The 72,089-nt window shown below is 35.7% G+C and overlaps 1 non-coding gene across 1 annotated transcript; it reads left to right on the forward strand.

Moving 5' to 3' along the window:
* Positions 1-52,420: 52,420 nt before the first annotated feature.
* On the forward strand, positions 52,421-52,527 carry LOC112536116. Its single transcript, XR_003080180.2, has one exon. It is a non-coding gene; the product is annotated as a small nucleolar RNA R71 (small nucleolar RNA).
* Positions 52,528-72,089: the final 19,562 nt, after the last annotated feature.

The following is a 72,089-nucleotide window of genomic DNA, read 5'->3' on the forward strand; positions in this document are numbered from 1 at the left end:
GAGCAATTCAAGAGGCAGTTTGGGAGATTAATCAAAGTGTAGATCCGGATTTGGAGTCGCTCATCCAATTCGAGAGAAAAGGGTGTACATGTTTTATTTTCATTATTCTTTCATTGTAATTGATTTCCTAGATTGTTTTAAACATGAACATGTTTAGCTAGACTGATTTAATCCATTGGGATTTCTTTACTATGTTGGCTTGATATTATATTGTTGGATTGTTTGAGTTGGTTTTGTATTCTTGTTATTTTCAGTATGAATAAGATTATGCATTATTCATGAGACGTTGTGAATTGTGATGTTTAGATTGCTTTATGAGATTGAGAAATCCGTTTGGCAATTGGAACTTTGAATAACAAGAACTGGTTAATAATCGCTTAGAGATAAGGATAATTAACTAGCCGGATTAAGAATTAACAAAGCTTAATAGAGGCGGATTAAAGCTTAATGCTAATTTAAGAATCAATCGTTAGGAAGAGATTCCAACTTTAGGTTATTAGGTTTAGGAATTCGGTTATCTCGAGAGAGAAACCGAATTCGGTTAAGAATTCGTCCACGGGTAGCATAATTAGACTCAATGATCCTTTATCTTTTGTTCGGATGCCAACTAGTTTAGATTCCCTTTGGGTTTGTCTTCTTGTCTTGATTATTTCACTTATCAATTACTCCTGCATCTCCCTTAGAACTTAGCTCGTAGTTAATAGTTAGTTTAGAATTTATTCATCATCCATTTTAGGTTAATATAACAAAGAACAAAGAAGTAACTCTGGGCTTTCGCTTTCCCGAGGAATACGACCTTGATACTCGCCATTAATGCTAGACTGCATCGATAGGTACACTGCCTTAGATTGTAGCTAACACGAGTAGCACACATCACCATGGTAGCCTCTCTATCCTCTTCCACATTAACACTTATCATGGCTATCTCCATCTTTTTATGGTAGCTTGCCACACTCTTAGATCCTTGCACAAGACTTTGTAATTTATTATACAATTCTCTCTATAATACTGAGGAGGAACAAACCTCTTTTTCATGACCTTTTTCATCTCCTCCCATGTGGAAATCGACCCTTCACCATTCCATCGCCTTGAAAGCACAGTTGGTCCTACCAAACCATGGCGTAATCAATGAACTCAACCGCAGCTAGCTTCACCTTCTTCTCTTCAGAATAATCATGGCAATCAAATGCTAGCTCAACCTTCTTTTGCCATCCAAAATAAAGCACCGAGTCATTCTTGCCTTGAGATGAAGGGATTTTTATTTTCATATTCCCCAAGCTTCCATCTTGCCTTCTAGGTCCTCTTTCATGTCGTCCTCCACAACCTCTCCCAAATCTGTGCCAATCCAAGTTGGAACCTCGCTCCTTCTCTTCATAGTCATCTTCATAGTAATCATCATGATCCGTATGCCTTGGCCTGCTTTGATTGCTGTTGAAGCGCCTAGGCTGTCCTCTTTGAGAATTGGACTCCACTCGCTCAAGTGTTTCATCCATGTTGTCAAACCTTAGAGTTAGGCGTCCTAAGGTCCCTTGAATGGATTTCATATAGAGTTTAGATCCAGCTCTCGCGGCTTATCATCTGAGATCCTTTTATCCTTACTCTAGGACATGATTCAAATCTGCAATATAAAGATCAAAACAAAACCTCACTCGAATACGAGCAATTTCATGTTGGGATGCATATAATGAAGTAATTTGGATAGGAGTATTATTAGGTAGGCCCATGCGAATTTCTTCTTATTTTTTCATTTAAGCTGGCTCATAAGATTTAGGACTACGAGAGTTGTTACCAATCAACTCCTCTCTAGTTCTTGATTTGACCTTAGTTTATTCATCTTTCTTTTTTTATTTTTTCATACTTAGATTCTAGTTTCTTCTTTTAGTAGAATGAGGCATTCGCACAATAAGAACTGCATGCAACCAAATACTTGAGGCTAGTAAGAATATTATATCAGTTTTCTACCTTGTGAAAAATCAAGTTATGGCTTCTTTTAAGAACCTTATGGACTTATGAACACTTGTGCTAGCGAACATAGACTTATCGCTCATGTCTTTCCTTTATTTTGTGTTCTTTGTCTACCTTTATATTTAAATCAATTCGATTTGATCCTTACGCTAAGCCGTATGAAAGAGAATAAAGAACTTGTGGTTTTTTTCCTTATCGTATCTAAAACCATACCTATGTTTTGATTTTATTTGTTTATTTTGTGTCTTTCTTTTTAATCTATGTCTAGTATTATGGTTTGGTTTTATTGGGGGGGCATAGACATAAGTGCTGAGTGAAAGCTCGTGGAAACGGCAATCATAAGCATCAATCCAATGCTTGGACGAATGCGAAGAAGGAAAATTAGTTGATCGAGTATTGATATCATTGTTGGAATGATCGTGGACGAATCTCTTAGAGGAAAGAGGGAATGATGAGAATAGAGACACTCATAAATATTTCGATTCAGGATATGCATTATTAGGATATCCATCATTCCTTGTTACTCTATCCACTAGGATTGCTGATGACATAAGGATTGGTGTAAGGAATCATGGGAGTACAATTGACAAGTTGACCGGTGGCATTCGGGCTTAGCTTGATGATCAAGTAAGACGATATGTAAATACACACGTGTAAGGGATAAATCATATTCTTTCAATTAATCCAAGGAGGAATGAGAATGTTTTGATGTTTGGAAGGCATATAATAAAGTAAATTAGGTCGAAGTGTTATTCGGTACGCCCACTCGAATTTTCCCTTGTTTTCATTAAGGAATCATGGGAGTGCAATTGACAAGCTTGATCGGTGGTGTTGGGGCGTGACTTGATGATCAACCAGCATGAGTTGTAAATCCATGTGCGTAAGGGAGAAATAATATTGCGTGGAAAACATCATGAATTTGAGATAATTTTGGAGGTAAAGCCAATCTATAAGCTACTGGACTAACCCTTTCAATCACCTCAAATGGACCAATGTACCTAGGGCTCAATTTCTCTCTTTTACCAAACTGTAGTACTCCTTTTCATGGTGAAATCTTAAGAAAAACTTTTTCACCCATATTATATTCAATCAGTACCCTTTCTAAGTCTGCATAACTCTTTTGTCTATCCTGAGCTTCTTTTAGTCGATCCTGGATTAATTGAATCTTCTCAATTGTCATCTGTATAATTTTTTGACCAATTAACTGCCTGTTCCCAACTTCAACCCAACAAATCGGAGTCTTGCACTTCCTACATATAATGCTTCATAAGGTGCCATCCTTAAGCTCAAATGAAAACTGTTGTTGTAGGCAAACTCCATTAATGGCATATATCTAACCCAACTACCCTAAAATTCCATCACACCAATTCAAAGCATGTCTTATAGTGTTTAAATTATTCTCTCTGACTGACCATCTGTCTAAGGATGAAAGGTTGTACTAAATCTCAACTTAGTTCGCAAAGCATGTTGCAAACTATGCTAAAACCTAGTTTTAAACCTTGGATCCCTATCTGATACAATAGAAAAAGGAACACCATGCAATCTAACTACCTCGTGAATGTAAGTTTCAGCAAGTTTATCCAATGAGTAATTCACCTTTATAGGCAAAAACTGTGCTGACTTGGTCAATCTATCCATAATCATTCAAATACGATCATGTCCCTGTTTGGTCCTAGGCAATCCTATCACAAAACCCATAGTAATATGCTCCCAGTTCCATTCAGGAATAGGAAGAGGTTGCAATGTTCCTACTAGATGTTGGTGTTCTGCTTTAACTTGTTCGTACACCACATTTTTTCACAAACTCTGTAATATTCTTCTTCACCCCTCACCGCCAATAATTATCCTTTAAGTTATGGTACATTTTAGTGCTCCCTGGATGCATGCATATGCTGAATTATGTGCTTCCTCCATTATCGCCCTTGTTACTTTAAATTACCAACATTACTTTTTAAAATATCATTAGGTACATACAATCTACCCCTATGAAGCAAAATACCATTCTCTGAGATCATAAAGTCTACCTTGTTACTTTGTTGGACTTGTTCTTTGATTTTCACCAATTGCTCATTTGACCTTGTGCCTCTTTGATTCTATAATTAGCACTGGTCGAACCTTCAAAGTGGCTAGCAATGCTCCATTCTTGCCCTAAGCTATCTCTACATTTAATGCCCTCAACTCAAGTAACAATGGAATTTTCATAGTATGAATATAAGATAGGTTACCTAAGGACTTCCTGCTAAGTGCATTTGCTACCATATTAGCTTTCTCTAGTGATACTCAATGGTGCAATCGTAATCCGTTAATAACTTAACCCATCTCCTTTGCCTCAAATTCAACTCCTTTTGTCTTAATAGGTATTTCAAACTCTTGTGGTTTGTGAAAATCTTGCACTACTCACCATACAAATAATGCCTCCAAATCTTCAAAGCAAAGACAACTGTTGCTAATTCAAGGTCATGTGTAGATAATTCATCTCATGTGATCTTAATAACCAGATGCATATGCTATAACCTTGTCTTGTTGCAACAATACACAACCTAAACCATTTTTGGACATATCATTGTACACAACATATTCCTGCCCTGTCATTAGTAGTGTCAACACTGGTGTTGAAGTTAAGCATGCCTTGAGTTCATTAAAACTACCTTGGCATTCTTATTCCAAACAAACTTCACATTCTTCCTCAATAAATTTATCAAAGGTGAAGTAATGATAGAGAAGTTTTGTACCAACCTCCTATAATAGCCTGCTAATCCTAAAAATACTACATACCTTATGCACATTGGTAAGTTGTTTCCAACTAATAATCGCTTTTGTTGCAAATCCAATAAGCTTTGCAATGTAAGGGTTAAATCTCTTTTTTTTTTCTAAGATTTTGAACTTATCAAGATTATTTTTCTTGTGGCATTTTAAACTTATCAAGATTATTCTCTTGTGGCGTTCTAAACATGACTTATCACTCACCTTCTCATCTCGTTCTTGAGTGTGGCGTCAATATCATTCTTTAAGCTTTTGGTTCATGCATATCATACACATTGGGTCAAGAATTTTAATAATATTGGTTCTTACTTCATTATAAGTAATGGGTCAAAATTTTAATAATATTGGTTCATGTTTTCATAAGCATTTGGGTCAAGGTTTATTATTTTACTTTAACAATCTGATTTAGAATGGTCCTTGGCAAAAGAATCTCATTAAGCATTAATCTCACTTTTCTCTGTGAGGTTCCTATCATTTGGTATTAGAACTCTAGTGCTAAATAAGATTTTAATCTATCATTTATTTTAGTTATTTTTCATATATTTGTTATTTCGCGTTCTCGTTTTATGTATTTTTCTTTTTTTTTCTTTTATGTCATTAGGTTAATTGTTAAATACTTTCTTTTGCATCTTTGTTCTTCTTGTGTTTGAGCATTCATATAATATAAAAGAAAAAACTTGCAATATAATTCCAATTAATGAAGGTTGAAGGTTCAGGGATGAATCTTTTTGAAGAAGAGGAGAATGATGCAAATCCAATAAGTTTCTTAAGATGATTCAAGCATCTACTTATTAAATAATAAGGAGGTTACATTCCATATTAAGAGGCAACATTAATTGCGAAAACTTATCAAATCATACCTGGTTCGTGGCGTTTGGAATTGAATTCAAGTGCAAGTTTTATTGTTGGAACTAATTTTCCCTAACTTCACTTGAGGAGATCCTTGGGTTTTGGAATCATCTTGATTGGAGGGTATTTTCTTTCATTCCATATGTATCATAACTTATTAGTTATTGGGGTATATGGTTGCTAAGATGATGATTTCCTATCATTTGGTATCAGAGCTTGCTTCAAGTTGAGGTTTGCTTATCTTAGTGTTTTATGTGTTATTGAAGTTTTTCATCTTCTTCACTTTTTCCTTATTTGCACCGAATTCTTTTTGTTTCAATTTTTGTCCTTCTAAGTACTCTGTCTTTTTTAACCTTTATACTTTTGTGTTCATAAAATAAATTTATTACATAGTATATGAAAAGCTATAAGTAACAACCACCGTTTACATTCTTTTTGTAACATTAAAGATTTGATAAGTTTTCGCAATTAATGCTGCCTCTTCATATGGAATGTAACTTCCTCATTATTTAATAAGTAGATGCTTGAATCATCTTAAGAAACTATTAGATTTGCATCAGCTTCAATTTTCTTCGGATCAACATATACTCCCTTGGATGAAATGATATGCCCTAAAAATACCACTTTCTCCAGCCAAAACCCACACTTGCTCAACTAGGCATACAATTGCCTATCTCTTAATGTTTGTAATACAATCCTCAAGTGCTTTGCATGTTTCTCCTTTGATCATGAATACACCAGAATGTCATTTATAAACAAAATTATAAAATTGTCTAAATAAGGCTTGAATATCCTATTCATCAATTCCATGAATGCAGCTGGAGTATTAGTTAACCCAAATGGTATTACTAAAAATTCATAATGGCCATATCGAGTTCTAAATGCTATTTTAGGAACATTTGCTTCCTTAATCTTCAATTGGAGATACCAGATCTTAAATCAATCTTAGAAAATACATGAGCTCCCTGTAATTGATCAAATAGATTGTCAATACGTGGCAATGGATATTTGTTGTCACAACCGTATTTTAAATAATAATTAATATGCATTAGCATATCATTTAACATGTCATTTACTTCATAATTTGGTGTAATACCTTTCACAATATTAAGTGGTAGAAGGATATATAAGTGTAGTAGAGTTTATGGGTATTTCAATTAAGTGAGGACAATATTGTAAGGATAGTTAGAGTTATTTGTAGTATAAGTTTGAGTGAGGGGTTAATTGATTGATAGAATTTATAGTAAGGGTTGTATGGGGAGGAAAGTTATAAGGACAAGTGGCACCTTAAAGAGAGTGATAAGTGGCAATAATTATAATAATAATAATAATAATAATAATAATATGAAAGGTGAGTGGGGAATCTCTACCATCACAATTTCATTTTCTTTTCTTCCTTTCTTTTTCTATTCTTTTTTTCCCTTTTTCTCAAACTCCTTTAACGTCATTTGAAGCTTTTGATAGAGAAGATAATTAAGGTTTTGAGAAAGTTTCATTGTTGATAGATTTACTTGAAGAGCAAGAAAATTAATAGAGGTGAGTTTATCTTTAACTATCTATTTGAGTGATTAAGTTAGGTTTTTGGGTAATTTAGAAAAAACTTGATTTGATTTATGGAGAAACATATCATTTGATGTTTGATTACATGAATTGTAGATATTTGCATGTTGCTGATTTTTGACCTATGTAAAATAGTTTCAGAATTTTGACTATAACTTGAGTTATATAAGTCCACATTTAGTGAATTTAGTGTCTATAGAAACTTCAAAATTTTATCTATAATCCTACAAGACTTTATGAGAAAATTAATCAATTTGGTTGATCATTTAAGAGACAACTTTTTACTACTCTGCTGAAACGAGAATTGGAGCAATTGTACTAAACTTATCATAACTTTCTTTATATAAATGATTTTGAGGTAATTCTTATTGATACAGTTTATAAATAGATGTAAGTAGATTCTGGAAAAGATGAGATTTTTATTATTTATATATAATTTCTGGTGTAGTTTTAAATTTAGTACCTGTAAGCTACCTAAAAAAACAAACATGCTGTCATGTTATCATTCATCTCATGCATGATATTAAATCAAGTATAGATGATCATTTGGTGAATTGGAATATTTTTAGGGAGATTGAGGGCTATATATATATATATCAATAAAATTTATCTTCTTATCTTCCATTTTGTTTAAGATTTAACAAATGTATGCTCTGTGCTTGCCTCGATTGAGGATCCTGCATACCAGAAACTTGTTGATCTATTTTGTTTCTCTATCTTGGTATCAGAGCCAATTGGGTTCCGGGAAAGAAACATCATTTGCATAAAGAAGATCTTAAACTCATTTTAATCTGCATCATATCACTGATAAACAAACATTGTTCATTTATGCACAGTAGTAAGTCCCGTCTGGTGTAAGGGCAGTAAAACTGGTGGCTTGGTTCATGTTTATGTACAAAGTTATCTTGGTTTATTTTAAAATGAATTTAGAACTTTTTTTCTGTAGATCTTCTTCTTTCTCAAACTCTTCTACCTCTGAGTCTTCAAGGTATAAAGGTTTAGTAAATAGTGAAGAAATCACTATTGAAGATTTTTCAAAGCATATTGACGATTGGAAAATACCCAAGGTTCAAAATAAACAAATTTATGAGTTTTCAAAGTTTCCTCTCTTCAAAACTGATTTTACTATCAAAACTGAAGAAAGAGATATTCAGATTTCAAAGCCTTTTGAAGAAATTTATCTTTTAAATCCAAAGACCCTCTAGAAGCATAAAGAAAAAGACTACAAGTATGTCCATATAGGCCTTATCCAGGTAGGAATAAAGCCCCTTACCAGAGAAGGTTTAGATACTTCCATCTTAGCAGTCCTTAGAGATGCTAGGTTTATAAATTTTTATGATTCTTTGTTAGGTACTGTTGAGTCAAGCCTCAATAAAGGACCAATTTCTTTCAATTGTTTTCCAAACATTATAATTTCATTAAATCATAAAAATGTTTTAAAAAGCATTGTTCTTCAAATAAAGACACATAATTATAAAATGCTTGAAGGATCTATTCCGATAGCATTGATTTTCAAAATACATTACAAAGCCATGATTTCTGCTTTTGGTTCAAAACACAAGCTCCATTCACCAAAAGGAGAAACCTTGTTCCTACAAACAGATCTCTCCAAATCCAATGCAAATATTCCAAAAACCATTCAATGGAAAGATATCACTCTTCCGGAAGAATGGATCCTTGAAGGTGCAACCTAACCTGAATCACCAAAGCAAACAGAGCCAAATACAAATCTCAGAAACATAACCCAGTTTCCAGATGGAAAAGTAAAGCTTACATTCAACAGGAAATCAACCTCTTCTAGATTTTATGATGATGATTCTTCAACATCGACCATAGATATTGGAAGGGTATCAAAAATACCTTCTGTTATTTATGCTCCTTACAAAGAACCAACTCCATTTCAAACACAACCCAGATTTTCAACATCTGATATACCAAGCTCAAACAATATACTACAGAATGTTGATTACCAAAGCAATATCCCCAGACCCGTCTACAATGAACCAAAGAAAGAAGATGAGGATATAGAAATCGTCTCTACCCCCTCTTCACCATCACCATTTGCAATAACACAAAATCTAGAAGCAGAAATCAACATGATTTCAAAAGAAATTCAAATCGATAAAAACCTTTTACATGAAGATTCCTATTCAAAGAAAAGCCATTCTAAAAGACTTTGGTTTTTTAAGAATTTTTTACAAGAAAAAGACAGGTACAAAACTGCTTTTACAGTTCCATTTGGCCAGTACGAATGGAATATAATGCCCGTCAGATTAAAAAATGCTCCTTTTGAATTTCAAAAAGTCATGAATGCCATTTTCAATCCTTATTCAAAGTTTTGCATTGTCTATATTGATGATGTGTTGATATTTTCAAATTCTCTAGAGCAACATTTCAAACACTTGGAGACATTTTTCTATGTTGTTAAGAAAAATGGTTTAGTGGTTTCAAAATCCAAGATATCTTTATTCCAAACAAAAATTAGGTTTCTTCGTCACTATATCTCCCGGGGAACTATCACTCCAATTGAAAGGTCTCTAGCCTTTACTTCAAAATTTCTAGACAAAATTTTGGAAAAAACACAATTACAAAGAATCCTTGGTAGTTTAAATTATGTGATGGATTTTTATCCAAATTTGAACTGTCTAGCAAAGCCCCTCCATGATAGGTTAAAGAAAAACCCCCCTGCATGGACCAATGAGCATATAAAGATTGTCGAAAGCATTAAAAAGCAAGTTTCTGAAATACCATGTTTACACCTAGCTGATCCATCTGCATTCAAAATTGTTGAAACTGATGCATCAAATCTAAGATATGGTGGGATTCTTAAGCAAGTCCAAAACAACAAAGAATGTATTGTCCAGTTTACTTATGCACATTGGAATGATACATAAAAAAACTATTCAAACTATCGATTGTGCATTTCAAAATTTCAAAGCGATCTTTTAAACTAAAAATTATTGTAAATCTGCTAAAGAAGTTTTACAAAAAGATGTTCAAAACATAGCTTCAAAACAGATTTTTGCCATATGGCAAGCCATTCTTTCTGTTTTTGATTTTGAAATCGAATACATAAGAGGAGATTCAAATTCAATTCCAGACTTTCTAACCAGAGAGTTCCTTCAAAAACAGGAGTGAAAATGCCAAGAAAATCAAAAGCAAAAGAAGAAAAGTCGACAGCAAGTTCAAAGCCTGTCCAAAGTCCAAAGAAGGAAATTTTGCCTTCTTCTTCAAAGCCCATCAGAACCTGGACGGAAATCATCCAGGAAGAAATTGACAAAACCAAGGAAGATCCGACCAAACAACAATTGCAAATTCAGGAGTGGTTTGCACAGCAAGATCCTGAATTTCTAAATAGGGTCGAAGAATATTCAAAGCAATTGATACAACTTCACCCCGAAGTTTCTCCAAACACATCCTCTTCAAAGACTTCCTCCTCCTCCAACAAGGGTAAAGGTATACTTTCTATCCCTTTTTCAAAACCCGAGATAGAAATTTTCCCTCAAAACCTATCTCAAAGCTCTCAAAGTATTTCAAAGCCCAACTCTCAAGAAATAGTTTTGTCACAAACGAAACTTTTCAAATCCAACGAGTATATAGAAAAGCAAAATTTTCAAAGCATTTTGACTATTGAGGAAGGATTCTGTACAGAAAGCCCCTCAAAACTGATTTCAAAGATTTTCCCTCTAGGATGGTATTTCAAGCCCTGGAATATATCAAAACCTCAATCCTACTACTAGTCTATCCTTGAGGTAACTGGTTCTGCAAAGTTCAAACACTTCAAAAAACACAAAGACCATAAAGACCCCGTATATTCCACATGCACCATACAAAGATTCCTCCACCCTACAGATTGGGGAATGCATTTACACTCATCAAGATCTTTTCCATCTTCCCTGCAAAGAACCTACCCATCAACCCTAAACACTTCTTTCAACTATTGGGATTACCAACAAGCTTGGTTTAATACCTTTCTTCTTCAAAACGAAGGACAAAGCCATTCCTGGCTTTTCTACTTCGATACAAGCTTAATCCAAACTTCAAAGATCCCCTATTGGTTTAAACAATTGTGCAATTTTTATGACAATGTTCCTGAGACCATAATTCTAGAAGTTCTACCTCTGTTTAACCTTTTCAAAGCCCACTATAAATCAAACAAAATAGAAAGACGTTTTCTCCCGTTACTTCTATTTTGTTCAAACTTTTTTCTCCCCTGGGTATGTGTATGGTATTTTCATTTCAATCAAGCAGCAAATGGAGAAATCATCCTTGCCCGAAGGTTCAAAGTTAAATGGTGGGACAAATTTAACCACCAAGAAAAATTATCACTAAAGTTGGTACAAAATTTCCTTTCAAAAAATAGCTTCTTGCCACCTCCGAAAGAACATACCACTTTCTTGGCACATAAGTCCTTCATTATTCCAAAGCTAGCGGCGGCTCAGACAGAATAAGATTTCTTACAGTTGATCAAACAATTGTCGGAAACCGCCTCTTCCAAAGGAAAAACAAAAGCTTTATCTTCCTCTTCTAGCACCAGCTCAGCAGCAATAGACCTAGATGGCAGACAAAAGACTCTTTAAAAAAGAAGACAAAAGACTATAGGAGGTGGCTTATCTCTTTAAAAGACTCTTTAAAATACAAAGAACCTCTTGTATTCTTCAAGTCACAAAGAGAAAAGAGAAATATGGTGAGAAAAGAGAGAGTATAGTGTGAGAGTGATAGTGAGAAACACCTTCCTCTTATATTCAATTCCTCCTCTTGTAAGTTATATTTCTTTTTGTCTAAAGCTTTCATTTTAAAGCTTTTATTTCAAAGTTTGTATATTTGTTCAAAGTTTGTATCTATCAATAAAATTTATCTCCTTATCTTCCATTTTGTTTAAGATTTAACAAGCGTATGCTCTGTGCTTGCCTCGACTGAGGATCCTGCACACCAGAAACTTGTTGATCTATTTTGTTTCAATTGTTTTCCAAACATTATAATTTTATTAAATGATAAAAATGTTTTAAAGAGCATTGTTCTTCAAATAAAGACACATAATTATAAAATGCTTGAAGGATCTATTCTGATAGCATTGATTTTCAAAATACATTACAAAGCCATGACTTCTGCTTTTGGTTCAAAACACAAGCTCCATTCACCAAAAGGAGAAACCTTGTTCCTACAAACAGATCTCTCCAAATCCAATGCAACTATTCCAAAAACCATTCAATGGAAAGATATCACTATTCCGGAAGAATGGATCCTTAAAGGTGCAACCCAACCTGAATCACCAAATCAAACAGAGCCAAATACAAATCTCAAAAATATAACCCAGTTTCCAGATGGAAAAGTAAAGCTTACATTCAACAGGAAATCAGCCTTTTCTAGATTTTCTGATGATGATTCTTCAACATCGACCATAGATATTGGAAGGGTATCAAAAATACCTTCTGTTATTTATGCTCCTTACAAAGAACCAACTCCATCTCAAGCACAACCCAGATTTTCAACATCTGATATACCAAGCTCAAACAATATACTACAGAATGTTGATTACCAAAGCAATATCCCCAGACCCATTTACAATGAACCAAAGAAAGAAGATGAGGATATAGAAATCATCTCTACCCCCTCTTCACCATCACCATCTGCAATAACACAAAATCTAGAAGCAGAAATCAACATGATTTTAAAAGATTTTCAAATCGATAAAAAGCTTTTACATGAAGATTTCTATTCAAAGAAAAGCCATTCTAAAAAACTTTGGTTTTTTAAGAATTTTTTACAAGAAAAACAGTATTCAAGAAAGATACTATCAATTTTGCATTCAAAACAAAGTCCAAATCAAATTTTTTGATTCGTTTCAGATTTATTGCAAAGAAAATAGTATTATTTACCCTTTCAAAGAAAAGCTTATCAGTCCTGTTACTATAAGAAACAAGACCTCGAAGTGGAAGGTCGGGAAAAACCAAACCATCCAGTCTGAACATCCTCCCCTTAGGAAAATAACCATTTCTTACAAAGAGAATGAAATAGAGGCTACACCTTACAAATTGATAGGAGAAGATGTTGAGAAGAATGTCAAGAATATTGTTCAGCAGAATAATTTCTCGAATACCTATCTTAACACAATAGGGAAGCAGCTTGTTAGGATAGAAAGCCAGATCCAAAAACCTCCTATAGTCTTCACCTTTCCAATCCCCAACACTGAACATCTGAAAGAGATAAGCCAATCAGAAAAGCTCAAAAATCCAATCTTCAAACCCTACCAAATCTCAAAGCCTAGCCAAGATCAATTTCAAAATCAAACTGAGTTTGCTAGAGCATTCTGCTCTCTTCTTTGGGAAACTCCTCTATTTATAGAGGTCTTGAAGCTTTGGATGCTCTTCTTAGTGGAATAAGGGGCTCCACTTCTTTTTGTAATCTTTTGATAATGGAGTAAGATGTTCCACTCCTTTTGCAGAAGTTGTCTGCCACGCTTTGGAAAAGAATCTTTTGCTTTTTTAAAGAGTCTTTTGTCTTCTTTCTTTTTCTTTTTAAATGACTCTTTTTTTTTTATATTGCGCATTTGGCCCATTACATAAATATTTTGGGCTACCATTTCTGGTTTTCAACTCAAGGGCTTTACAGAGGTGTCATTTGATGGGCTTGAAAATTCCAAAACAGTCATCTTCGTTCGAGTCACCATCTAGGTCTATTGCTGCTGAGCTGATGGAAGAGGAAAAAAAACTTTTAATTTCTTTCCTTATCGGATCTAAAATCCTATTTATGCAATCATTTTGTTCGTCTCTTTTGTTCCTCCCTTTCTAATCTATGTATAGTACGATGGTTTGATTTTATTTATAGAGCTTAAACACGAGTGTTAAGTGAAAATGAACGAAAGGAGCAATTATAGGCACTGATCCAATGCTTGGACAAATTCAAAGAAACAAAGTTAGTTGATCAAGTATTGATATCATTCTCCAAATAATTACAGACGAATCTTTTGGAGGAAAAAGAGAATGACGAGAATCGAGGCACGACCAAATATTTTGCACCATTAGGGTCTCCATGATTCCATATTTCTCTAGGCATGAGGACTCGTGATGACATAAGGATTGATGTAATACAATGAAGTAGTTTGGTTGGATGTTATTATATAGGCCCATGCGGACTTTTTATTGGTTTTATTAAGGTGGCTCTTACAACTTGGGACTACGAGTGTTGTTGATTAGTTAACAACTCTTTGGTTCTTGTTTTGACTTTAATTTATTCATCTTTCTTTAATTATATATTCATATTTAGCTTCTACCTTCTTCTTCTTAAAGAATAAGGGCTTTCGCACTATAACAACTGCATGCAACTAAATACTTGAGGCTAGTGAGCATATTATTTCAGTTTTCTACCTCAAGGGAAATAAAGTTATGGATTCTTTAAAGAACTTTGTAGACTTCTCAAGACTTGCACTAGTGGACATAGACTTATTGCTCATGTACTTCCTTTTGTGTTCTTTGTCTACCCTTGTGTTTATAACAATTTTATTTGATTCTTATACTTAGTCATATGGAAGAGAACAAAGAATTTTTAGTTTCTTTCCTTATCGAATCTGAAATCCTACCTATGTTTGCATTATATTGGTTTCTTTTATTCCCCTTTGTTTAGTATGATGGTATGGTTTTATTTAGGGAGCATAAACATGACTATTCAGTGAAAGCACATGGAAGCGACAATCTTAGGCACCAATCCAATGAATGGATGAATGCGAAGAAAGAATATTAGTTGATCGAGTATTGATATCATTCTCTATATGATTTAAGACAAATCATTTGAAGGAATAAGGGAATGATGAGAATCGAGGCACGCTTAAATATTCCAATTCAGGATTTGCTCCACTAGGATCTCCATCATTCCTTGTTCCTCTAGGTACAAGGATTCCTGATGACACAAGGATTGGCGTAAGAAATCATGGGAATGCAATTGACTAGTTGGACTAGTGGCATTAGGGCTTAGCTTGATGATGAAGTAGGATAAGATGTAAATTCATGCTCATAAAGGAGAAATCATGTTGTTTTCAATTAATCCTAGCATAATACAAGCAGGAATGTGAGAATGTTGATGTTTGGAATGCATATAATAAAGTAATTTGGGTCTGAGTGTTATTATGTATGCCCACGTGAATTTCCTCTTATTTTCGTTAAGTTGGCTATTAAAATTTAGGACTGTGAGAGTTCTTTACTAGTCAACTCCTCTCTAGTTCTTGATATGACTTTTGTTTATTCATCTTTCTGTATTTATTTATTCACATTTTAGCTTCTAGTTTTCTTCTTATGGAATGAGGGCTTTCACACTATATAAACCTCATGTAGCCGAATACTTGAGGCTAGTGAGCATATTATTTCAGTTTTCTACCTTACGAAAAATTAGGTTGTGGGTTCTTTCAAGAACTTTATGGACTTATCAAGACTCGTCCTTCCTTTCTTTTGTTTTCTTTATTTACCCTTCTATTTAAATCAACTTGATTTGAACCTTACGCTTAGCCGTATAGAAGAGAAATAAGAACTTGTGATTTCTTTTCTTATTGGATCAAAAACCCCACCTATGTCTCAGTTTGTTTGTTTCTTTTATGTCTCTCTTTCTAATCTCTATCTAGTATGATGATTTGGTTTTATTTAGGGAGCATAGACATGAGTCTTGAGTGAAAGCGACACTCATATGCACCAATTTAATGCTTGGACGAATACAAAGAAAGAAAATTAGTTGATTGAATATTGATATAATTCTTTGAATGATCATAGACGAATCTTTTAGAGGAAATAGGGAATGATGAGAATCAAGGCACGTCCAAGTATTCCAATTCAGGATTTGCACCTTTGGGATCTTCATCATTCCTTATTCCTCAAGGCATGAGAACACTTAATGACACTAGGATTGGCGTAAGGAATCACGGGAGTACAATTGACAAGCTTGAGTAGTGGCATTAGGGCTTAGTTTGATGATTAAGTAGGGCAAGACAAAAATCCACCCACATAATGGAGAAATCATATTGCTTTCTTAAATAAATAAAATAAGGAGCTATCTTATTCAGGAAATAATAAAAAACTTATTCTAAAAGAAAATAATAGAAGACTTCTAAAATAACAAAATAAGAAGCCTAATTGATTTAGTCAATCATAATCAAGAAAGATATGGCTAAATCAATCAAGATTTATTCCTAAATAATAAGATGTACGGCTGCCCCATTATTTCCTCTTTGAAGTTAGCACACTCTTAACTTGAGCAACATACATTAGGCGCCTTCTTTTGGTTTCCTCTTCAAGGAAATTCATTTGGCCCCTTCCTTTTCAAGCCCAAAGTGTGTCATGGCTTGAATAAGCCCAAAAACAAGCCCAAATAATCATGCACGGTCTTGGCCAACCTTGGGCTGGATATTTTCTTTCATAATTGGATCTTCTACTAAGGCATTTGATATTAGCATTACATGAATTTGCCTAAATAAGGAAAATTGATTTCTTTTAGATAATCTTGCCATTCATAAAATCTCATGCTATTTAAAAGCTTTAATTATTCTTATTGGATCTACATCACTCTTTATGTGGCTTCAAAGGCTTGGCCCAAATATATTGAATAAGACCATTTAAGGCCTCCTTCATTCTCTTGGCTCTAGCTCTTATAATTAGGCCTTCCTTGATGAATAATGGATCACTTGGGCTTGGAACTTGATCTCCTTAACTTAGTTGGCCACTTAGTTATTTGGACTTTGGAGTTACATCATTGCCCCCTCTTCAAAAGGATTTATCCTTAGATCAAAACCTACATCGAAGAGAGTTCAATTAGCAACATTAAAAGTAGCACTAACATTATACTCACTAGGTAAATCAAGTTTGTAGGCATTGTCATTGATCCTTTTAACCACTTGGAAAGGACCATCTCCCCTTGGGAGTAATTTAGAATGCCTTTGCACGAGAAAACCTTTCCTTTCACAGATGCACCTAATCCCAATCTCCATGCTCAAAAATTACTTTCTTTCACCCTTTGTTAGCTTGAGTAACGTATTGCTCTATTTTCTTCTTAATGTTTATCTGCACCTTCTCATGCAATTGCTTCACATATTCGGCCTTTCTTGCAGCATCTAAATTAACACGCTCATGGATGGGCAAAGGAGATAAATCTAATGGAGTTAAAGGATTAAAATTATAAACAATCTCAAAAGGTGAATACTTAGTACCAAAATGCACACTCCTATTATAAGCAAATTCAACATGCGGCAAACATTTTTCCCAAGTTATTAAAATTTTCTTAATGATAGCACGCAAAAGAGTAGACAAAGTTCTATTAACCAATTCCACTTGACCATCAGTTTGTAGATGACAAGTAATAGAAAACAATAGTTTAGTGCATAACTTACACCATAAAGTCTTCCAAAAGTAACTCAAGAACTTAGCATCTCTATCACTCATAGTTATGCGAGGCATGCCATGTAAACGCACAATCTCTTTGAAAAACAAATCAGCTGTTTGTGATGCATCATTGGTTTTATGACATGGAATAAAGTGTGCCATCTTAGAAGACCTATCAACAACCACATATATTAAATCTTTACCACTCCTAGACCTAGGTAAACCAAGCACAAAGTCCATGGAAATATCAATCCAAGCTGTACTAGAAATAGGTAATGGTGTATACAACCCATGGGGTTTAACCTTCAATTTGGCCTGTTTGTAAGTAATACAATTATCACATATTCGCACAACATCATGCTTCATATTAGGATAAAAGAAATGTTCATGCAACACATCCTAAGTCTTGGCAATACCAAAATGGATGATAGATGGCAGTTAGGTCTTTAAAGGAATGGGTGAAAAAAAATTAAGGTTGTAGGACAAAAATTTTAACACAAAAATAACGAAGATATCAAAGGATAAATAGAATCTGATTTAGAGCCTAAGCTCTGATACTAAGGTCCATGATTTGACTTTAGTTTATTCTTCATTATTTATTTATTTATTCATATTTAACTTCTAGTTTCTTCTTCTTATGGAATGAGGGCTTTCGCACTATAGAAACTGCATGCAACTGAATACTTGAGGCTAGTGAGCATATTATTTCCAATTTGTACCTTATGAGAAATCAAGTTTTGGGTTCATACAAGAACTTTGCAGATTTTCAAGACTCGCGCTTGTAAATGTAGACTTATCGTGCTAGCAATTGAAAAAATGAGAATATTTGTAGGATTTCTTATCCAATAAGGAAAAAATTGCTAGTTCTTTATTCTCTTTCATAGCTAAGCGTAAGGATCAAATCGAATTAATTTAAACACAATGGCAGAAAAAGAACATAATAGAAAGGAACGACATGAGCGATAAATCTAGGTTTGCTAGTGTGAGTCTTTATAAGTCCGCAAAGTTCTTGAAAGAACCCATAACTTAATCCTCTGCAAGGTAAAACTAAAATAATATGCTCACTAGCCTCAAATATTTGGTTGCATAGGGTTTTCATAGTGCGCAAGCCCTCAGTCCATAATACGAAGAAACTATAAGCAAAATATGAATAATTAAATAAAGTAAGATGAATAAATTAAAGTCAAATCAAGAACTATAAAGGAGTTGATTGGCAAACAACTCTCGTAGTCCCAAATTTTATGAGCCAACTTAGAGAAAAGAAGAGAAATTCACGTGGGTCTACCTAATAACACTCCACCCAAATTACTTCATTATATGTGTCCTAAATATAAAAATGTATGCATTTCTGCTTGGATTAATTAAAAGCAATATGATTTCTCCATCACACACGTGGATTTGCCTCTCATCCTGCTTGATCATTAAGTTATGCTCCAATGCCACCAATGAAGTTTATTAATTACATCCCCATGATTCCTCAATGAAAATAAGGGGAAATTTACATGGGCATACCTTATCACACTTGAACCCAATTTACTTCATTAGATGCCTCACAAATATCAAAACGCATGCATGAACATGAGCGATAAGTCTATGCTCGCTAGTGCGAGTGTTAATAAGTCTATAAAGTTCTTAAAAAAACCATAACTTGAATTCTCGCAAGATAGAAAATTGAAATATTATGCTTACTAGCCTCAAGTATTCGGTTGTATACGGTGTTTATAGTGCAAAAACCCTCATTCTATAAGAAGAAGAAACTAGAACCTAAATATGAATAAATAAATAAATAAAGATCAATAAACTAAACTCAAATGAAGAAATAGAGAGGAGTTGACTGGTCAACAGCTCTCGTGGTTCCAAATTTTAAAAGCTAGCATAACAAAAATAAAGGAAGATTCGCATGGTCCTACCTAATAACACTCCGAACCGATTTACTTTATTATATGCATCCTAAACATTAAAATGCTCATATTCCTGATTATAACTATAGTGAAATCATGAACAAGAGAGGGCTTAACTAGTCAGCAACTCTCATAAATTTTATGAGTTGCTTAATAAAAATAAAGAGAAATTCGTGTGAGTCTACCTAATAACACTCCGACCCAAATTACTTCATTATGTATGTTCCAAACATCAAAACGCTCACATTACTACTTGTATTACGCTTGGATTAATTGAAAACAACATGATTTCTCCATTACGCTCGTGGATTTACGTCTCGTCCTACTTGATCATCAAGCTAAATCGTAATACCATAAGTCGAGCTTGTCAATTGCGTTCCTATGATTCCTTACGCCAACCCTTGTGTCATCAGGACTCCTTGTTTATATAGGAATAAAGAATAATAGAGATTCTCATGGTGTAAATCCTGAATTATAATATTACGGCCTGCCATGATTCTCGTCATCCATCAACTAATTTTCTTTTTTTCATATTTGTTCAAGCATTAGCATTGGTGTCTATAATTATTGCTTCCATGCGCTTTAACTCAACACTCATATTTATGCTCTCCAAATAAAACCAAACCATCATACTAGACATAGATTAGAAAGAGAGGCACAAAAGAAATAAACAAAATAAGAACATGGGTAGGATTTTAGATTCAATATGGAAATAAATCAAAAGTTTTTTTTTCTTTTCCATGCAGTTAAGCGTAAGATCAAATCAAATTGATTTAAAAATTAAGGGTAGACAAAGAATAGAAAAGAAAGGAAAGACGTGAGTGATAAGTCTATATTCACTAGTGCGAGTCTAGATAAGTCTGCAAAGTTCTTGAAAGAACCCATAACTTGATTTCTCGCAAGGTAGAAAACCAAAGTAATATGCTCACTAGCCTCAAGTATTCAGTTGCATGCACTTTTTATAACGCGAAAGCCCTCATTCCTTAAGAAGAAGAAACAAGAAGCTAAATATGAATAAATAAATAAATAATGATGAATAAACTAAAGTTAAATCATGAACCAAAGCAAAGTTGACACGTCAACAACTCTCGCAGTTCTAAATTTTATGAGCCAACTTAACCAAAACAAGGAAAATTTGCGTGGCCTACCTAATAACAGTCTGACCTAAATTACTTCATTATATGCATATTGTAGTATGCTTGGATTAATTAAGAAATATGATTTCTCACTTACGCATGTGGATTTACGGCTCGTCTTGCTTGATCATCAAGCTAAGCCAATGCCAACGGTCAATGTTGTCAACTACATTCCTATGATTCCTTGTGCCATTCCTTGTGTCATCAAGAGTCCTCATTCCTAGAGGAATAAGAAATGATGGAGATCCCAATGGTGCAAATCCTGGATCAAAATATTTAGACATGCCTCGATTCCCGGCATTTTCTCTTTCCTCCAAAAGAATCATCTGCGATCATTCGGAGAATGATATCAATACTCCATCAACTAATTCTCTTTCTTTACATTTTTCCAAGCATTGTGCCTATGATTGCCTCTTCCACGCGCTTTAACTCAACACTCATGTTCATATTAGATATATATTAGAAAGAGAAGAACCAAAGAAATGAGCATATGAGAACCTAGATAGGATTTCATATCTCATAAGGAAAGAAATTGCAAGTTCTTTATTCTCTTCCATGGCTAAGCGTAACGACCAAATCGAATTGATTTAAACACAATGGTAGATAAAGAACATAAAACAAAAGAAGGACGTGAGCAATAAGTCTAGGTTCACTAGTGCGAGTCTTCAGAAGTCTGCAATGTTCTTGGAAGAACCAATAACTTGATTCTCCATAAGGTAGAAAACTAAAATAATATACTCACTAGGCTTAAATATTCGATTGCATGTGGTTTTCATAGTGTGGAGGCCCTCGTTCCATAAGATGAAGAAATTAGAAGCTAAATATGAATAAGCAAATAAAGGAAGATGAATAAACTAAAGTCAAATCAAGAACTAGAGAGAAGTTGACTGGCCAACAACTCTCACAGTCTCAAATTATATGAGCCAAGTTAACGAAAACAAGGGATAATTTGTGTGGGCCTATCTAATAACACTCTGGCCCAAATTACTTGATTTTATACGGCCCAAACATCAAAATGTGCACATTCCCGCTTAGATTAATCGAAAGCAACATAATTTCTCTATCACTAGCGTGGATTGGCATCTCGTCTTGCTTGATCATCAAGTCACACTCCAATGCTATTGGTGAAGCTTGTCAATTACATTCCCATGATTTCTTAACAAAAATAAGGAAAAATTCACGTGGGCGTACCTAATAACACTACGACCCAATTTACTTCATTAAATGATTCATAAGACATCAAAACACACGCATTCCTGATGTGAGCTCTATTTACCGAGAGATAGAACCTAAATGAAATTGATCCTAACTTTAGGATCATCAAATTTAGATCTATGATGATGCAACTAAAACTCTTTGATTATACGAAATCAATAACTAGTTATAAAAATATGTATGTTGCCACAATTCCAAAACCTTAAAAGATTAAGTTTTAAAAACTGACAAGACAAGGAATTTGCAAACAATGTAAGAAAACTTGAAAAGTTCACAAAGAACAAAGTAAAGAAAATAACTCACTTTATTGATAAGAAAATAAATCATACAAGATTGATTGGCATAGATGGCCGAATGGAAGGTATTTATAGTCCTCCTACAAACCTAGAATGACACTAGAAAAGGAATAAAATCACTTAGGAAATAATATATTACTTCCCAAAACTAAATAAGAAATAAATTCCTAAATAGCTAAAAAAGCATTTATCTCCTATAATTAAGCTAGGAGAAAGGAAATAAGTCATTTAGGGAGTAAATTATTACTTCTTAGCATATAAGAAATTTCCTAAACAACAAAAATAGATGGTGCCACCCCCCCGTTGACTAGTCATTAAGTTTAAGTTGAAACCCTAATCTTTTAAGGAGGTCACACGCATGGGTTTGCTCCTTAATTCCTCCTTGGCCCAACTTGCTTTCTTAGTTCCTTATTAACTTGATTTGCATTATTAAGGCCCAATTGGATTTAATCAAGCCCCATGGTATTAGATCAAGCTAATAAGTTTTGGACTTGATTTTAAAGTTTACTCCTCATGGCTTGTAGTGTCTTGAACCCAAATATTTTTATAAGCCTAACAAGTGCTTCCTTTATCTTCTTGGCCTTTGATCTTGTGATTAGTCCTTCTTGGATGTTTAAAGGGTCTTGGGCTCTTGAAGTATATGGACTCTTGGCCTTGGTCACATTAATTCCTAATTGTATTAATCGAAAGCAACATGATTTCTCCTTTATACATGTAGATTTGCATCTCATGCTACTTGATCATCAAGTTACACCCCAATGCCATTGACAAAATTCGCGTCAGTGTACCTAATAACACTCTAGCCAAATTTATTTCATTACATGCCTACCAAGCATTAGAATGCGCTAATTCCCGCTTGGATTAATCAAAAGCAACATGATTTCTCCCTTATGCACTTGGGTTTACGTCTTGTCCTACCTGATCATCACCGGTCAAGCTTGTTAATTAAGTTCCCATGATTCCTTATATGAATCCTTATATTATTAGGAGTACTCATGCATTAAGGAATAAAGAATAATGGAGACCCCTATAGTGCAAATCTCGAATCGAAATCATTAGGCATGCCTCCATTTATATTGTTCCCATTTTTCCTCTAAAAAATTCGTCCGTGATCATTCAAAGAATGACATTAATACTTAATCAACTAATTTTCTTTCATTGTATTTGTCCAGGCTTAGGTTCATTGCGTGTGACTACAACTTCCACATACTTTCACTCAACACTCTCATGTTTATGCTCGCCAAATAAAACCAAACCATCATACTAGATAGAGATTAGAAAGAGACATACAAAAGAAACGAATAGAATGAGAACATAAGTACGATTATGAATCTTATAAGGAAAAAAATCATGATTTCTTTATTCTCTTCCATATGGCTAAATGTAAGGATCAAATCGAACTGATTTAGACACAAGAGTAGACAAAGAAGATAAAACAAAGAAAAGACATAAGCGATAAGCCCAGGTTTGCTAGCGTGAGTCTTCATAAGTCTATAAAGTTCTTGAAAGAACCTATAACTTGATTTCTTCCAATGTATAAGACTAAACTAATATGCTCACTATTTGAAATATTTGGATGTATGTGGTTTTTGTGGTGCGAAAATCCTCATTTCATAAGAAGAAGAAACTACAAGCAAAATATGAATAAGTAAATCAAGAACCAGAGAGGATTTCTGATGCAACAAAGACAAGAACTATAAATGATCCTTTAAGTTTTCAAGGAGGTCGAATGACAAGATCCAAGTCCAAAAGGATGCAATAAGCTTTATTAGGCTTAATTAAAGAAATTTTGAGTGTTCAAACACAACAAGGCTCAGCCCAAGGCTTAGGATTGCAAAAAGGGACCAAAATCATCAATTTAGTGCAATAAGTTTGGCCTAAACTCAATGGTCCACTACAATTCATTTGAAGCCTTTTATGTTTATTTTTATTAGGTTTTCTTAAGTTAGGGTGTGACTAGTTGTCATTTGGAGTGACACAATGGATGCACATGGTTAGTTATAATTCGAAGTTATAAAATGGATGCACATGATTAGTGATCATTTGGGAGTTACAAAATGAGTGCTATCAATGTAAAAACAACCACTTTTTTTAATGAGTTTTAATAGAGATTAAAAAACATGGGAAAGCTCAAAAGACATCGATTTAGGGTTCTTGGTCTTGTTTTGGCTATAAATATCAAAGCCAAATTCATTTGTAAATTTTAATTGATGAATGATAATCTTTATTTGCTCTTTATGAGTGTTTATGCTTAAGTTCTTGCATGAACTTTGAACTTATCAAACTATTAGTTTATGGCGTTCTCTAATCAAAATCTTGTATTTGATTCTTAAGTTATCAAATCATACTTGGTTTGTGGCGTTTGGAGTTGAATTCATGTGCTAGTTTCATTGTTGGAACTAGTTTTTCCTAACTTCAATTAAGGAGATCCTTGAATTTTGGAATCATCTTGATTAGAGGGTGTTTTCAAGCATTCCATATGTATCATAACCAAATAGTGATTGGGGTGTATGGTTGTTAAGATGATGATTTCCAACCATTTGGTATCAGAGCTTGCTTCAAGTTGATGTTTGCTTATGTTTGTGTTTTCTGTGTTATTGAAGTTTCTCATCTTCTTCACTTTTTCTTTATTTGTGCCAAATTAATTTTGTTTTAATTCCTGTCCTTCTAAGTGCTCTTTCTTTTTAAAGTTTACACCTTTGTGTTTATAAAACAAATTATTTTTGTTCCTTCTTGTTAATCTCTTTATTTTGTTCTTAATCTCTGTTCACTTTTTTTCTTATCATAAAAAAATCATAGAAAATTAAAAGGGTCAAAGAAAAGGAAGTTTTAGATGGCATAAAAACCTTATTCTATTATTTTCTTTCATTGTTTTCTTGTGTATAGCTACTTTAAATTTGGCCTTACCTAACAACTTGATCTAGACCAATCTTTCTTTTTCACTCCATTGAATTGCCATAACCTAATTTGTTTTGTTTAGCTGATTAGTTCATCTAAAAACCTAAAGCAAAAGCAAGAGACGTAAAAAGGCAATAATGGTGAGACTAGCATCGAGAAAAGCCAAGTCTTGAGTGAAACACGAGTGGTGTGACATTTTAATTGAGAGAAACACATGAGGGAGTGTTTTTATGAGGCTATCCTAACTTGTTTTTCAGTTTTTGCACAATGTCAAAAGAACAAGTTTCAAGTAATGTTGGAGCATCTATTTAGTAAACTTTGCAAGCAACGGAAAAGGAGTTTAAAAGAATGTATAGGCGGATGGATGATGTTGTTGAAAGTGTGAGAAGGCAAGGTGAAACTATTACAAGGATTCAGAATGAGCCTTAAATAGAAAGGCAACTAGCCTTTTAAAAAGAGGATTATAATGCCAAAGATGACTTGGAGGATGACCCAGTAACCACTCTTAGTAGAGATGACCATCCTATGAGGCACAATAGGAGATCAAGGCAAGATGGTATAGATCGTAACCTAGGTACCATCAAAATGAAAATTCCTTCCTTTTAAGGAAAGAATGATCCTGATGTCTACTTGAAATGGGAGCAAAAGGTGGAGATGATCTTCGAATGCCATAATTATTGGGAGGAGAGAAAGGTAAAATTTGCCGCCTTTAAGTTTTGTGATTACGCTAGTGTTTGGTGGCATCAATTGTAAGGGAAATGAGATGAAATAGAGAAAGACTTGTAGGATCATGGATGAAGATGAAATGCATCATGAGGAAAAGGTTCATTCCTAACCATTACTATAGAAATTTGCATCAATGATTGCAAACTCTCAGGTAAAGAACCATGAGTATAGAGGAGTACCACAAAGAAATAGAAATGGTTATGATTAAAGCAAATGTGGAGGATAGAGAGGCCACCACACGGCAAGATTCTTGAATGGTCTAAATAAGAATATTACTGAACTTGTGGAGTTGCAACATTATGTGGAGCTTGAGGATATGCTCAATGTGACCATGAAAATTGAAAGGCAACTCAAGCAAAATAGTCCAAGTAAGTTTGATTCTAAACTTAATTCGAGTCATAGTTCTTCTAATTGGAAATCAAATTGGAGTAAAAATGATGATAAATTTGCTAAGTGGATGAGAATAAGAATAAAAATGAAATAGGAGCAAAAATAAAATTGAGAATCAAGCTAAGCAATCTAGAAACCTGAAATGTTTTAAGTGTCTTGGACATGGTTATTATGCATGTGATTGGCTTAATAAGAGGACCATGATTGTTAAAGATGGAACTGTTGAATCTAAAAGTGAAAATGAAAATGTTGATGAGAATGATGACATGTCAACTTTAGAGGATGTTAGTGATGTTGAGTATACTAAAGGGGATGTGTTGGTACAACGTACACTTAATTTGCAATGTAAACATGATAAACATGGAGAGCAGCGTGAGAATTTGTTTCATACTAATTGTTTAATTGCTAATAAGTTGTGTAATATATTTTTTGATAGCGAAAGTTGTACTAATGTTGCTAGTACTTTGCTTCTAGAGAAATTGAAATTACCAACTACCAAACAGCCAAGGCCTTACAAGTTGCAATGGCTGAATGATAGTGGTATTGTGAAGGTAAATAAGCAAGTGCTAATTTCTTTTTCCATTAGGAGATATAAGGATGAGGTGCTTTGTGATGTGGTTACCATATATGTTGGATATGTTTTGTTGGGAAGACCTTGGCAATGTGATAGGCACGTGATATGTGATGGATTTAATAATCAATATTCCTTGACTATTGATGCACAAAATTTCAATCTTGGACCATTACCTCCCAAGGCCATTTTTGATGATCAAATGAGAATTACACAACAATATAAAGATCTTGAATCTTCATATAGGGCGTGCTTCAAGTTATGTCACTTATTACCCTTTCGAGAGAAGGAAGTGTGGGATACAACATGGCCATGCTTAAAGGTGTGTCACCTATTGGTCTACAAATCAGAAGGAAGCATGGGGTACGACATGGTCATGCTTAAAGCTGTGTCTCCTACTGGTCTTCAAATTAAAAGAATGTGTGAGATGCAACACGGTCGTGCTTAAAGCCGTATCGCTATTGCATTGCTTTGCTCAAGATTCAATAATAGTGGATTAGTCTATATAAGACTAATACACAATATATTATGTGTTATTAGGTATAATTTACTTTATTTTTAAGTTTTGACCAAGTTTTTCCTTTTTTAACTTACGTTTAAGTGTGAGAGTTATTATTTAGGAGTTACAAAAATGTAAGACTTAAGTCTCCAACAACTATATTTTTAATTGTGTGTTAGTGAGGAGCTATGTGAGGTGTTTAAACATGTCTAAGGTTTCTTTAGATCTAACTTTATCTATGTATACCAAGCTAAGCTTCATTTATAATCAACTTTGATGATTGATATAATACATTACACTTATGATTGTTTTTGCTTAAGTTCTTATCTGCACTTTGAACTTATCAAACTTATTTTAGTTTGTGGCATTCTCTAACTAAAAGACTTGGTTTTAATTCTTTACTTATCAAATATTTTTGGTTTGTGGCATTGGGATTAGATTCAAGTGCTAATTTGATTGTTAATTAATAACAATTGAAATTAGTTTCATGAACTTCTTTTAACGGATCCTTGGAATCATCTTGATTGGAGGGTATTTTCTTACATTCCATATGTATCATAACTTGTTAGTTATTATGGTGTATGGTTGCTAAGGAGGTGATTTCCTATTAATAACTCTTGTAGTCCCACATTTTATGAGCCAGCTTCATGAAAAAATAAAGAGAAATTCACGTGGGCCTACCTAATAATATTCCTACCTAAATTACTTTATTATATGCGTCCCAAACATGAAAACACTCACGTTTCCGCTTGTATATGGTTGGATTAATTGAAATAATATGATTTCTCCCTTCAACGCGTGGATTTACGTCTCATCTTGCTGGATCATCAAGCTTAGCTCGAATGCCACCGGTCAAGCTTGTCAATTGCGTTCCATGATTCTTTACACTAATCCTTGTGTCATAAGCAATCCTCCTACATAAAGGAATAAGGAATGATGGAGATCCCAATGATGCAGATCCTGATTTACAATATTTAGGAGTGCTTTGATTCTCATCATTCCCTTTTTCCTCTAAAATATTCGTCGATGATCATTCCGACAATGATATCAATACTCGATCAACAAATTTTCCTTCTTCGTATTCATCCAAGCATTGAATCAGTGCCTATGATTGTTGCTTCCACGCGCTCTCACTCAACATTCATGGTTATGCTCCCCAAATAAAACTAAACCATCAGATATAGGTGATACAGATCAAATAAGCATAATTAAAGCCTACGAATTGCATAAGATTTTGTGTTTGACAAGATTATTTGGAAGAATTCAATTTGTCTTATTTAGGCAATTTAATGCAATTCCAATGTCAGATGCCTTAATGGAAGATCCAATTATGAAAGAAGATATGGATATATAAGATTGGTCGATTTGGGTCGTGACATAATGGGTAAATGCAAGTAAATATCAAAGCCCAGGCTTGACCAAACCTTGCATGATCATTTGGACTTATTCAAGCCATTATGCACTTTAGGCTTGAGAAGGAAGGGGGCATACACATTTTCCAAAAAAGGGAAGCTCTATGAGGTGCCACTTTAGTGCTTCCTTGACTTAATCGAACATCTACACTAAAGAGGGAACAACGGGCAACCCTTTTTTAGCTATTTAGGAATATATTTTGATTGATTCAATCATATCTTTATTGATTATGTATGAATAAATCAATTAAGCTTCTTATTTTGGAAGTCTTTTATTATATCCTTTTAGAATAGACTTTTATTATTCCCTAATTAAGCATAGTTCCTTATTTTGTTATTTTGGAAAACTTCTATTCAGGATATACTTTAGTTTATTCCTAATTAGTTTATTTCCTTTATGCAAATAGAAAATTAAGTTATGTCTTTATCTATTTAAACCCTATGTAGCCGAGTGGTATAAGGATTGAACATTGTTGAAATAAAATTATTGTGAGATTATTTGTTTTAGGTTCCTTTTAGAACTTTTCAAACTGATCAAGAACTTGTTCTTGTGGTGTTCATCTTAACTTATCACTCACTTTTTACCTTTCTTGAGTGTGGAATCAACCATTATTCTTATACTAAGGTTCGAGATACAAGTTATCTTTGGTTCAAGGTTCATCAAAGATTAGATTTAGCTTTCTAAGGAATCTTTTTCCAATTTCGCGTGTTGGATCTTGACACAGGTTGCCAAGGTTCACATCAATAGGTAGGATTTCAGATTCAATAAAGAAAGAAATCACAACTTCTTTCTTCTCTACCATACGACTAAGCAAAAGGATCAAATAGAATTATTATAAATAGATGGGCAGACAAAGAACGAAAAGAAAGGAAGGATGTGAGCGATAAGTGTATGATCGCAAGCGCAAGTCTTAATAAGTCTGTATAGTTCTTGAAAGAATCGATAACTTGATTTTCCATAAGGTAGAAAATTGAAATAATATGCTCAGTAGCCTCAAGTATTCGGTTGCATGAGGTTTTTATAGTGCAATAGTCATCATTCCATAAGAAGAAGAAACTAGAAGCTAAATATGAATAAATAAATATAGAAAGATGAATAAACTAAAGTCATATAAAAATTAGAGAGGAGTTGACTAGTCAACAACTCTCGTAGTCCTAAATTTAAGAGCCAACTTAACAAAAACAAGGGAGAATTTATGTGCACCTACACAATCACACTTCGACCTAAATTACTTCATTATATGCGTTCTAAACATCAAAACGCTCGCATTTTCATTTGTATTATGCTTGGATCAATCGAGAACAATATGATTTCTCCCTTACGTGTGTGAATTTACATCTTGTCCTTCTTCATCACCAAGCTAAGCCCAAATGCCATCAGTCCAACTGATCAATTGCATTCCCATGATTCCTTATGCCAATCCTTGTGTCATCAGGAATCCTTGTGCCTTAAGGAATAAGGAATGATGGAGATCCCAACGGAATAAATCATTTATCAGAATATTTGGGCGTGCCTCAATTCTCGTCATTCCCTCATTCCTCTAGAGATTCGTCTGAGATCATACGGAGAATAATATCAATACTCGATCAACTAATATTCTTTCTTCGCATTCATCCATGCATTGGTTTGGTGCTTATGATTACCATTTCCATGTGCTTTCATTCAACAATCGTGTTTACGCTCCCTAAATAAAACCAAACTATCATACTATATAAAGAGGAACAAAATAAATGAACAAAATGAGAACATAGGTAGGACTTCAGATTCAGTAAGAAAAGAAATCAAAAGTTCTTTATTCTTTTCATATAACTAAGCATAGATATCAAATTAGAATTGATATAAACACAAAGGTAGAAAAAGAACACAAAAGAAGGGAAGTGTGTGACTGATAAGTCCATGTCCGCTAGTGCGAGTCTTGATAAGTCCGCAAAATTCTTTAAAGAATCCATAACTTTATTTCCTGCATGGTACAAAACTGAAATAATATACTCACTAACCTCAAGTATTCGGTTGCATGCAGTTCTTATAGTGCGAAAGCCCTTATTTCATAAGAAGAAGAAACTATAAGCTATATATGAATATATAAATAAAGAAAGATAAATAAACTAAAGCAAAATCAACAAGCAGACAGTAGTTAATTGGTCAACATCTCTCATAGTCCCAAATTTTAAAAGCCAGTTTAACGAAAGTAATGAGAAATTGGCACGGGCCTATATAATAACATCCGACCTAAACTACTTTATTATATTACGCCAGTCCTTATGTCATTAGGAGTCCTTGTGCTTGAGGAGTAAGGAGTGATGGGGACCCCAATGGTGAAAATCTTGAATCGTAATATTTGTTGTGCCTAGATTCTCGTTGTTCCCTCTTTTCTCAAAAAGACTCATCCGCGATCATTCAGAAAATGATATCCATACTTGATCAACTAAGTTGTGCTAAACCCGTATTCAATGTCAATGTCTTTACCAAGGATCGTTCACCTAATCAAGCAAAAACTCTAACTCCCAATAAGACCCTTAAATAACTTGTACTTAAGAGCCTTAATTATAAGGAATTAAAGGTTGTTTAACATAACCAATGGTTTAATTAAACTAAGTTTGTAAAATACCAAGCCTTCCGTTGATAAATCTTGATGTGATTGTCTTTCTATCTTCTTTAGCTTAGGTTTAGGATTATAAAGATTTCACCGACACTTTTCACAGTAATCATCATTTTTCATAGTAATCATCATTCTTTCGTCCGTAGAATCTATTGTAAGATTGATAAAGAAGATCTCGACGTCCTTTAGCAAACTCCTCTTGAAAAAACATCTCTCACACATAAACTCATGTCTTTAACACTCAAATCCTAATCTTTGGTGCTTATAAAGGCTAAAACAATCAATTAACAAACAACCAAAATTGTAACGACTCAATAATCAATGAATCTGATTTAGCACACACAAGAACACAAACTAAGGAAACAAAACTAGAATTAATGAACAAGATTAAGTCTAAAACACATAAGAGAAAAGATGAACTAACGAAAAACTAAGCTTGATGAACGAATTAAAAGAAAAGGACAAATTTGGTTTTTGTAGAATAAAGAACGTATTTAATGCTTAAGAAATAAAGGAAAGAAAACGAATTGGACTCTAAAAATAGTAAGGAATACAAATTGAATAAGAAAAATACTCTAGACAAGAAAACAAATCACAAAGAAGAAGAAAATAACTGAATAAGATTTTTCTTTTTACAGTAAAGAAAAATCAATTAACTAAAAAATAAAGGATATGTACTTGATTGATGAGCCAAAGCTCTAATACCAAATGATGTCTTCACCAAGGATAATCAAGCAAAGAAACTCCAACTCCAAACTAAACCCTTATATAACTTGTACTTAAGAACCTTAATTATAAAGAATGAAAGGCTGTTTAACATAAACAAAAGTTTATATTAACTAAATTTGTAACATACCAAGCCTTCACTTGATCAATTCACTAAGTTCATAAAGAATAAAAGAAGAGAATTAACTCTAAAATAATCAATATTCAACAACTTCCTTTACATAGAAATGTGTACTATCTTATATAGGCCTTAAAAACACCTAATTCTATAATGATAAGGAAGCAAATAACAATAAGACTAGGAATAGAACTCCTAAACTAAAAGGATAACTTAAAACAAGACTCCTAACTATTAAAAGACTCCTTTAAATGAACAAATACTCCTAAAATTCGTCCAACCCTACCCCATATAAAAAAACATGACATTTGGGCTTAAGTAACATGTAATAAGCGGCCCATGTTTGAGTATTGGATACCAAATAGCTTGACTTGTTTATTTGGGCCTATTTTGACTTGTTCGTGCCTCCATTTATTGAATTAAGTGGATAAGAGTATCTTGAGGCCCATTGTCTTGATTAAGCCCAATCTCACTTGGACTTTGGATATCCAACCCAAGCTTCAACTCTTGCTTCAGGAACACTCCTAAAGCATCCTTGACCTTTTTCATGTGAGCTCTAGTCATTGGTCCATCATATTTGAGTGGCTTGTCTACAATCTAATTGGATTAAGATTCCTAGCTGGAGAAGAATTCCTAGTTGAAGTAGGACCTCGTGGACTATTCCTAGTGGAAGTAGGATTCCTAGCTGGAGTAGGACTCCTCACGGGACTAGAATTCCTAGTGAAAGTAGGATTCCTAGTCGGAGTAGGATTCCTTGTGCTTGTAGAATTCGCATCATTCCCTCCTGCCTTGCGAGGAATCAAGCGCACCTTTTCATGTAATGCCCTAACAAAATAAACCTTCTTTTGACCATCTAAGCCAACTCTTATATGCAAAGGTTAAAAGGAGATAAATCCAATGGACTCAAAGGAATAAAACCATAAACAATCTCAAAAGGGCAATAATGAGTAGATAAATGCACTACAATTATAAGCAAACTCAATATATGGCAAACAATCTTCCCAAGCGTTCAAATTCTTCTTAATCAATGTTTGGAATAATTGACCCAAAGTGCGATTTATTACCTTAGTTTGACCATCAGTTTGGGGGTGACATGTAGTAGAAAATAATAACTTAGTTCCTAATTTACCCCATAAAGTCCTTAAAAAAAACTAAGGAATTTTGCATCCCTATTAGTAATAATAGATCTACGCATACCATGTAAACGAACAATCTCTTTAAAGAACAAACAACAATATGTGGTGCATCATTAGTCTTATGAAAAGCAATAAAATATGCCATCTTAGAAAAAGCAATCTACAACCACAAAAATAGAATCATTCCCACGTTTTGACCTAGGTAAACCCAAAATAAAATCCATAGAAATATCAATCCAAGGCATACTAGATACAAGTAGTGGTATATATAATATAAGAGGCTTAGATTTAAACTTAGCTTGTCTACACACAATGCACTTACCACAAATTCTTTGCACATCTATGTGCATGTTTGGCCAATGAAAGTGATAATGTAAAAATATCTAAAGTCTTAGTAACTCTAAAATGCTCCATAAGACCACCCTCATGTGCTTCTATTACTAAAAGTTCAAGCAATCTACTCTTAGGTACACATAATTTATTATCCTTAAATAAGAATCCATTATGGCTATAGTACTTTTCACACGTAAACTTTTCAAATGCATGATAAAACTTGGTAAGATCATGGTCATCGTTATATAAATCTTTAATATACTCAAAGCCAAGCAATTTAGCATCAAGAGTGCTAAGAAGCACATACCTTCAAGACAATGTATCAGCAACTATGTTTTCCTTACCTTGTTTATACCCTCTAACATATGGAGAAGATTCGATAAACTCATTCCACTTTGCATGATGCTTGTTAAGCTTTTGTTGACCCTTCAAATACTTCAAAGGTTCGTGTTCAGTTGAAACACAAACTCTTTAGGCTATATATAATGCTGCAATATTCGTAAAGCTCTCACTAATGCATACATCTCCTTGTCATAAGTGGATACTTCAAGGCTGCCTCATTTAGCTTTTCACTAAAGTAAGCAATTGGATTTCCTTCTTGCATAAGAACGACTCCCATCCCCAAACTTGAAGTATCACATTCAATTTCAAAGGTATTAGAAAAGTTAGGCAAAGAAAGTAAAGGGGCAAAAATTAACTTATCTTTAAGCGTGTTAAACACTTTCTCTTTAGCATCTCCCCACTTGAATCCCACACTCTTCTTGATTACTTCGGTTTATGGTGCAGTAATAAAATCACGAAAAAATGAGCGAACATCTCCAATACACTTAGGTGTAGGAAACTCCTTGATTGCCTTAACCTTCTCTTCTAATACTAAATGCATATGCTTAATGTGTTAATTTAATGACTTACTATACACAAGTATATCATCCAAATACACAACAATAAACTTTCAGAAGAATACACGTAAAACATGGTTCATTAATATCATGAAAGTACTAGGTGCATTAGTTAATCCAAAAGGCATAACTAACCATTCATATAAACCATATTTTATTTTAAAAATGGTTTTTCATTCATCAACATCTTTCATCCTAATTTGGTGATAACCACTCTAAGGATCAATCTTAGAAAATATACATGCACCATGCAACTCATCAAGCATGTCATCTAAACGAGGAATAAGATGTCGATATTTTACCGTTATTTTATTCACGGTGCCATAATCAACACACATCCTCTAAGTCCCATCCTTATTTGGCATCAATAAAAATGGGCACGACACTTGTCGTTCATTCGATTTGAATAATACACTTAGCCGTATAGAAGAGAACCAAGAACTTGTGATTTCTTTTCTTATCGGATCGAAAACCTACCTATTTTCTCATTTTATTTGTTTCTTTTATGTCTCTCTTTCTAATCTCTATCTAGTATGATAGTTTGTTTTTATTTGGGGAGTAGAAACATGAGTCTTGAGTGAAAGCGCATGGAAGTGGCACTCGTATGCACCGATCCCATGTTTGGATAAAACGAAGAAAGAAAATTAGTTGAACGAGTATTGATATAAATCTTCAAATGAAGAGAATCAATGCGCACCCAAATATTCCAATTCAGGATTGCACCTTTGGGATCTTCATCATTCCTTCTTCCTCAAGGCATGAGGACTTTCAATAACACAAGGATTAACGTAAGGACTTGTGGGAGTGCAATTGATAAGCTTGACCAATGGCAATGGGGCTTGGTTTGATGATCAAGCAGGACGAGATGATAATCCACCCACATAAAATCACGTTGCTTTTTGTTAATCCAACCGAGAATGACGGAGTTTTGTAGTTTGGGAGGCATATAATGAAGTCAATTGGGCCAAAGTGTTAATCGATACGCCCACTTAAAATTTCCCTTATTTTTCATTAAGGAATCATGGGAATGAAATTGACAAGCTTGATCGGTGGCACTAGGGTGGGACTTGATGATCAAACAGCAGGAGATGCTAATCCACGCGCGTAAGGGAGAAATCATATTGCCTTCAGTTAATGGAAGTGGGAATGTGTGCATTTTGATGCTTGGGGAGGCATATAATGAAGCATATTAGGCCCAAGTATTATTAGGTATGCCCATGCAAATTTTTTCTTCTTTTCATTAAGGAGTCATAGGAACTTCATTGACAAGCTTCATTAGTGGTATTGTAGCTTGACTTGATTATCAAGCAAGACGAGACAGATATCTATTCGCATGATGGAGAAATTATGTTGCTTTTGATTAATCCAAGTGGGAATATGCACCTTTTGATGTTTAAGACGCATATAATGAAGTTGATCGAGTATCAATAGCATTCTCCGAATGATCGCAGATGAATCTTCTAGAGGAAAGAGGGAACGACAAGAATCGAGACATGCTCCAATATTCTGATTCAGGTTTTGCACCATTAGAATCTCCACCATTCCTTGTTCCTCTGGGCATGAGGACTCTTGATGATATAAAGATTAGTGTAAGAAATCATGGGAACACAATTGACAAGTTTTATCAATGGGATTAAGGGGACAAATCCTTATAAGGGTGAAACCATGTTTCTCTATATTAATCCAAGTGGGAATGCAAGCGATTTGATAGGACACATATAATGAAGTAATTTAGGCTAGACTATTATTAGATAGGCCCACGTGAATTTATTCATCTTTATTTATTTATTTGTTCAAATTTAGCTTGTAGTTTCTTCTTCATATGGAATGACTACTTTTGCACTATGAAAATCACATGTAACTGAATATTTGAGGCTAGTGAGCATATCATTTGATCCTTACACATAGTCATATGGAAGAGAATAAAGAACTTGCAATTTCTTCTCTTACTAGATCCAAAATCCTACCTATGCTCTCATTTCTTCATTTCTTTTATTCGTCCCTTTCTAATCTATGTTTAATATGATGGTTTGATTTTATTTGGTGAGCATAAACACGAGTATTGAGTTAAAGTGCGTGGAAGTGGCAATCATAGGCAACGATGAAATGCTTGGACAAATGTGAAGGAAGAAAATTAGTTGATAGAGTATTGATATAATTCTCCAAGTAATTATAGAGGAATGTAATGGAGGAAAGAGGGAACGCCAAGTATCGAGACACGCCCAAATATTCTAATTCTTTGCACTATTGGGATCTCAATCATTCCTTGTTCCTCTAGGCACGGGGACTCCTGATGATGCAGGGATTGGCATAAGGAATCATAGGAACACAATTGACAAGCTTTGCTGGTGGACTTGGGCGTGACTTGATGATTAAGCAAGATAAGATGTAAATCCATGCGTGTAAGGGAGAAATCATGTTGTTTTCAATTAATCCAAGTATAATACAAGCAGGAATGTGAGCATTTTGATGTTTGGGATGCATACAATGAAGTAATTTGGGTCGGAGTATTATTAGGTAGGCCCACGTGAATTCTCTCTTGGTTCCGTAAAGCTGGCTCATAAAATTTGGGACAACGAGAGTTGTTGACCAGTCAACTCTTCTTTGGTTTACGATTTGACTTTAGTTTATTCATCATTCTTTATTTATTTATTCATATTTAGCTTGTAGTTTCTTCTTCTTATGGAATGAGGGCTTTCACACTATAGAAACCGCATGCAACTGAATACTTGAGGCTAGTGAGAATACTATTTTCCTTTTCTACCTTGTGGGAAATCAAGTTTTGGGTTCATACAAGAACTTTGCGGATTGATGAAGACTCGCACTTCCAAACATATACTTATCATGCCAACTAATGAACAAATGAGAATATAGGTAGGATTTTGTATCCTATAAGGAAAGAAATTGCTAGTTCTTTATTCTCTTTCATGGCTGAGCATAAGGATCAAATCGAATTGATTTAAACACAATGGTAAACAAAGAACATAATAGAAAGGAAGGACATGAGCGATAACACTAGGTTCGCTAGTGTGAATCTTCATAATTATGCAAAGTTCTTGAAAGAACCCATAACTTAATTCTCTGGAAAGTAGAAAACTGAAATAATACACTCACTAGTCTCAAATATTCGGTTGCATGCAGTTTTCATAAAAAGAAGGAAATATAAGCTAAATATGAATAATTAAATAAAGTAAGATGAATAAACTAAAGTCAAATCAAGAACGAGAGAGGAGTTGACTGGCAAACAACTCTTATAGTCCCAAATTTTATGAGGCAACTTAATGAAAAAAAAGAAAAATTCACATGGGTCTATCTAATAACACTCTGACCAAACTACTTCATCATATGTGTCCAAATATAAAAATGTACATATTCCCCCTTGGATTAATCGAAAGTAATATGATTTCTCTATCACGAATTTGTCTGTCATCCTGCTTGATCATCAAGTCATGCTCCAATGCCACCAATGAAGTTTATCAATTACATTCCCATAATTCCTTAACAAAAGCAAGGGAAACTTTTTGTGGGCGTACCTAATCACACTTGAACCTTATTTACTTCATTATATGCCTCACAAATATCAAAACGCGCACATGGATGTGAGTAACAAGTTTATGCTCGCTAGCGTGAGTGTTGATAAGTCTGCAAAGTTCTTGAAAGAACCCATAACCTGATTTCCTACAAGGTAGAAAATTGAAATATTATGCTCGCTAGCCTCAAGTATTCAATTGCATATGGTTTTTATAGTGCAAAAACCCTCATTCCATAAGAAGAAGAAATTAGAACCTAAATATGAATAAATGAATAAAGAAAGATGAATAAACTAGTCCCAAATTTTAGGAGCCGCTTAATAAAAATAAGGAGAAATTTTTGTGGACCTACTTAATAACACGCCGACCTAAATTACTTTATTATATGCATCCCAAATATTAAAATGCTCGCATTACCGCTTGTATTGTACTTGGATTAATTGAAAATAACATGACTTCTCCCTTATGCCCGTGGATTTACATCTATTCCTGCTTGATCATCTAGCTAAATCACAATTCCACCGGGCAAGCTTGTCAATTGCATTCCTATGATTCCTTATACAAATCCTTGTGTCATCAGGACTCTTCGTGCACAGAGGATTAAGGAATAATGGAGATTCCAATGGTGCAAATCTTGAATCATAATATTAGGGCATGCTAGGATTCTCGCCGTTCCCTCTTTCCTCCAAAAGATTCGTCTACTATCATTCGAAGAATGATATCAATACTATATCAACTAATTTTCTTTCTTCACATTTGTCCAAGCATTGCACTGGTGCCTATGATTACCGCTTTTATGCACTTTAACTCAATAGAAAATGAATTAAATCAGAACATAGATAGGATCTCAGATTCGATACAGAAAGAAATCAAAAGTTGATTGTTCTTTCCCATATGGCTAAGTGTAAGATCAACAACTCTCGTAGTCCTAAATTTTATGAGCCAACTTAACGAAAATACAAGAAAATTCACATGGGCCTACCTAATAATAGAATGACCTAAATTACTTTATTATATGCGTTCTAAAAATCAAAGCGCTCGCATTTCTTGTTGTAGTATGCTTGGATTAATTCAAAAAGAAAATATGATTTCTCCCGCATGTGGATTTATGGCTTGTCCTGCTTGATCATCAAGCTAAGCCCAATGCCACCAGTCAATGTTGTCAACTGCATTCCCATGATTCCTTATGCCAATCCTTGTTTCATCAAGAGTCCTCGTTCCTAGAGTAACAAGGAATGATGGAGATCCCAATAGTGCAAATCTTGGATCGGAATATTTGGGCATGCCTCGATTCTTGGCATTCCTTCTTTCCTCCAAAAGAATTGTCCACGATCATTGAGAGAATGATATCAATACTCTATCACCTAATTCTCTTTCTTTGAATTTGTCCAAGCATTATGCCTACGATTGCCTCTTCCATGCGCTTTAACTCAACACTCATATTTATACTCACCAAATAAAACCAAACCATCATACTAGACATAGATTAAAAAGAGAAGAACAAAATAAACAAAAATATAAGAACCTAGATAGGAGTTCGTATCTGATAAGAAAAGAAATTGCAAGTTCTTTATTCTCGTCCATGGCTAAGCGTAAGGATCAAATCGAATTGATTTAAACACAATGGTAGATAAAGAATAAAAAAATAAAAAGTAGGACGTGAGAGATAAGTCTAGGTTTGCTAGTGCGAGTCTTCATAAGTTTGCAATGTTCTTGGAAGAGCTAATAACTTAATTCTCTACAAGGTAGAAAACTGAAATAATATGCTCACTAGGCTTAAATATTCGTTACATGCAGTTTTCACAGTGCGGAAGTCCTCATTCCATAAGAAGAATAAACTAGAAGCTAAATATGAATAAGCAAATAAAGGAGGATGAATAAACTAAAGTCAAATTAAGAACCAGAGAGGAGTTGACTGGCCAACAACTCTCATAGTCCCAAATTTTATTAGCCAGCTTAACGAAAACAAGGGATAATTCGTATGGGTCAATTCTTATGTCATCAAGAGTCCTCATGTCTAGAGGAACAAGAAATGATGGAGATCCTAATAGTGCAAATCCTGAAATGAAATATTTAGGTGTGCCTCGATTCTCGTCAGTCCCTCTTTCTTTCAAAAGATTTGTCCACGATCCTTTGGAGAATGATGTTAATACTGATCATCTAATTTTCTTTCTTCCCATTTGTACAAGCATTGGATCGGTGCCTATGATTGCCTCTTCCATGAGCAGTCACTCAACACTCGCATTTATGCACCCCAAATAAAACCAAAGCATCATAGTTGACACAGATTAGACAAAGAGGCACAAAAGAAATGAACAAAATGAGAACATAGGTAGGATTTCAGATCCAATTAGGAAAGAAATCATAAGTTATTTATTCTCTTCCACATGGCTAAGCATAAGGATAAAAAATAATTTATTTAAACATAAGGATAAAAGAGAATTGATTTAAACACAAGGGTAGACAAAGAGCACAAAAGTAAGGAAGGACATGAGTGATAAATCTATGTTTGCTAGAGCAAGTCTTGATCAGTCTGCAAAGTTCTTATACGAACCCAAAACTTGATCTCCCCCAAGGTAGAAATTAGAAATAGTATGCTCACTAGCCTCAAGTATTCGGTTGCATGCGGTTCTTATAGTGCAAAAGCCTTTATTCTATAAGAAGAAGAAACTAGAAGCTAAAATATGAATATATAAATAAAGAAAGATGAATAAACTAAAGTCAAATCAAGAACTACAGAGTAGCTGACTGGTCAACAACTCTTATAGTCTCAAATTTTTAAGAGCTAGCTTAATAAAAATAATAGAAAATTCGCATGGGCCTGCATAATAGCATATGACCTAAACTAGTTTATTATATTACACCAATCCTTGTGTCATTAGGAGTCCTCATGCCTAGGAAAACAAGGAATGATGGAGACTTTAATGGTGCAAATCCTGAACGTAATATTTGGTTATGCCTCAATTCTCATCGTTCCCTCTTTCCCCTAAAAGACTCGTCCGCAATCATTCAGAGAATGATATGAATACTTGTTCAACTAATTTTCTTTCTCCGCATTTTTCCACGAATTGGATCGGTGCCTATAATTATCTTTTCCATGCGCTTTCAATCAACACTCGTTTTAATGCTCCACAAATAAAATAACAAAATCATACTATAAAGAGATTAGAAAAGGAAGCATAAAAAATATGAATAAAATGATCACATAGATAGAATTTCGGATCTGATAGAATGTCCGTTGTGGCTACGGAAGTCGTGCTGAAATGGCACAATTGGGGATAGCCTCTTGGTAATTCAGCACGGCCGGAGTCCAGGCCGTGCTCAACCCTCTGGGTGCTACTCCTCGCCCAATCTGATGGATTTTGGTCCGTAATCACATGTATGTCCCTCGATTACTGATGATGTCCTTCGAAAATGACCTGAAATGAGGAAGGAAACAAAAGACATGTGATTCTAGCATAAAACGGGATAATCATGCATAAAAAATGTAAACAATTGGGCATGAAAACATGTGTATTATGATGCTTATCAAATTACCCCATACTTAAACTTTTGCTTGTCCTCAAGCAATTTACAACTCACTCCTCAAACAGATACTGTCACGACCCCACCCGTGGGCCCGTGACCGGCACTAGAGAATGGGTAGGCGTAAGGCCACCGAAACCCGTAGTAAGCCTGACACTCACTGACTTAAACAAATCTCATCTCAAATTAATATTATTAAAACCACAAATTATCTTAATAGCTACATTCTACATAAATACTTGATGCCTTGGGAAAAACTAGGCGAGACTGAAACTCGGAAAATTTACAACCGATACATCTACTATTACTCTGTGGAGAATCTAAGATTTACCAATTTACATACCAAATCAAATACATCACCCGATGATGAAGGAGTCGGATTCTTTGAATAAGAGTCGCGGAGAACTAGGTCACGAATCCGAAAAAAACATAAATGGAGGTATGGGTCTAGAGAGTGAGTTAAAATCAAATAATCTAGGGACTATTGCTTCTTCTCGGAAAACATAGATTATTCAAATCAGGTATATCAAACCATACTATAATCATACCCTACTATTTCCTTATTAATCATTCGAATCAAAATATCAACCATGCACGTAAATACAAATCACATTATAATCAAATACCATAATAAATAAATAAATAAATAAAAATATATATTTACTTTTACGGGACGAGTGGCTCAGTAGAACCCTAAACCCCAAAATCTAGTAGCCATTCGGCTCTCTTAATCCAATAAGAGTGGCGCCCCGAGAGCAATGCTCGACCAGGAACCTTACCTCCGGTCAGTCACTTAAATATCCAAATAAGAAATCTAGTAGCCATTCGGCTCTCTTAATCCAATAAGACTGGCGCCCGAGAGCAATGCTCGACCGGGGACCTTACCTCCGTCTGGTCAGAAGTATCCAAATAAGCCGGTAGCCCCGAGAGCAATGCTCGACCAGGGACCTTACCTCCGTGAATTTACACAAATCAGCCCAGAGAGCCATGCTCGACCAGGGCAAACCCATGAAAATCTTATTACATGTCCATGATCATTGGATCGATGTAACCCATCAGTGGCATGTTCTACAAGCCATGTTTTCCAAGACACAATCATCACATATAATAAATATCATTATCTAATGAACTCAACCAACACATATCGGAAATAAAGATTAAAGATTTAAGGTAAAGCGGTACGTGCAATTTGTGAGGGAAAAATAATAACGTTTATCTTATTATAACATACTAATAATAATATTTATATTATTTCAAATATTAATAATCAAGTGAAATCATTTATTTTGCGATACTAATAATCATATTAAGCACAAATTCTAAATAGCATATTAAAATCGGACTATGATAGCGCAAAGATTAAATGACTTTAACTCACGAGTTAGGCGACCTCCTAGCTCGCTCCGGTGCCTCGGTTGGGCAGAGCGAGCAGACGAATCATCTAATCACGGAAAAAATTTATCAAAATCTTTGAAACAATCGATCATTAATCCTAGGTCTAGACTCCTGGGGTATCTAAGAATCTCGACTCGGGAAAATTCTCTAGAAATCCGTGAACCTCCCTACAACACGAACACTACCCCCCGTAAAAGCGGGTCCAAGACTGCCGGAAGAACACTTCAAATACTTAACGATTCAAACAATAGGAGTCGGGTCCCCAAACTTCACTATTTCCGACTCGCCACGGCTAAAATACGACTATGGCGAGGCCAACTCACGGACAAATATTTTTGACTCACAAAAATCATCAAATACTCAATATAATCCAATAGAGACAAATTTAAAATCAAGGATTTCTAAGATCAGCGGCTAGAAAATTGCAAGGGCGGTCGGTCGACTCGCCTCGCTCATGGTCAGATCAGCGATCGGACACACCATCGGACTCCTGACGGCCAGCGGCGATCCCCGCCCGATTTTTCGATCCGACACCCGATCATCCGGAGAGATTCTACGGACAATCACGGTAGTCGATTCGCAAGCGAAGCCCGATCGCCACCAAACCGGTGCCAATGCAAAGCTTGGTGAGGAGAGTCGGGATATGTCCTCCGATCGTCCATCCTCCACGGGAGCTCGTACGGAAAAGCCCAAAACGCGGTACGCCACTCTAAGTTTCACTTTGCCGGATCTTGCAACTCCGGCCACCCGAGCGTCGCCGCTGCGCGGAAAGAGCCCTCGAGGGCCGATCGCCACCCAACTCGGTACGCCAACAACTGAAGCGGTAGGAAACCGCTGGAAGCCGCCTTGGCCTTTCTTCCACAGCCGTGGGCTATTTGCTGCCGCCGCCCGGCCCCTTCGCCCGGCCTGCGTCGTGGTCGGCTCCGCGCCCCGGCAGTTATAGGCGCATGGCGTCCCTTCTCTCTCTTCATGCTCTCTCTCTCTCTCTCCTTTCTTCCCGATTTCTTTCCTTTCAATATCGACATTTGACCCCTGAACTTTTCTTATTACAATTTGGTCCCTCAACTTTCTTAATTACTTACAATTTCATCCCGCAGAATTCCAATTTGGGCCAAAACCGAATTATTGAAAATACACAATTACAAAAATACCCCTGACTGACATATTTATTTACAAAAATACCAAGCTCACAAATTTCCAATAAAACCCCATAAAAATAAAATTATACTTTTAATCCTTATTCCAAAATAAATTTTCAATTTAGTCCTAACACACAATTAAATTAAATAATCAATTTCCAACTCAAAATTTAATACTACTAATCAATTATAGTACCAATTTTCCCAAAATTCTTTTATTAAAACATCCTTTATAATTTCTTCCAAAATATTCCAATATATAATTTTACTTATATAAATATGCATTTGGAAAAAAGAAAAAAAAAATTTGAATAACCAAAATATAATCATTTCTCAAATAATTTACTTGAATAATTTCTTAAAATTTCAAACTAATTGGGTATAGAAAATAACTCATTTATTTGATTAATATTAAATTTTTCATTAAATCATTTCAAATTAAACCCAATAATAATGAAGCTAAAATTAACTTAAATAAAAACTCATTATTAAATATATAAAAATTCCGGGTGTTACAGATACCAAATAACTCGATCAAATGCATTGCAGGAGGTTAGCTCAAAACAAATTTCAAAACTCCGTAATGATTTTTTCCAAAATCCCCAAATCACTAAATCCTTAATAGAGAGAACAAACTTAATAAAGTTGCTAAAGTTAAAATGATAAACCATCTAAATTGAGAAATTGAGAAATTGAGAACCATGCCTCACAAGATGTCACTCAAAACACACAAGTGTATATAGGTGAAAGAAGATCGCCAAGCTCTCAACGCAAAAATACAAAAAAAGTGCTTATCATAGGCTTGCTTATGGATTCAATCTCCACTACTACGAAATAATCAATAATCATGATCAAAGGGTCTTGAGCCAGGTTGTAATGGGGTTAAGGTAAGGTATGTATAAATATGGAAAGTAGGCTACAAGTTGCTGGAAGTTAAGCAAGTAATGCAAGAAAGTAACGAAGGATTAAGTGCTGTACCAAAATGAACACTAAGTTGCTCTAAAAATAAGATGATGCTCGAAATGAACTAAATTAATACTTTCTTCTTCTTCTTCTTTTTTTTTATATATATATATATACTATGTATATATATTACAACAGCTTATGTAGGAGGTGTTGGTTATTGACACATACAATAATTGAAGGGAGCATCTATGAAAAATCTAGCAACTTAGTGAAATATATGAATGCAGATTGATCCAAAGTAAAATGCAGCATAACTTATATAATTTCCAGCAACAATGGTAGAAAGAATGGTCAAATGAATAGAAGTGATACAATGAGTGTCACTGTTATTATTATCACGAAAGGAATGGCTAAGGCTCAAAATTGGTTTACTAAGGGAAAAGCGAGTTAGGCTTTTTGGCCAAATTGTGTAAATCCTAAGTGCCCAAATCATCTCACGATTATTGACAATTCATGTAATCTCAACAGATATCGTAAAGCAAGTTCTAGAAGCGAGATTCATAAAATGCTCACTAATGAAAGAAAAGGGAGCATAATAGTGATGCACCAATTGGCTCAAAATCTCACCATTTGAGTGGGTTAAAATTGCATGAATCCTCAACCCAAAGTTTAAACAGTCAATCCTGATAATAAGCGGCAATATTAACGGTGTTCTATATCTAAGATAAAGTAATATGGAAGAATTAAGAAAAATACCAGTTTTACGGGCTGGATTGTAGTTAAGAGATTTATTCATTGCCTTCTTCCCAACAAGGTTCGATAAAAGCTATAAGGGAATCCATTCAAAGGAGAAAAAGTCATCAACTACATAATTAAAACAAAACTCAAGATAGGCACAACATCGGTAGGTACCTATCCCACATTTTAGCATAACATCACGGTGTTAGAGAGATAATCGAGGAAGCATATGATTCACACATTATGGTTATGGAAGATCATGCTGATTTTTTTTTTATTATTTAAAAAGGCATAGTGTTCTACTTAGCATAAACAGACAAGTGCAAGGAAATAACATAAAATTAAGCAAGCTACAAGCAAGAAAGTAAAAGGAGATAATAAATTGAAAGAAAATAAAAAAAAATAAAGAAAAAGGAGGAAAATATCACAAATTTTTTTTTTGCTAGGAGTCCGATGGTGTATCCTCACTTTGGTTGGATCTGCTTTGGAAGTTGAGGCGGGAAATTTACTTTGAGGAAGGTGGCGGTGGTGGATCGGTCCGTGAAGCATGTTGCCAAATCAAACTCCATATCATCAATGAGTACCGATTTTGTGCTCCGACCTCTGCCATCTTTTGAATCGCACTACTATGAAGTCTCATGCGGGTGGCTGTCTTTCTAAACCACTCAAGAGCTGTTGAGTATCTGTTCAAGCCCTTGTTGTGCCTTCGTTTCTTCTTGAAACCGCACAAACTCGATATCTACTGCTTTGTTGTAGATCGCAGACTCGATCTAGACGGTCGGCCATAGCAGTCGAATGCTCGATGTGCGAATGAGAGGATGAGGCTCCGGATGAGGGCATAAACACTGTAGCTTGGTTAGGAATCCTAACATCGGGATCCCGGCCGACGGATGTTGGGCTCCTCTAGCCGCGCCTCTCTAGCTTCCCGGCTATTGTGCTCACGAGCCTATATTCAATACCATGTGGATGTCTAGTGGCCGTGATCATGCATGTTTGATCATCATCGATCCCTAGTGGTGTCATGTCACCAATATTTGAAAGTTCAGAGACGAGTCGTCCAATACATTCGATCTCTTGGCTAACCTAGTCACATCTGGACCGAAACAACAATGCATCTTCTTAGGGCGTCTACTATAAATGAAAGGACTTGGCGAGCCAATAAATATCCCAAGTCTAGCTTCTTCCGATGTTGCATAGCCCGGAGAATAAAGACATCGATCGTGTGGTACCCCAGCTGTCCCCTCGACTGTAATGGTGTAAGCTAGTAGGGTATGAATGTAGCGGAGATGGTCAGGTAGGCTAGAGGCCTTAGACACCTTGGGTAGTATGTTTTCGGCCTCATTACCAATGAGTCCCACATGGCGTCATATGAAATTGGGTGGATGTAGAGACATCCCCGATACTCCTCCCCCGAGATTTCTTGTTTAGTCCATAATCCCAAATGCATGCCAAATTGTGGGACCGACATCGAGAACTCCCTTCCCCAAGCCTGAAATAAATTGCATCGAGGTTGATGCCAGTTTGTGATCTGTTCTGCGGGAAGAAGGTCTTTGAGGAACTTCGATCGTAAGCTCACGGTAGGTTGGCTCAATGATGTCAAAGAATCTCGCATCTGGCGAGTCTCGACGGTGTGTGCATATCTTGAGCCAATCCCACTCTCTCTAGGGATGTAAAGTCTATGCAACGGCCCGCCATCACTTGCTTCCATCTCATGACTTGGAATCTACTTTCATTGTCGCATTAGGGAATGTCCACAATGGATGACGGCCGGTGTGGATGGATTCATAGCAGTGCTTTAGAGTCGGACTATTTGCTATTGTGTGGTGGAGGTGGAAGTCTGGTCTTTGGTTACGGCCTTTGTGGAGGAAGGCGTTCCTTCACCACGATCGCTTCTTTGGTAGCGATGCGTTTCAGTTGCTTTCTACGAGATTTATCGCGGTTCGTCATATCACCTAATGCAATGAATTATTAGTTTTTTTGTAAGAATTCAAGTTAATGAAAGAAATAATCTACCGAATTAACAGCATAATGATTATAATTCGACTAACCAAAAACTTGTATAAACTAATAAACCGATACATACCAATCTAATTTATCATGAACCAGCAATTACAATTTAAGTCTAAACATTATTCATGCTTTGCATGCTGTAGGCACATTTTATTTCCACCAAAACCCCACACTTATCATTTTCATAATCGACTACACCACAAACACAACAACTAATGTAAATTAACCTAACCAAGGTCATATGGTTATAATATAAAGCCACCAAGATATCCTAGCATGTCCTAACAAGAGTATATGTATAAAATAGAAGTCAAATCATAATAAAAAAAATATAAGGCAACAAATGAAGGGAGTTACCTGAGTTCGCTGAGGAAAGTGAGAAGGGTGAGATAAGGGTATAAGAACAACACCTTTGAGCTAAGAAAAACTAAAGGGAAGCAAAATTTTCGGAGGCCTCCTTCTTATAGGAACGTGTTCGACGCAGGTGAGGGTAAGAGCCGTCTTGACCCACTGCAGCTGGGACTCGGCCGAGCCTTTAGCCTTCTTGTGATGCACCTTAGCACGGGCAATGGCACGGCCGTGCTAATGAGCACGACATGGGGTTTTATCCCGTGATGCCTTCAGAAGCCGTGACAAATTATTCTTTATCCTTCAACACGGGCTTGACTCTGGACGTGCTCCTCGACCGCGACTGGTGTTCTAGCCCGTGATGGCCACGGAAACCGTGGTGAAACGGAGTGTTTCTGGGCTATCCTTTGCCATCTCGAGTCACCTTGCCCCCTACCTGTAATTAACACATATATGCATGTAATTAGATCATAAAACAAGTAGATATGGTCAAACGGAAGAGTCCGTCCTCTCCAATTATATAAGTCCGAAAAATTAAAAACCCTAATTACTGTTAAGCAACTATAATAAAGTCAAATGAAAATGATGAAACAATCACAACTAATTAAAAACATAAAAGTATAATCCAAGTCGAATGTACAGAAGTGCTTATTTGCAGAGTCTTAAGCTTGACTCATTCGGATCACCCTTCCTGTGCATACAAAGCCAGGTCAACTCGTTGCTCACTATCCAACGAGTTACAATGGTATCGCTTTAGCCGATGGCCGTTCACTTTGAAGTTTCCCTTCTCTGGATGATGCAACTCTACCACTCCATATGGGAAGACTTGTCCGATTTGAAATGGTCCAGACCAGCGAGTCTCTGACTTTCCGGAAGCAGACGAAGGCGAGAGTTGTAAAGCAACACTCGATCCCCAACCTGAAACTCCTTAAGCTCACGAATCCTTTGATCATGCCATTTCTTAGTCCTTGCTTTGTAAGTTGAGGAGTTTTTGTATGCCTGCTGGCGCCACACATCTAGCTCACTCAGCTGCCATTGTCGCTCCTTACCTGCAGAATCAATATCAAAGTTACAAGTTCTAAGGGCCCAAAGTGCCCTATGCTCTAACTCAACAGGCAAATGATATGACTTTCCATAAACAAGGCGATAGGGCGTAAAACCTATAGATGTCCTAAAAGTAGTCCTAAACGCCCATAATTCATCATCTAACTTAAGAGTCCCGTCCTTCCTACTGGTACTAACGGTTCTCTCTAAAATACGTTTAATACCCCTATTAGTTACCTCAACCTACCCACTAGTCTGGGGGTGATAGGGAGTAGAGAATCGATGAGTAACTCCGTACCGCTTAAGTACTTTCTCTAATTGGGCATTGCAGAAATGTGTTCCTCTATCACTAATAAGCGCCTTAGGTATGCCAAACCTAGCAAACAATCGCTTAAGGAACCTGCAGACAACCCTGGCATCGTCAGTGGCAACCAGAATGTACTTATTACCATACGAAGAGGGAAAGGGTCCCATGAAGTCGATGCCCCAAACATCAAAAATCTCAACTACTTGCACACCAGTTTGGGGCATCTTATCACGAGAAGAGATATTACCTGTGGCAAGGGTCCTGAAACTGAACAAATTTCCGTGCATCTTGGAAGAGCGTAGGCCAATAGAATCCCTGCCTCTAGCACCTTCCTCATTGTATGGTTTGCTACTTGATGACCTCCGTTGGGTCCCTCATGGCAGTGCTTCAATATTTGGAGAGTCTCCTCGCCATATACTATGACGGCCGAATCACACGATTTGCACATACTTTAAACAAAAGGGATCTTCCCAAATATAGTATTTCAAATCGACAAAGAATTTCTTCTTTTGGCGATAAGTCATACCCTTTGGTAGAACCCTAGCAACCAAATAGTTAGTGTAATCTGAAAACCAGGGAGTATCAGTGTATACCTGAGTGACATATAAATGTTCTTTTGGAAATCGATTGTCTATGGCCGTCTCATCAAGTGCATCCAAGTGAGGATTTTCCAATCTCGATAAATGGTCCATTGCCGATTCTCCGCGCCCTTCTTATCCTTGATCTAGGCATCAAATTCACAGTACAAGAAAAGATCCCTAGAATCAATCTGGGTTTCGCATCATTTTTGAGGATAAGTACCTCAACGCCGAGTGGTCCGTGAAGACAATGGTTTTGGAGAGAACGAGGTATGATCTAAACTTGTCGAAGGTGTAAACAACAGCCAATAACTCCTTCTCTGTGGTGGTGTAGTGTTCCTAGGCTCCCGTCAAAGTCTTGCTATTGTAGTAAATGGGTTGGAACTTCTTTTCAATCCTCTGTCCAAGCACGGCTTCAAGCTGCATAATCACTAGCATCGCACATCAGGTTCAAAAGCAGCCCCAATCGGGAGAAACCATGATTGGGGTTGTGAATCAAGTTTCTTAAACCAACTTTCAGTACATAACATCATCATCAAAAATAAAGGTACATCTTTAACTAACAATTGAGTAAGAGGCCTAGCAATCTTAGAGAAATCTCTAATAAATCTCCTATAAAACCTCCCGCATGGCCCGTAAAACTCCTAATAAATTTTAATGTAACTAGAGGAGGTAGCTAGATATTACTTCTACATTAGCTCTATCCACCTCCATCCCGTACCGAGAGATCTTATGCCCCAAAACAATCCCCTCTCACCATGAAATGGCATTTTTCCAGTTTAGTACCAAGTTAGCCTCAATACACCTAGCTAACATGCTACCAAGGTTTACCAAACAAAGAGAGAAAGAATTACCAAAAACAGAAAGTCATCCATAAATACCTCCATAGACTCCTCAATCATGTCCTCAAAATAGCCATCATGCAATCACTGAAATGTAGTCGGTGCATTGCACAACCGAATGGCATCCGCCTATAAGCAAACGTCCCATAAGGGTGAAAGTAGTCTCTGGTCCCTGTGCAATAGGAATCGAAAGTAACTGAAAAGCCATCAAGAAAATAATAAAACATGTGACTGCTAAATGTTCAATCATCCCGATCAATAAAAGGAAGAGGGAAATGGTCCTTCCGAGTTGCATCATTAAGCCTACTTGTGAATCAATGCAAACCTCGGAAGCTCGCTACCATCCGAGCCTGGATCAGCTCATCCTTCTCATTCCTTACCACTGTGATGCCTCCCTTCTTGGGTACAACCTGCACAGGACTAACCCACGAACTATTAGAAATGGGATATATTAAACCTGCATTAAGAAGTTTAATTACCTCCTTCTTTACCACTTTTTTCATGTTTGGATTGAGTCGTCTTTGAGTGGCAGTTTATTCTGGAGAATAGCTGAACACTCCTCATTAAGCACCACCTGACCAAGATCCTCCAACTTCCTCTTGTTGCTCAAAATCTCCTTTAAAACTTCATGACTTCAAGATCTATGAAATTGCCTTAACAAAAGGTAAGTTAATTTTCAGCTGCTTAAATAAGTCAAGAAACTTACTGTATTGCTTGTCCACCTTATCTTGCCACAACCTTGCAGGATATGGAACCGGGGGCTGATGCTCCCGCACAGGGCTCTTTTGCTTATATTCTTTCATTCTCTCATTCTCTACCACCTCAAGGTCTGGTCCTTCCTTAGTACGGCTCGACTGCACGATTGTATTATCCTTACGCCAAAGGCTAAGAACCGTTAATTTCTACCCGAATGCAAGGTGATAGCCTTGCAATGCCCCTGGTTTGACTCAGAGTGCTAGGAGCCATCCTGAGGTCTCTCTTAAAGCATCTTAGAAATTTGGCCAATTTGAGTCTCCAAGTTCGAATCGAGGCCCTGCGATTCCTAAGTGCACTATCACCATCGGAATCTCGCTTCCGTAGATGTCACAATCTTCATCATAAGCTCCTCTAAATTTGACTTCTTTTCTTGTGGAGGAGGAGCTTGTGCAGGCCCAGCTGGTTGTTGCTGTGGTTATTGATGAAGTCTTTGAAAACCTGCCGGACCCTGGGCATTATTGTTCCTCCAACTGAAATTGGGATGATTGCGCCATCCAGGGTTGTATGTATTACTGTAAGGGTTATTCTGCTGCCTTGGGGCATTCCCCATATAATCAACTTGTTCAACATCAGAAGATATAGCAGAATTAGATGGAAAACTAGTAGAAGATGAAGCAAACATACCTCTCGTAGTACAGTTCGCACTGTAATGTGGGCCACCACAAAACTCGCAGCCCAACGTCACTGCATGAACCGACCGGAGTTGGTCGATCTTCTTAGCTAGAAGCTCCACTTGAGCTGCCAAGGCCATCGCATACCCACTTGGTTGACCACTCCCTGCCTTCCGGCTCGGCCCTAGAGGATTGCCAACGATAGTTGTTCATGGCCATTTCCTCTATCAAGTTCTCGAGCCCGCCGGCCTTATCGCTTAGCCACCGCAAAGATCCACCATCTGCCTCGTTGCAAGGTTCAACCCATTTGTAGAAGGTCTCAACTCGCATCCACACTGGTAATCCGTGATGTGGGCAGCATCTCAAAAGATCTTTAAATCTCTCCCATGCATCGTACATGCTTTCATCATCAAACTGCACAAAAGAAGATATGTCATTTCTAAGTTTAGCAGTTTTAGCGGGAGGAAAATACTTATATAAAAATTTTTCGACCAACGCCTTCCAAGTAGTGATCGTCTGTTGTGGAAGAGATTGCAGCCATCTCTTTGCTCTGTCCCTCAAGGAAAATGGAAACAATCTCAGCTGAATGGCATCATCAGTTGTTCCATTTATTTTGAATGTGTCACAAATCTCCAAAAAGTTGGAGATATGTGCATTGGGATCCTCGCTAGGCAATCCTCTAAACTGCACGCTTTGTTGTATCATCTGGATAACATTGGCCTTTATCTCAAAATTGTTGGCCGCTATAGCAGGTCTGACTATACTCGTTTTCGTCCCATCTAAAGAGGGTCGAGCAAAATCGTACATAGTCCTTTGATCATCATCGGCCTGGGGGTGGAGGTTCTCCATCACATCAGCTCCTTGAACCTGAACCGTAACTCTGTCCTCCTCCTCAACTGCCTGCAAACGTCGTCTCAATAATCTGAGAGAGCGCTCCGGGTCAGATAAGGGTGCTATTGGATCAGGGTTAGAGCTCCTAGTCATATACTACCTGAAACCGACAACCAAACAACCACCAATCAATCAAAAAAATATAACAATAAATGATAATAAAAATAAAGAATAAATGAATAAAAAAATAATGACTAAATTAACACAAAACAATTCACCTAGTTCACCATTATCGGCGCCAAAAACTTGATGGGCTCTTTATGCAACCTACACCTAAGGCGTTGAACGTATCGATGCAGCCTAGCACTAGTGAGTATCAAGGTCGATCCCTGGAGATCGGGTGAACCTAGAGTTACTACCGCTTGCTATGTTATCTAGTCCGAAATACGGTGTGAAAGTTCTAACGCATTTAATGGTTATGAGTGCAAATAAGTAAATGAAGAACAATGGATAATCAAAATACAATTGCAAAGAGAGAAACAAACCCAAAAGGGAGCCTAAGTGATGGAATTCTAAAGATGGATTTTACGGATTGCCGATCTTGCTTACCCATGCCTAAATCCCGAATTGAATCCTGCCTCTCTCGAGCTGATTCCTAAACCCTGCACTAACCTAATGGAATCTCTTCCTATCGGATTACTACAGGATTAGCATTAAGTATGATTTAAAACTATTAAGAGTTATTAGTTCTTAATCCGGCGAGTAAATCAACCTTATCTCTAAGTGTTAACTACCGCCTTACTATTCAATGTCCAGTTGTAGCCCATTTCTCAATGTCAAGAAACAACCTAGTAAACAATTAATCCAACGTCTCAAATTAACTGAATCAAACTTTTATTACTGAATAGCAAGAAGATTGCAAGAATGACAATTATAAAAACTAACAATTAAGCATAATCCATCAACAAAGGTAAACCCTAATGGATTCAAAAGATCTAGTTACTCATGTTCATGGTTAAAGCAATTAGGGAACAAAATAAGGAAAAACAAATTAAAGGCATGTACACCCTTCTCTTTCAAGCTGAATGAGAAACCCTAAAATTGCAAAATTCGAAATCTTAAACCCTAGTTGCCTCGTGAATGCTCCCAAAGTTTGTCTTGATCTTCAATTCGATGTTGGAACAAGTGAAATCCTCCCTTCAATTGATGAATTTTTATCTCTCAAGGTCTACAATTGAGGTATAGGAAATAATTGATTAAGTGTGTGTTTTGGAATTGAGTCCAAAAGTCATCCCCCTTCAAAAAGAATTCAAAATCGCCTATATAGTTGATTCAAGATGGCCGAGTCCAGTCAGTCAACTGCGGAGTCCGTCAGGCCGACTCCTTCCGTGCCGTGCCCAAGCTCGCGGCCGATCCATCACAGCGGCCGGAGGCCGTGGTGGCTACCAAGTCGTATCGAAATGGCACAATTGGGGATAGCCTCTTGGTAATTCAGCACTACGGAGTCCAGCCGACTCAACCCTCTAGGTGCTACTCCTCGCCCAATCTGATGGATTTTGGTCCGTAATCACACGTATGTCCCTCGATTACTGATGATGTCCTTCGAAAATGACTTGAAATGAGAAAGGAAACAAAAGACAAGTGATTCTAGCATAAAATGGGATAATCATGCATAAAAAATGTAAACAATCGGGCATGAAAACATGTGTATTATGATGCTTATCGGTAAACAAAGAACACAAAATAAAGAAAGGACTTGAGTGATAAGTCTATGGTCGCTAGTGTCAATGTTGATAAGTCTACAAAATTCTTAAAAGAATCCATGATTTGATTTCCCGCAATGTAAAAAACTAAAATAATATGCTCACTAGCATCAAGTATTTCGTTGCATGCAATTTTAATAATGCGAAAGGCCCCACCCTATATAAGGAAGAAACTAAAAGCTAGATATGAATATTTAAATAAAGAAAGATGAATAAACTAAAGTCAAATCAAGAATCGAAGAAGAGTTGATTGGTCAACAACTCTCGTAGTCCCAAATTTTCTAAGCTAGCTTAATGAAAATAAGGGTAAAGTCATGTGAGCCCACCTAATAAAAAGCTTACACAAATTACATCATTCTATGTGTCCCAAAGATAAAAACTTTCGCATTCCCGCTTGTATTGCAATTGAATTTATTGAAAATAACATGAATTCCCCTTTATGCGTGTGGATTTACATCTCGTCCTGCTTGATCATCAAGCCAATCCCAATGTCACTAGTCAAACTTGTCAATTGCGTTCACAAGATTCCTTACACCAATCCATGTGTCATCAGGAGTCCTTGTGCCTAGAGGAATAAGAAATGATGGAGATTCCAATAGAGCAAATCCTAAATCAGAATATTTGGGCTTGCCTCCATTCTTATTGTTTCGTCCTTCCTCTAAAAGATTTGTCTGCAATCAGACGAAGAATGATATTCGTACTCGATTAACTAATTTTCTTTCTTTGCATTTGTACGAGCATTGGATTGGTGCCTCTGACTGCCGCTTCCATGTGCTTTCACTCAACACTCATGTCTATACTATCTAAATAAAACCAAACCATCATACTAGACAAAGATTAAAAAGAGAGGCTTTCAATCCAATAAGAAATGAGAACATAAGTAGGACTTTCAATCCAATAAGAAAAGAAATCATAAATTCTTTGTTCTCTTCCATACGGCTAAGCTGAGGGATCTAATCGAATTGATTTAAAACACAATGGTAGACAAAGAACACAAAACAAAGAAAGGACGCGAGCGATAAGTCTATGTTTGCTAGCGCGAGTGTTGATAAGTTTGCAAAGTTCTTGAACGAACCCATAGCTTGAGTTCCCACAAGGTAGAAGATTGGGATAATATGCTCACTAGTCTCAAATATTCATAGTGCGAAAGGCCTCATTGCGTAAGAAAAAGAAAATTCATTATATGCATCCCAAATAATAAAACAGTCATATTCCCGCTTGTATTATGCCTGGGTTTATTAAAAGCAACATGATTTCTACATTACATGTGTGGATTTACATCTCATCCTGCTTGATTATCAAGTTGAGCCGCAATGCCACCGATTGAACTTTTTAAATCCATTCCCATGATTCCTTATGGTAGTCCTTATGTCATCCGGAGTTCTCATGCCTAGAGGAACAAGGAATGAAAGAGACCCAAATGGTGCAACTCTTGAATCGTAAAATTTGGCAGTACCTAGATTCTTGTCATTCCTTCTTCCTCCAAAAGATTCATTAATACTTGATCAACTAATTTTCTTTCTTTGCATTTGTCCGAGCATTAGATCGTTGCCTATAATTGTTGCTTCCATGCACTTTCACTCAACACTCGTTTATACTACTCAAATAAAATCCATCATATGATACAGAGCTTAGAAATAGAGGCACAAAAGAGACAAAAAAGATTACACATATAGGATTTTAGATTCGGTAGGGAAAGAAATCAAAAGTTCTTTGTTCTTTTCTATACGGCTAAGCATAAGATCAAATCGAATTGATTTAAACACAAGAGTAGATAAAGAACAAAATAAAAGGAAGACGTGAGCAATAAGTTTATTTTGCTAGTGCTAGTCTAGATAAGTCTTCAAAGTTTTTGAAAGAACCCATAACTTGATTTTTTAGACGGTAGAAAACTGAAGTAATATGCTCACTAGCCTCAAGTATTCAGTTGCATGTGATTTCTATAGTGCAAAAGCTTTTATTCCTTAAGAAAAAGAAACCAGAAGCTAAATATGAATAAATAAATGAAGAATGATGAATAAACTAAAGTCAAATAATGAACCAAAGAGTAGTTGACTGGTCAACAACTCTCATAGTCCTAAATTTTATGAGCCAACTTAACAAAAGCAGGGGGAAATTCACATGGGCCTACCTAATAACAGTCCGACCAAATTACTTCATTATATGCGTCCGAAATAAAAAATGGTTCCATTCCCACTTATATTATGCTTGGATTAATTAAAAAAAACATGATTTCTCCCTTATGGATGTGGATTTACGGCTCATCCTACTTGATCACCAAGCTAAGCCCAATGCCAGCAGCTAATCTTATCGATTGCATTCCCATGATTCCTTATGCCAATCCTTGTGTCATCAAGAGTCCTCGTTGCTAGAGGAACAAGGAATGATGAAGATCTCAATGGTGCAAATCTTGGATGGGAATATTTGGGCATGCTTCAATTTTCGGCATTTCCTATTTCCTCCAAAATAATTGTCCACGATCATTCGGAGAATGATATCACTGCTCCGTCAACTAATTCTCTCTCTTCATATTTGTCCAAGAATTGCGCCTTTGATTGCCTCTTCCATGCACTTTAACTCAACACTCATGTTTATGCTCGCTAAATAAACCAAACCATCATACTAGACATAGATTAGAAAGAGATGAACAAAAGAAATGAACATATGAGAATCTAGGTAGAATTTCGTATCTGATAAGGAAAGAAATAGCAGGTCTTTATTCTCTTCTACTAAGCGTAATGATCAAATTGAATTGATTTAAATACAATAGTAGACAAAGAACACAAAATAAAGGAAGGGCACAAGCGATAAGTCTAGGTTCGACAGTGCAAGTTTTTATAAGTCTGCAATGTTCTTGGAAGAACTAATAACTTAATTCTCTACAAGGTGGAAAACTAAAATAATATGCTCACTAGGCTTAAATATTCAGTTGCATATAGTATTTATAGTGCGGAAGCCCTCATTCCGTAAGAAGAAGAAACTTAATTTTATGCATCCCAAACATCAAAATGTGCACATTCCTGCTTGGATTAATCGAAAGCAACTTAATTGCTCCATCACGTGGGTGGATTTGTGTCTCATCCTGCTTGATCAGCAAGTGACGCTCTAATGCCACTAGTAAGCTTGTCAATTACGTTCCCATGATTCCTTAATAAAAATGAGGGGAATTCACGAGGCCATACCTAATAACACTCTAGCCAATATAATTCATTATATGACTCCAAAACATCAAAATGCATGCATTCCTGATGTAAACTATATCTATAACGAGATAGAACCCAAATCAAATTGATCCTAACTTTAGGATCATCAAATTCATATCTATGATGATGGAACTAAAACCCTTTGATTATAAGGAATCAGAAACTTTTTTTATACAAAGATGTAGTTCGCCACAATTCTAAAAGCTTAAAAGATTATGTTTTGAAAATTGATAAGACAAGGAATTTACAAACAATACAAGAGAACTTGAAAAGTTCACAAAGAACAAAGTAAAGAAAATAACTCACTTTATTGATAAGAAAATAATTCATACAAGATTGATTGACATAGGTGGCTGAATACAAGGTATTTATAGGCCTCCTACAACCCTAGAATGACACTAGAAAAGGAATAAAATCACTTAGGAATTAATATATTATTTTCCAAACTAAATAAGAAATAAATTCCTAAATAGTTAAACAAGCATGTGTCTCCTATAATTAAGCTAGGAAAAAGGAAATAAGTCATCTAGGGAGTAAATCATTACCTCCTAAAAATAAGGCATATAAGAAATTTCCTAACCGATAAAAATAGAAGGTGCCACCCCCCTTGTTGACTAGTCAACAAGTTTAATTTGAAACCTTAATCGCTTAAAAGAGGTCACACGCATCGGTTTGCTCCTTAATTCCTCCTTGACCCAACTTGCTTTCTTAGTTTCTTATTAGCTTAATTTGAATAATTAAGCCCTAGTTGGATTTAATCAAGCCCCATTGTACTGGATGAAGCTAATAAGTCTTGGACTTGATTTTAGAGTTGACTCATCATGGCTTGTAGTGTCTTGAAGCCAAATATTCTTTATAAGCCTAACAAGTGCTTCCTTCATCTTCTTGGCCTTTGATGTTGTGATTGGTCCTTCTTGGATGTTTAAAGGGTCTTGGGCTCTTGAAGTATATGGATAGTTAGCCTTGGTCATATCAATTACCACTTGTATTAATTGAAAGCAACAAGATTTCTGATGGTTGCTATCTATGCAGCTATAATCTAAGGTAGTGTACCTATCGATGCAGTCTAGCACTAATGGCGAGTATCAAGGAAGTATTCCTCGGGAAAGTGAAAGCCTAGAGTTACTCCTTTGTTCTTTGTTATATTAACCTGAAATGAATGATGAATAATTTCTAAAATACTAATAGCTATAAGCTAAGTTCTAAGGGAGATGCAAGAATAAATGGATAAATGAAATAACCAAGAAAAGAAAGCAAACCCAAAGGGAACCTAAGTTAGCAATCAAACAAAAGATAAAGGATTGATGACTACAATTATGCTACCCGTGGACAAATTCTTAACTGAATTTGGTTTCTCTCTCGAGATAACCGAATTCCTAAACCTTATAACCTAAAGTTGGAATCTCTTCCTAATGATTGATTCTTAAATTAGAATTAAGCTTTAATCCGCCTCTATTAGGCTTTGTTAATTCTTAATCCGGCTAGTTAATTATCCTTTTCTCTAAGTGATTATTAACCAGTTCTTGATATTCAAAATTCCAATTGCCAAATGGACTTCTCAATCACATAAAGCAATCTAAACACCATAATCCACGACGTCTCATGAATTATGCATTATCTTATTAATACTGAAAGCAAGAAAAATACAAAACTAACTCAAACAATCCAACAATATAATATTAAGCCAACATAGTAAAGAAATCCTAATGGATTTAATCAATCTAGCTAAACATGTTCATTATCAAAACCCACAAGAATTCAATTACAGCAATGAGTAAAGGTAGGGAACCCGATTACACACTTGGATGAGAGTAAACAGCCCCAAATTCCTCTTGCTCGAATTGAATCGATTCTTGTTGCTCTTGCTTAAATTGAAACCAATCAACGAACTCACCCAATCTTCACTCTTTGAAGGGAATCCAATTTAAACCTTGGTCCAAGTCTCTTTTTTCCTTGGTTCCAACTCAGAAAACCCTTAGAGAGAGAAAAATTAGGGTTTGGGACGTTCTCCCCGTTCTGAATTGCATTTCCCTCTTTCTTTCTTTTAATTAATTTCTCCAGCTGCCGCGAACAGGGCCGTGTTGGTGGCCGTGTTGGGAACACAACCCCGTGCTGATGGTCGTGTTACTCTTTGTGGTCATGCTCCTTAACTCATTTTTTCCTGTTGGCAAATGCACCCAATACGGCCATTTCGGTGCCCATTTGGGAATACAGCCAGTGTTAAAACCAACATGGTCGTGTTCAGCTTCCTTATGCGCAAACTTGAATTGTTTCAGCAATTTTGACGTCCAATTCTGCTCCAATTCTTCCCTTTATCACTCTTTGGCTTCTTTTGGACCTAATGCACACAAACAGATGCATAGGGTGAGTGTTGGGACCAATTCACATCCAAATGTACATAAAATCAGTCTTAAAAACCCTATTTAGATGTGTGTATTCTACGCACATCAAATCACCCCACATTTAGCTCATTGCTTGTCCTCAAGCAATTAACAACTCTCCTTATAGAACTGCAGTCAACAATTCCTTATAGTTTATGCCCCTAGTCCACAACAGATAGTATTCAACACATCTCAAAGGATACTCAATCATAAATCAAATTACAAATCATTAACAGAGAATGGAAATAATATTAATGCATGAACAACTTAAATGACAACTCAACACAAACATCATGAACCAATGCCTCACAAGGATCACTCAAGTCGCTCAAAGTGTATATTAGGTGAATAACAAATCCTTCAAAGCAAATGCACAAGACCCGCTCACCATAAGCTTGCTCATAAATCATATCTTCGCTAGTGTGAATAAGTAAATACCAAAATCAATGGGTATTTACTAAGGTTGTAATGGGGCTAAGGTAAAGGTACGGAGATTTGGGAAAGAAGTTTGAAAATGCTGGAATTCATGCGATAAACAACAATATATGCTCAAAGGATTAAATGCCTAATATACAAAAAGAATTATTCATTAAAATCCCTACTTCGTAGAATAACGCTCGCAAATGCTCTAAATCCGGTAAAGAGACAAATAATTAAAGAATTTTGTTTATTTTCTTCTTTTGTATTTTTTTTCATTTTCTTCATCATTTTTTTTTGGAATAATAAATTAGCAGCTTATAAGAACTACTGCATACGTAAAGAATAAAAATATAGTTTGGATTGGAGGAAGCATCTAAAATATCAAAAAGACTTAGTGAATTTACCAACATAGCAACTCGCATTTTAGTCCCATATAAGGGTGAGCAAATCACAAAAAGAAATTCCAGCATAAGGGTAAAGGAAAGATAAATGTAAAGAATGGTATAATTGAAGTGTATAGGTGTAGATTATGAAGAAAAGGTTAAGGCTCAAAACTGGCTAGCTAATGGAAACATAAGGGGGTAGGATTTTGGTCAAATGTGGTGAATTCTAAATCGCCCAAATCATCTCATGGTATTCACAATATTCATGTAACTTCAACAGGCATTACAAAGCAAGTTCTAGAAGCAAAGTCAAGTACAATGCACACTCAAACAAGAAATATAAAGAGCATAAGTATAATGAATGCTCAACGGGCTTAAAATCTCACTTTGAGGTGTGGTATTAGGTGCAATTGGTTCGCAACATCATTAATTGAATCATTACTTAAGAAACACATGCATATGACATTATCAACGCTCTAAGTTAAAATTCAAAAATTCGAAAAACAATTAAATAACACCGGTTTAACCCGGCAGGGCTGATGTGTAAAACACCATCAATTATTTTTCAAGGACAATGAACAATAAATAAAAGTAACTACAATTCTATAAATCAAGTCATCAATCAGCTCAAAAATAGCATATTTAAGTGCATAAAGACACAATGTCCTAACATCCTAACACTACACAACACCTAGTGATAGCAATTTTAGATATGTCTAGAAACCATATGAGAGAGTTGGATTATAAGGTTTACCCACAACCACCCCATACTTGAAGAACACATTGTCCTCAGTGTAAAATGTTATGGATACCCCGCATGGAATGCTCAACTAAGGGAACAAAGGCAATACAATCCAAGTGCATGAAATGTATGAAAAATAAGGTAAATAATTGCAGAAAAATAAAAAGATCTAGGGGACTGCCCTGATCATCCATTAAGGCTATGTAGTGGAAATTCAGTGCCTCCTCGATACAATCTGAAAACAATAAAATAAAGAAATAATCGAACTGACAATAATGATTAAATAAAATATGAAAACTTAAAACCAATAAAATGTTTCAAAATGAAAGGGTAAAATATTAAAAATGAAAAATAGAATTTGGGGTGCCTCCCAAAAGCGCTTCTTTTTTATGTGATGAGTCTTCTTAGCTTGACTCATGGTGAAAAGCAAATGGTGGGGATTGATGACGATCTATCCTTCTTCCAAGCAAATGGCTTCAAGTATCCGCTTAGAGGACTAATCGTCAAATTCCTCTTCCTGACGGTCAAGAAAGCTGCCAGTATGATGGGCAAAACTTGCTCCTCATATATTTGCACGTAGTCATGATGCTCTAAGGGCTTTTCCAATTTGAAAGCTGGAGTTTCACTAATTGGAAGGATTGACGGTTGGGCAAGATCTTCAGGAATGTCGATGGTTTTCTCCAGTCCTTGGCTTGGTTCACTTGCTAGAAAAAACTCGAGCTCCTCAAAGACTTCTTCATTGGATAACTCATGCTCATCTTCCATCATTGAAGGGACTTATGGAAAATCCACCAAAAATTCCTCTAACTGCAACTCAGCATCATCAACTGTACATTCCTGTTGATAGTCTTTTAAAGGAATCATGTTTGCCTCTTCCTTTTCTAGTTCCATCTTCATGTTCAAGAAATCGTCTTGCATAGAAGCATCATCGTCAAACATAGTAGTTAAACTAGAAAAATTCTCACCTGAACGGTAAAGTAATGCTGCTCAAATGTTCCTCAGATTCAGTCGCATTTGATGGAGTTCCCCATTGTTCTGCCGCTAGTAACTTGAAGATCAAGCCTACTTGATGCTCTATGTTCTCAATCGAGGCTTGTTGACCTTCAAGTACCCTCTCTCTTTGTTGGAATCTATCATCAACACTTGCAATGAACCTCATCATCAGCTCCTCTGACAGTAACTCTTCATATTGAGTTGATGTAGTTGCTAAAACCCTGGTGGTTCTTGGCCATCCAAAGCGTGAATGAGTGCTCCACTCTTGATTGTAGGTGCTTCCATACGAGTCATTTGGCCAACTTCCCGTATAATTCACTTGTTCACAGTTATAACAATAATGAGTAAAATCACTACATAATGGACAATCATTACTCAAATGTAAACCACAACAAAATTCACAAAAAACATGAGATGAAAGGATAGGAGTGGAGAGTTGATCGGTAGCCCTACAAAACGATTGCACTCGAGCTTCTAAAAATGCACAGGTATCCCAATTTTTAGCACTCTCTTGGTTCCTGATCCCATTTTCCAACGCGTCATACAAAGAGTTTGAGTTTAGCATTGAACCTCCTTATTATTCACTACCTGAATCATAAACTTAAACTAAATAAATATGTATAAATAAAATAAAATAAATAAACAAATAAAAATAAAAACCATAAAATAATAAGAAAAAAATGGCTAAATTAACAAATAGCAAATTTCACTCTAGTCTTCAAATAGTTCCCCAGCAACGGCGCCAAAAACTTGATGGTTGTTACCTATGCAGCTACAATCTAAGGCAGTGTACCTATCGATGCAGTCTAGCACTAATGGCGAGTATTAAGGTCGTATTCCTCAGGAAGGTGAAAGCCTAGAGTTACTCCTTTGTTCTTTGTTATATTAACCTAAAATGAATGATGAATAATTTCTAAACTAACTAATAGCTATAAGCTAAGTTCTAAGGGAGATGCAGGAATAAATGGATAAATGAAATAACTAAGACAAAAAAGCAAACCCAAAGGGAACCTAAACTAGTTGGCAATCAAACAAAAGGTAAAGGAATGATGACTCCAATTATGCTACCTGTGGATGAATTCTTAACTGAATTCGATTTCTCTCTCGAGATAACCGAATTCCTAAATCTAATAACCTAAAGTTGGAATCTCTTCCTAACGATTGATTCTTAAATTAGCATTAAGCTTTAATCCGCCTCTATTAAGCTTTGTTAATTCTTAATCCGACTAGTTAATTATCCTTTTTTCTAAGTGATTATTAACCAGTTCTTGCTATTCAAAATTTTAATTGCCAAATGGACTTCTCAATCACATAAAGCAATCTAAACACCATAATTCACAATGTCTCATGAATTATGCATTATCTTATTAATACTGAAACCAAGAAGAATACAAAACTAACTCAAACAATCCAATAATATAATATTAAGCCAACATAGTAAAGAAATCCCAATGGATTTAATCAATCTAGCTAAACATGTTCATTATCAAAACCCACAAAAATTCAATTACAACAATGAGTAAAGGTAGAGAAACCCGATTACACCCTTGGATGAGAGTAAACAACCCTAATTCCTCTTGCTCGAATTGGATCGATTCTTGTTCCTCTTGCTCAAATTAAAACCAATCAATGAACCTCGCCCAATCTTTAGTCTTTGAAGGGAACCCAATTTAAACCTTGGTCCAAGTCTCCTTTTTCCTTGGTTCCAGCTTAGAAAACCCTTAGGGAGAGAAAAATTAGGGTTTGGGACGTTCTCCCCGTTCTGAATTGCATTTCCTTCTTTTCTTTCTTTTAGTTAATTTGTCTAGCTACCGCAAACATGGCTGTGTTGATGGCCGTATTGGGAACATGATAAGCATAGTTTTACACATATTTGCTTGCATATTATTGCGTATGTTCTTAGCAATTATTGTGCTTTTATTCCCAGATCACCCGTGTTTTGTGTTCTTTTGCATTTCAGGAACATTTATAGGACCATCATCGTTGTTTAAGCAATTATAGATCAATACGTGCGAAAACGGATGAGAATTCATCAAGATCGGACAAGAGCCCGCAATGCATACATTGAGCATGGCCTGGACTCTGGCCGTGCTCAACCATTGGCTTTGATTCTTGAAATTGGCACTTTGGGCACGGTTTTCGTAGCCACCACGGCCTTCAAAGACGCTTCCGTGGTGCACAACACGGAGAAACACTGGTGGCCAACACGGGAGGAACACTACCGTGGTGAAACCCTACTTGGCGAGATCCATAGTTTCAAAGACGGCCTAGACTTCGTCACGACCAAAGATGTCCTTGAACACTACCGCGTCGAGTTAAATATATAGGAGAAAATGAGTTTTTCTTAAGAGAAAAGAAGGGAAAAGAAAAGAGTGACATTGAGCCCTAGTGGTCGGTTCTGCTTCTCGCACAACACCGAAAAGCAGAGAGAGTTCAGTTGTAAGAATCCCTAATCGTAAGATTCCGAGTGCAAAACAGAGTGGAGCAATTCAAGAGGCAGTTTGGGAGATTAATCAAAGTGTAGATCCAGGATTTGGAGCAGCTCATCCAATTCGAGAGAAAAGGGTGTACATGTTTTATTTTCATTATTCTTTCATTGTAATTGATTTCCTAGATTGTTTTAAATATGAACATGTTTAGCTAGACTGATTTAATCCATTGGGATTTCTTTACTATGTTGGCTTGATATTATATTGTTGGATTGTTTGAGTTGGTTTTATATGCTTCTTGTTTCGATTAATAAGATTATGCATTATTCATGAGACGCTGTGAATTGTGATGTTTAGATTGCTTTATGAGACTGAGAAATCCGTTTGGCAATTGGAATTTTGAATAACAAGAACTGGTTAATATTCGCTTAGAGATAAGGATAATTAACTAGCCGGATTAAGAATTAACAAAGCTTAATAGAGGCGGATTAAAGCTTAATGCTAATTTAAGAATCAATCGTTAGGAAGAGATTCCAACTTTCGGTTATTAGGTTTAGAAATTCGGTTATCTCGAGAGAGAAACCGAATTCGGTTAAGAATTCATCCACGGGTAGCATAATTAGACTCACCGATCCTTTATCTTTTGTTTGATTGCCAACTAGTTTAGATTCTCTTTGGGTTTATCTTCTTGTCTTGATTATTTCACTTATCAATTACTGCTGCATCTCCCTCGGAACTTAGCTCGTAGTTAATAGTTAGTTTAGAATTTATTCATCATCCATTTTAGGTTAATATAACAAAGAACAAAGGAGTAACTCTGGGCTTTCGCTTTCCCGAGTAATACGACCTTGATACTCACCATTAGTCCTAGACTGCATCAATAGGTACACTGCCTTAGATTGTAGCTAACACGAGTAGCACCCATCAGAACATAACCCCATGCTAATGGTCGTGTTACTCTCTATGGTCGTACTCCTTAACGCATCATTTTCCTGTTGTCAAATGCACCCAACACAGCCGTTTTAGTGCCCGTGTTGGGTACACGGCCAATGTTAAAACCAACATGGCCGTGTTCAGCTTCCTTATGCACAAACTTGACTTGTTTTGGCAACTTTGACGTCCAATTCTGCTCCAATTCTTCCCTTTATCACTCTTTGGCTTCTTTTGGACCTAATGCACACAAACAGATGCATAGGGTGAGTGTTGGGACCAATTCACATCCAAATGTACATAAAATCAGTCTTAGAAACCCCATTTAGATGTGTGTATTCTACGCATATCAATTTCTCCCCTATGCATGTGGATTTCCATCTCATGCTGCTTGATCATCAAGTCACACTCTAATGCCATCGAACAAGCTTATCAATTGCATTTCCATGATTCCTTAATGAAAATAAGGGAAAAATTCATGTCAGGATACCTAATAACACTCCGGGCCAATTTATTTTATTATAGGCTTGCCAAACATCAGAACACAGTAATTCCCGCTTGGACTAATCAAAAATAATATGATTTCTGTCTTACACACGTGGATTTATGTCTCATCCTACTTAATCATTGAGCTAAGCCCCAATGCCATAGGTCAAGCTTATTAATTACATTCCTATTATTCCTTATGCTAATCCTTATGTCAAGCTTGTTAATTGCATTCTTATGATTCCTTACGCCAATCCTTGTGTCATCAGGAGTACTCGTGCATAGAGGAACAAAGAATAATGGAGAATCCAATGGTGCAAATCCAAAATCGGAATAATTGGGCATGCCTCCATTTATGTTGTTCCCGCTTTCCTCAAAAAAATTCATTCATGATCATTTAGAGGATGACATAAATACTAAATCAACTAATTTTCTTTCTTCGCGTTTGTCCAAGCATTGGTTCAGTGCTTATGACTACAAATTCCATGCGCTTTTACTCAACCTTCTCGTCTTTATGCTCACTAAATAAAACTAAAACATTATAGTAGACAGAGATTAGAAAGAGACACACAAAAGAAATGAATAGAATGGGAACATAGGAAGGATCATGAATCCAATCAGGAAAGAAATTGTGAGTTCACTATTCTCTTCCATATGGCTAAGCGTAAGGATCAAATCAAACTTATCAAAACACAAGAGTAGACAAAGAATATAAAAGAAATAAAAGATGTGAGCGATAAGTCCAGGTTTGCTAGCGCGAGTCTTCATAAGTTTGTAAAGTCCTTAAAAGAAGCCATAACTTGATTTCTTGCAATATAGAAGATTGAAATGATATACTCACTAGCCTAAAATATTAGAATGCATGCAATTTTCGTAGTATGAAAGCCCTCATTCCATAAGAACATGAAACTACAAGCAAAAAGTGAATAAATAAATAAGAACCCCGATTTTCAATGTTTGGTGGATTTGGGGCGTGACATAACAGTAAATGCAAGTAAATATCAAAGCCCAAGCTTGGCTAAGTCTTGCATGATCATTTGGGCTTGTATTTGGGCTTAAGAAAACCATGACACATTATAGGCTTGAGAAGGAAGGGGGCAAATGAATTTTTTAAAAAAGGAAGCTTTAGGAGGGGCCACTTTAGTTCTTCCTTGACCTAATAGAACATCTACACCAAAGAGGAAATAGTGGGCATTTCTTATTTAGTTATTTAGGAATATATCTTGATTGATTTAGTCATATCTTTATTTATTAGGATTGACCAAATCAATCAAGCTTCTTATTTTATTATTTTGGAAGACTTTTATTATATCCTTTTAGAATAGACTTGTATTATTCCCTAATTAAGCATAGTTTCTTATTTTGTATTTAGAAAAACTTCTATTTAGGATATACTTTATTTTATTCCTAATTAGTTTATTTCCTTAATGCAAATAAAAAATTAAGTTATGTCTTTATGAATTTAAACTCTATCTAACCAAATGGCACAAGGGATTGATCATTTTTGAGATAAGATTATTGTGAGATTATTCTTACTTGGTTCTTTTTAAAACTTTTCAAACTTATTAAGCACTTGTTCTTCTGGTGTTCATCTTGACTTATCACTCACCTTCTACCATTTCTTGGGAATCTTTTCCAATTCCGCTTGGGAATCTTTTCCATTTCTTCTATCACTCATCAAAGATTGGATTTAGCTTTTTTGGGAATCTTTTTTTCCAATTTCGCATGTTGGGTCTTGTCACAAGTTGCCAAGGTTCACATCAAAACCATAGGCACTAATCTAATGCTTGGACAATTGCAAAGAAAGAGAATTAGTTGATGGAGTATTGATATCATTCATAGAAGTTTCCTGGACAATTCTTTTGGAGCAAAGAGGGAACACCGAGAATCGAGGCATGTCCAAATATTCTGATTCAGGATTTGCACTATTCGGGCTTAACTTGATGATCAAACAGGACGAGCCGTAAATCCACATGTGTAAGGGAGAAATCATGTTGTTTTCAATTAATCCAAGCATAATACATATGGGAATGCGAGCATTTTGATGTTTAGGATGCATATAATGAAGTAATTTGGGTCGGCCCATTATTAGGTAGGCCCACACGAATTTTTTCTTATTTTTGTTAAGTTGGCTAAGAAAATTTAGGACTACAAAATTTATTGACCAGTCAACTCCTCTTTAGTTCATGATTTGATTTTAGTTTATTCATCATTCTTTATTTATTTACTCGTATTTAGCTTCTCATTTCTTCTTCTTATGGAATGAGGTCTTTCGCGCTATAGTAACCGCATGCAACTAAATACTTAAGGCAAGTGAGCATATTACTTCAGTTTTCTACCTTGCAAGAAATCAAGTTATGGGTTCTTTCAAGAACTTTGCAGACTTATCTAGATCGTGCTAGTGAACATAGACTTATTGCTCACGTCTTTCCTTTCTTTTTTGTTCTTTATCTACCCTTGTGTTTAAATCATGCCTATGTTCTTATTTTATTCTTTTTTTGTGCCTCTCTTTCTAATCTCTATCTAATATGATAGTTTGGTTTTATTTGAAGAGCATAAACATGAGTATTGAGTTACAGAGCATGGAAGGGGCAATCATACACGCAATTGACAAGCTTGACCGATGGCATTGAGATTTAGTTGGATGATCACAAAATGTAACTCCACGGGTATAAGTGAGAAATCATGTTGTTTTCAATTAATTCAAGCATAATAGAACCGTTAATGCAAGTATTTTGATGTTTGGGATGCATATAATGAACTAATTTGGATTGGAGTGTTATTAGATAGGCCTAAACAAATTTTTCCTTATTTTCGTTAAGTTGGCTCATAAAATTTGGTATTACGAGTGTTGTTGACTAGTTAACTCCTCTCTTGTTCATGATTTCACTTTAGTTTTAATCGAGAATATGAGGATTTTGATATTTGGCACGCATATAATGAGGTAATTTGGTTCAGAGTGTTATTAGGTAGGGCACACGAATTATACTTTATTTTCGTTACGCTGGCTCTTATAATTTGGAGCTACGAGAGTTGTTGACCAGTCAACTCCTCTCTAGTTCTTGTTTTGACTTTAGTTTATTCATCTTTCCTTATTTATTTATTCATATTTAGTTTCTAGTTTCTTCTTATTATGAAATGAAGGCTCTCACACTATAAAAACTGTATGCAGTCGAATACTTGAGCCTAGTGAGCATAATATTTCAATTTCTATCTTGGGGGAATTCAAATTATGGGTTCGAGTGTGATTAGTATGCCCCCATGAATTTCGCCTTATCTTCATTAAGGAATCATGGAAATATAATTGATAAGCTTCACCAGTGTCAGTGGACCATGACTTGATGATCAAGTAGGACGAGAGACAAATCCACACTCATGATGGAGAAATTATATTGCTTTCGATTAATCCAAGCAGGAATGCGTACATTTTGATATTTGTGACACATATGATGAAGTAATTTGGCCAGAGTGTTATTAGGTAGATCCACGTGAATTTCTTTTCTCATTAAGCTGGCTCATAAATTTGGGACTATAAGAGTTGTTGGCCAATCAACTCCTTTATTTGACTTTAGTTTATTCATCTTACTTCATTTATTTATTTATATTTAGCTTATAGTTTCTTCTTTTTATGAACTAAGGGCTTTTGCACTATGAAAACCGCATGTGACTAAATATTTGAGGCTAGTGAGTATATTATTTCAGTATTCTACCTTGTAGAGAGTTGAGTTATAGGTTCTTTTAACAACTTTGCGGACTTATGAAGACTCACATAAATGAAACTAGACTTATCACTCACGTCCTTCCTTTCTTTTGTCTTCTTTGTCTACCATTATGTTTAAATCAATTTGATTTGATCCTTATCGTTAGCCATGGAAGAGAATAAAGAACTGACAATTTCTTTCTTTATCGGATACAAAATCCTACCTATGTTCTCATTCATTCATCAGCTAGCGTGATAAATCTACGTTTTCTAGCATGAGTCTTGATTGGTTTGTAAAGTTCTTTTACGAACCCAAAACTTGATCTCCCACAAGGTTACAAACAAAAATAATATGCTCACCTGTGTGTTCTTTGTCTACCATTGGGTTTAAATTAGTTCGATTTGATCCTTACGCTTAGTCACATAAGAGAATAAAGAAATACCGATTTCTTTCCTTATCGGATACAAAATCCTACTTATATTCTCATTTGTTCGTCTGCTAGCATGATAAATCTACGTTTACTAGCATGAGTCTTGATTGGTCTGCAAAGTTCTTGTATGAACCAAAAACTTGATTCCATAATATGCTTACTTGCCTCAACTATTCAGCTGCATGCAGTTTCTATAATGCGAAAGCCCTCATTCCATAAGAAGAAGAAACTAAATATGAATAAATGAATAAAGAACGATGTATAAACTAAAATAAAATCATTGACCAAAGAGGAGTTGACTGGTCAACAACTCTCCTAGTCCTAAATTTTATGAGCTAGCTTTACGAAACCAAAAGGAAATTCGCGTGGGCTTACCTAATAATACTCCGACCCAAATTACTTCATTAAATGCGTTCCAAATATCAAATTGTTTGCATTCCCAATTTTATTATACTTAGATTAATTGAAAACTCACGCTTGTGTTTTTACTTAATTAGGCTTTTATCGATATAATACTTGGACAAATGCGAAGAAAAAAATTAGTTAACCGAGTATTGATGTCATTCTCCAAATAATCGCAGATGAATCTTTTGGAGGAAAGAAGGAAAGTCGAGTATCCAGGCATGCCTAAATACTCTAATTCAAGATTTGCACAATTGGGATCTTTATCATTCCTTGTACTTATAGGCACGAGGACTAATGATGAAACAAGGATTGGCATAAGGAATCATGGTGTCACGACCCCATCTATGGGCCCGTGACCGGCACTACGGAATGGGTAGGCGTAAGGCCACCAAATCCCGTAGTAAGCCTGACACTCACTGACTTAAATAAATCTCATCTTATTTAATACTATGGATTCCACAATTTCGTAACCATTAAATTTACAATTAATTCGGTCTGCCAGAAGAATTTGGCTAGACCTGAAACTACAAAGCATTACAACTGATACATCTACTATTTGAACTGCGGAGAATCTAAGATTTTAAAAATTTACACACCAAATCAAATACATCACTCGATGATAAAGGAGTCGGGATACTAGATAAGAGTCGCGGGAAGAATAACAGTCACGGATCTAAAAAATAGTGAAATTGAGACTGTCAGTCTCGAGAGTGAGTTAAAATCATATATCTAAAAACATTTGCATATACTTCGATCATACATTTATTTAATTTGAAATAAACATAAGTCATGTAAAAACATACGTGTCATGCCATGCCTAAATAAAATAATTTTCACATACAACGGGACGGAGTACTTTAGTAGAACCCTAATCCCAACACTAACATCTCGATCAACCTCAATACTGACATC

This window comes from Ricinus communis, chromosome 9 (genome assembly GCF_019578655.1).
Source record: "Ricinus communis isolate WT05 ecotype wild-type chromosome 9, ASM1957865v1, whole genome shotgun sequence".
NCBI lineage: Eukaryota > Viridiplantae > Streptophyta > Magnoliopsida > Malpighiales > Euphorbiaceae > Ricinus > Ricinus communis.